Below are 72089 nucleotides of genomic sequence, written 5' to 3' on the forward strand. Positions count from 1 at the left end.
CCTTCAGAAAACGTGGAGCATGGGGTGCTTATATAGGCATCACCATTGTGTTCCTTGCGAAAAATCACCCAAAATAGACCCAAATTTCGTCCAATTTGGAGTTGGGGAGCCCAAGATATCTCAAGTTGAAGTTGGACTGTCCAGAGCCCTCCAAATGGAATCTTTCAGGTACAGGAAATATAACTTCTGGTTATTTCATTAAGGCCCCTAGAATCCGAACTTTTGCTTCACTTTGTCCCCGATCGACTATCAATAATTATAAATAAACCCTTATAGACCATTTTCGCGCTTTGTTACGGAAACGGCCGTAACTTCTTCGTTTCAACTCGGAATCAAGTGCCGTTTGAACCGTTAAGAAGCTGACTCGATGGGCTACGCATCCATGCCATTAACACCTCTAAATAGCTTAAAAACATTTTCTTAGCATCATCTCCTCCATTTTCATAAGAATTCACCTAAAACCTGAAAAGCACAAAAAAGCACAGAGTAACTCTGTCCAATGTGGTAAAATGTATGCTTTATGCCCTAAGATTTCACACATAAATGTGCTCATCAGATTCCCCCACACTTGAACTTTACTTGTCCTCAAGTAAAGCAAAAGATAAACTAACCTAGAATGCAAAAAAAATCTTAACTCACTTTCGTAGGAATCACGGTTGCCCTTAGCATGTGCAACAAGCCTTTCAACCTCTAGGTTACCCCTAGTGGACGAGTTGTGTCTCGTGGGTGTTTGCAGTGAATATACACCCAAAATTCAATAAATCAAAAAGAATGATGTAAATTTTTCTCATGGCATAAGTAAGATAGGGCACACAATCTCAAAGAAATACTCAACTAAAGATTAAGGAGTCAAAGGTTCCCCCACACTTGAATTTTATCACCCCACATTAATTCAAGTAATAAGCATGTATCAAGATTAAGGGATCTCCTCATATTTTTTGAACACTACTCACCTTCAAGTAAACCACTCATAATATCAATGAAACCAAAGACTTAGGCTTTGAGTATTTTTTACCATACTTTCTTTTTCAGGCATTAAGGCAAAAGCTTTTTTTTCTTTTTCAACAACAAACTCTTTTTCTACTCCACTACTGTTCCCTGAATGACATGGTGGAGCATACACCAGACACCCAAATACTTGGTAGCTTCGCTTGTTGCATATATCCATAAGACAATGAGAAATTGATGCAAGAGTTTTTTTTTTTTTTTTGAGTTTCCTTCCAAGGAATTTCGATCAAGTCACCCTGCTTCATGAGGCACAGTGCCCTGTCTAGTCCCAAGGAATTCCACTTTCTTTTTTGTTCCTTGTTTTTTTTTTTCTCATTCACTTCCACTTTCATGCCTTGCCTTGCCACAAACAAATTGGTCTCAACTACTAGCCAAAAGATCAAAGGGTCCATAAAACACATAGAGGAATCTAGCCATCAAATGAAATAACGCTCATATTTTCCAATTCAATCCTTCTCACCGGATACAAACCAATTACTGTCCTTGAAAAGGAATTTTTTATTATTTCGCATGCTAGGACACCTAATTCCCTCTTTCTCTCGCTTTGCAATCAAAGAGACATATGCACAAAACCAAACTATTGTCACAATCAAAATCCACCAATTAAGCCCAACATCCCCCCCACACTTAATTCATACAGTGTCCTCAATGCATGCATAAAAGTAAGAATAAGGACAAGGGAGGAGATGAAGGGGCTTACCGGATATAATCAACAAAGAGGATCATGAAGAGTCATGAGCTCTACAAAAAGTGCTAGGAGCAGCAACAGAAATCTCAATCCATGGCCAATAGATGGAGAAATAGATTCAGAACCAGAAAACACTCGACCATGAATTTTAGTAAAGCGAGAAATAATATGGAAGTTAAGCACAACTGAGAAATTTCCAATAGAAAAATCTGTCCTCATGGGATAGTGAAAAATGAAGGCAATAAAACTCAGGCCATAAATCTTTCCCTTCTCTCCCATTTGCAATGTAGAACACCTATCATTCTTTGAAAAACCAACCAAAAATGGATCACAATAAGCATAAAAAGGATTATGAATAACTTCATCTAAATAATCATCAAAAATTGGAGGTTTACTCAAATCAATCCTAGCAATACAACTATCCGCTCTTTGCATAACTTGGTTTGCCAAATAAGGATCATATAAATATGCTTGAAAGGCATTATGACTAACATTGTCCTCCTCAATAAAATCGTCAAACCTAGGAGGTTTGGACAAATTAACATGTGAGACAATGGAATCCTCAAAATGACAATTATCTAAGTTTTCCAAAGAGAGAGGGGGAGATCGAATTTCCTGGGTTTCTATGTTATCATGAAAATCTGATTCTAAATCAATAAAAACACTAGGCTCACTAAAATCAAAAATTTCAAGAAAAAGTGGGATTTCCCCAGGTAGCTCATCAAATCTCGCTTCACTAATATCCTGAGGAGACTCAATCTCAACAAATAAATCATCATGAAAAGCAGCTTGTTGGGAATGATTCTCATTAACCTCAAACTGGGGTGGTGGACTTTCAATATCGTTAAACTGGGGATGGGGCGGTTCAGGCTGACTAGGTAATGTACCCGTTTCCTCCTCTTGCACCATGGTTATTAGTTGAGAGAGTTGCTTCTCCATAGAATTTTGGCTTGTTGTGAGAAGGTCTATGTATTTCTCAAGCTCATTCAGTCTGGCCTCCTCACCCATGTTTTGAAACTCAAGGGGTTGGTGATATGGTTCAAGGAGATGTGGTCCATTGAGATTCAATGGAGGGTTGGGCATTGGAGGACCAAACTGACCATGATATTGGAAATTGGGTGGTCCAGCTTGGTAATTCCATTGATCCCACGAGAAATAGGGATGATCACTCCACCCGTGATTGTAAGTGCCAAAAGAATTGTATTGAAATTGAGGGCTCACATTCTCATCACCATTGCTACCCCCATAAAGATTAGGGCATCCTTCCATAACATGGATAGTCTGGGGATGTGACAAATCAAAATTTTTCGAAAGCCCATAGTTGGGTTGGGGAGCAAAATTATACTGGGGTAGTGCAAAATTGTTCTCTATCTCACTACTTTTGGCTTCCCTAACCTGTTTAAACATTTCCTCCAAAATCATGGTTGCCTTAGCATAGGTCCATCTTTCCCCCAAAGTCTTATATGGAAGTGTATCTCCCATTATTCTAAATTAACCACCTATCCCAAATTGAGGTCTCCCATAAAAAAAAGTTTAAAGAAAAATAAAAGATTAGAAAAAAAAAATACTAAAAACAAGAGGGACCCCAAGGTAGATAGTGCATCTATCCCTCAGAAATCAAAGCAATGGTTCCAAAGCTGTAAGGTTGCCATATAGGTTGACAGCAAGGGAACCCGTATAGTCTTCACGAACCACCTACGGGCGACTCCAAATGGATTCTGATGTAGGGTGGAGGACTACTATACGTTTATGTTTCCAACGCTCTCACTATGTCGCTTTTCTGTTATCAAGAGTGGTCACCTCCAAAGATAAGTCACATGTCAATCCAAACCACCCAACGAATCAAGGGGCACCAAGATTGGCTGGGTTTGGGCATATGAAGGACTTTAGATTGGGTGCACACTATTTGAAACAGAAGAGAAACAAGAAGTGATTTTCAAAAACTTTTTTTTTTTTAGAAAAAGAAGAGAAGAGAATAAACTAAAACACTTCGAACTACTTAAAAATCAGAAAAATAAAGTAGACAATAATCTCCCCGGCAACGGCACCAAAAACTTGTTTGAGTTAAAATAATACCGCAAGCGTACGGGTCAATCGTAGCTACGGGTCGAACACGAGGAGATATACGTCACTCTATTTAACTAACTTAAAAGTAATGCAAAGTGAACCAAATTAAATTGTTAAATTAAACTAATTAAATTAATGAAAATTAATGCATCCTAACTCATAAGCATCTCACAAAATTAAGGGATTAAATTGGGGTCCTAACACATGAGCATCTAATCTATCAGACTAACGCAAATTGAAAGGACTAAAAATGCAGCTACACATAATAACCACATAAAAAGGAATAAGGGAATAAAAGTGCATCCACAAACCACAACCATATAAAAAAATAAAAGAAATAGAGAGAGAAGAAGAAGAAGATAGAGAGAGATAGAGGAAAGGGAGAATGAGATTAAGGGTTTAGAGAATGAGATACCTTGATGTGCTTGAATACTTGAATAAACTCACCATGGCTTCCTCTTCTAAATCTCCATGTCTTGTCATCAACATAGGAACTTAGACTAGGAAGCTTTAAACTACAACTATTACAACCATTAAACTAGACTTATGAAATCAAAACTAAGAACTTGAAATTAAAACTAAGAACTTAAGCCAAAAATAGTAAAAGAAGAGAAAATTTCACTAAGTGAATGAAGTAAAAATTACACTAAAAAAACTGAATTAAAATTGAACTAGAAACTAACTAATAACTTAACTAAAAAACTCACCTCTACAACCTGAAAGGCAAGGGGTATTTATAGGGGGAAGAGAGGAGAAGAGAGAAGAGGGAAGTGTAGGAGAAATATTCCCTAAGAAAAGAGAATATTCTCTTCTCCTTCCTCTTTTACAATGCCTTGAATCCTAAGAAAAAAAAAATAAAAATAGAAAGAAGAATAAGAGAAGATTGTTTACATAGACCTTCTATTTCTAGAAAAGTAAACTTCTAATTCTAACAAGTGCTTCCTTTTCTTTGTAGATATCTTCTCCAAGCAATGAAATCAAAGCATCTTTGACTTTTCAACTTTCCATAGGTGAGAGAATATCTTTCAAAATAAATCTATCCCAAGTAGAATTCCAGAAGTGCCCTTGAGAAGTTGATGGAGAGAGAGAGTAAGGGTGATGACTAGGATTCCTTCAAGAATAAATAAAATATCCATTCTGTCCTTCAGAAAACGTGGAGTAGGGAGTACTTATATAGGCATCACCATTGTGTTTCTTGCAAAAAATCACCCAAAATAGACCCAAATTTCGTCCAATTTGGAGTTGGGGAGCCCAAGATATCTCAAGTTGAAGTTGGACTGTCCAGAGCCCTCCAAATGGAATCTTTCGGGTACAGGAAATATAACTTCTGGTTATTTCATTAAGGCCCCTAGAATCCGAACTTTTGCTTCACTTTGTCGCCGGCCGACTATCAATAATTACAAATAAACCCTTGTAGACCATTTTCGCGCTTCGTTACGGAAACGGCCGTAACTTATTCGTTTCAACTCGGAATCAAGTGACGTTTGAACCATTAAGAAGCTGACTCGATAGGCTACGCATCCATGCCATTAACACCTCTAAATAGCTTTAAAACATTTTCTTAGCATCATCTCCTCCATTTTCATAAGAATTCACCTAAAACCTGAAAAGCACAAAAAAGCACCGAGTAACTCTGTCCAATGTGGTAAAATGTATGCTTTATGCCCTAAGATTTCACACATAAATGTGCTCATCAAGTCATACCAGTAAGGTAGTTTGTTAGATTCATTATCTTGGTTTCTTAAGTGACGTGTCTTATTGAATGCTTTATGTTTCACTTTCTTATGCATTATATGGGTCAAGATGCTATGCATGGCACTAATGAAAAATTTCAGACTTTTTAATAAAGGCTTTTAATTATTTACCTGATCTAGCAGGCAAGCCTCTCCAGCTTCTTCCCGGTCACAAACTCCATCGCAAGTAGAAATTCTATGTCAGCTCTTACCTCTTCAGCTAATGCCATAAAATACTCTCGTTCTTCAGGTCCACTAATGGCAGCAATGCCTAAATAGAAATCCAACCGGTTCTCGGCTCGGGGCAACACTAACCGTATCCATCTCAGTCTCTCTCGTAGATGTCTAATATAGATCATGATGCTGGGGTCTCCAGCCTGGTTGAGCTAATAGGACCTGCCATAGAAAATGGTTCTAGGCATTAGGGCTTACTTAATTAAAAGAATTAAGTACATATCTACTGAAATTTTAGTCACTACGGATAAAGTTCTAACTTTTGGGTTGGCTCAAGGTACCCTATCGTCTAAGTACTTCGATTGGTTAGACAGCCTATTCTTGGTCGACCTAGTCCACGATTTGGGTAAGATCTACGCTCCCCGTACTTACTAATCCCTTATTACAACATACCTATATATCTAAGTTCTGTTTGCATAGCAACACTCCAATCAGTTTGTACATCACAATATTCAAGCATATAGTAGTTAGGTAGTATTCACCAATCATTATACACATTAATCTATATATATTAAATATTTATCATAAACATGTCAACAAAAGTTTTTCAAACCCTATGTGCTCTATTCAACCTTCAAATAGAAATTTCACCCCTTTGGGTTTAAGAAGGTTGTGTTTGCTTAGTACTCGATTAATTTATTGTTTTTTTTTATATTCATTTTTTTTCTATATTTGTTTTTTTTTTTTTTAAACCATTTGAGAAAGTTCATATTTTTATGTTCATTAGTGGTAATATGGTCAAATCTCAAGTCCTTGTATGTAAATTGCCCAAAACAACAAAATTGCACACACTGGGCGATGTGCTGGGCGTTGCCACATCGCCCGGTGCCATCTCCCAAAGAATCGGGTGCAAGCTTTTTAAGTCCAAGAGGGGCCCATTTTGGTTCTATTCCTCTCAAAACACACCTAACCACCTGGGAGAAGCTCTTAGAGGGTAGTGTGACCTATTCCACACCAATTCCTCACAATCCCCCATGATTTTCGCAAGTCTACACATGCCTAGGTATGCTTTCTTCAATACATTACCTAGATAGATGTTTATTTCTTTAAATCCTTCCTTGGTTTTGGGTTTTCGTCAATTTTCTAGCCCTAACTATGGTATTTTCTTTCCTTTTTGTAGAAAATGTCTATAAGCCATCGCACCGCTAGGAAATCAGTAGCCCAAAAGCGGCTACAGGTTGAGCCAGAGGATTCTTCCTATTCTTCGGTACCTCCTTCATCATCCTTGGACGATTCTTCTTCGGAGGAACCTACTTTCGATCACTCGTCTTCTCTAGGTACGAATATGCCAAGGAGTGGAAAAATTTTGAATCTATAAAGATAGTGAACGGCCGGGTGGTACGGGTAGAGGACTTCCACCAATACAACCTCTTCGCCAGATTCAATGCCCTAGGTTGGGCATCGATGTTGTCTCCTACCGAACCTTGTTATCCCAACTTGGTTCGGTACTTTTACTGTAACCTGGGGCCTTCTAGTGCCCAGGAGTTTGGAGTGGAGAGTAGGGCGAAGGGAGTGGATATCAGGCTGACCACTACCCTATTGGCAGAGATTTTGGGCTTACCTAACATAGGAGAGAGGGTTTACTATCAGCCTCGTATGGACATATCAGATATGTTCTCTTTGGAAACCAGGAGGATGGTCTTCAAAGCATTGACAGGGTCACAGAGCACACCAAAATTCGAGATTTCTTACAAACCCAGTGCCCGTGTCATTAGCAGATGTGTGACTTACAACATCTACCCTAAAGGCGGTAACAAGGGTAGCATATCCATGATGAGGGCATACATTACTTACTGTCTCTTGGGAGCTGGTCAGGGGGGTCCAGTCATCAACCTTCCCTATTTATTACTTTAGGTGATGCTCTACCACGCCCGGAACCCAGCTGATGGGAACCTTCCTTATGGGAAGTTCCTCACTTTGGTCTTTCAGTATTTTAGGGTTCCATTGGAGGGTGAGTATGTTGATAAGACCAGATCCAGGCCCATAGACAAGACTTCCATTTTGAAGATGAAGGTGCCTGGGGAGGATCCACCAGAGGATGAGGGCTAGAAGGAGATACCTGAGGATGAGCAGTAGGGTAGAGAGCAGGGTGGTGATGCACTCGATGAGCGATTACTTGGAGAGGGGCAGGGCACAGGTCAGGGTGGTTTTGAGGGCATTGACACTCAGTTTTCTAACTTGCCCGCTTATGAGGCAACAGGCACTACTAGCTTCCAGGTTCCAGGACCTCCAGAGTGGGCACAGTTGATGACACACTTCTAGAGTCTTGGCACTCAGCTCTCTAGCTTGGCAACCAGGGTGGATCAGGGCTTCACTTCTCTAGAGACAAGAGTGGGGTCTGTGGAGCAGCTTCTAGACTTCTGGGACAGGTTCTATAGAGTTGACTCTCGTCAGACTCAACCTCCTCCTAGTGATCTGCCTTCGACTGAGTAGTTTAAGCAGTTCCAGACATTCTCGGTACGTGGTTCTGATTACTTTTCTTTTTTTTTTTTCTTTATGCTTATGTACTTTTCTTTGTTTGGAATGAATCTGGTTTAGTGCTTGTTTATTGTTTTTTTTTTATCAGCTATGTAGTTATTGCATTTCAATTCATGTAATTAAAGCTTATGTAATGGCTTAGTTGTAATCATCTTTTAGTTAATGGAATTTATGCACTTTTGTTTATTTACATCTACCCCCCTTATGGCTTTTAATTATTACATGTTTTACTGTTTAAAGCTTATTAGTCCTAGTCAGCAATCCATGATCGTAAGAAGAGCCTCACGCTTTGATACCAAGCTCTATCACACCCCAAACCACCCCCTAGGAGGATTGGGTAGGTGACCCAAATTGCATAACGGCAATCCGCCAAATCCCACGGATCTAGAAGCAGTGCTTACGATCGTGGAACCACAACCATCTCTTTACCATAGGTAAGATCAGAGTGTCGTAGATAACTACAATTTGATAATCAAAAGGAAGCATAGCGATACGGGGAAACAGTGGTAATATATACATATAAAAGTTTTACATTTCCCATTAACCCACACAAAGAAAGCAAAGAAACAAAGCTGATAAGTACAGTACTACATACAAAAACATGTACAGGGCGAGCATACTCAACCCCAAAAAGGAAAAGGTAAAAACTACAACAACCAAATCAGAACGGGGATAACTCCAAATAACCCAAAAGGAGTCCCCCAGCCAAAAGCTGTCACGAACACACTTCAATGGTCTTCATCAACAAGCACCAAAAATGTGTACAGAATCGGTATGACCTCCGTTGGGGTCCACACCAACATCGTCGTAACAACTAGGACTCTCCTCCTCGAGATACTCTGCCATGCCACAGTGGCATCCACCTACAAAATCATCTAAGAAAAACATTGTACAACAGAGTGTGAGCCCCACTGAGCTCGTGAGCAAATAACATCAATCATGCATGCACATGCAATCACAATTCACAGTTCATATGATCCTACATGATGTGCAAGTCCAGATTATTTATTAGCCATCTAACAATACAACTAAGTCAGTTTAGTGCTACTACAATCCCCAATACATGTATCCCTGGTGCGGGCTTCTAACCCCTTCCCGCGATACACCCATTGAGTTGTCGGAGAGGACCAGTCAGCTCCCGCATCAGTCACCAAGGTCATCCTGACCAACCCTCTGTGATTAACCCGTGGGACAATCCATTTCTTTTCTCTTTTCTTTTCTTTTCTGGCTTATAGCCCATATGCACCATTCCGGTGTTCTTTCATTCATGCACCATTCCAGTGTTCTATTCATTTCTTTTTTCTCTTTTCTCACTTTCTGATGGTCGCCCCCACAGGCATCCAACACCTTAACCCCTATTGGCAAGGGTGCATAGCATGGGTGATGAAACTCTAGCTCCATGTCTATATGGCATCGTATGAGTCAGGTGGTGTTAATCGTATCCCAAACTACGGGCTACCATGGGCCTCATTTCCAAGCCAACTACGACATCTAATCTAACATTCACAATCATCATAGAAGAATTCATAGTGTTGATCAACAAAAAGTCATTATGCAGTGATTTGAGTAATTGAACAAAAGTAAATAACACATCAATTATATTCAATTCTTATTAGCCGGCATCAGATCATGATTACATTTACACATATGATAGAATTATTCACTCACCTGAGTTGGGTTCTAAGACCTCAGTTGCAAACTCAGTTCCCACACCAGTTTGATAGCGGTCCTCGAGCACGGGATCAATTCCTAGATGTAAATCAAAAGTTGTTATATTAGGGTTTCAGTCTAACACTGGTACTCCTAGGGTTAACCTAATCTTACTGGGTTGACCCAGCTTCAGTGAGTTCTCACTTGGAATCACTGGCCTTACACTGGGCCTTAGGTCATGTCCCAGTGCATCAACCAATGTCAGTGGCTCAAAGCGTAAAATGGTCATTTCAATGCTTGTTCCTGACCCTAGGTCAAATAAGGTCCACAGTGCTGTCCACAACTTGTCTGTGTTGTAGGACCAAGCACAACAGGGTTTCTTCCACCTGCGGGGCCCATTAGGGTTCCAAAGCATCTCTAATTAAGGATAGATGTGAAGAAGGGCTTTTTGGTAACTTTTTAGCCCTCCCACAATGTCCAGGGGTCAAAGGGTGAGATCCCCCAAGTCTGTCCATCAATCCAGCCAATTTCCCTTCACTGGGCGTTGGCCCTGGGCGATGTTTGCATTGCCCAGTGGCTGTAGAATCGATATGGGCTAAGTTTCCAAGGTGGGGCCTTATGGGCTGAGCTTAATCTTGATCCTCTGCATGTCAGGAGGGTTTGGTAACCCCTGAGATGGCCCACCTATTGGTCCAATTGGATCCTCCATCAGATCCATCATCAGGCTGCCAATGGCTGCCCAGACAGTCCCAGTGAATAGTGTCACAGGGTTTTGTCAAGCTTGGGAAACTGATTTCAGCCACATGCAAGGCTGGAAATGGATGCTAAATAAGGTTTCATGGCTGCAACCACCTAGGGTTTGGTCCCTGCAGCCATGGCTTATACTCAGGGTTCCAATCCATAGGGCAACAGGGTCAGCTGGTAGTGTAGGTGGGCACAGCTAGGTTTCGGCCTCAAGAACAGCATAACAGCCTTTTATTTTTCTACAAAAATCTCAGATCTTCCATGCATAAGGTCTGCGTGGTTGATCAGGATCAGATCTGGGGAAACCCTGGCTAGTTTGGGCTGCCCAGGGAGCATAAACACAGAAAATGAGAGAGGAAAATAGAAACAGTAGGCATAGAGGGTATTCTTATACCTGCACAGAGCCAGGGAGGGCTCGGTTTCCAGCCTAGATGGGTGGTGGCAGCAGCCCTTCTTCTTCCTCCCTTCTTCCTTCTTCTTCTTCTTCTTCTTTTTCTCCTTTCTTTCCTCTCTTCTCTCCTCTTAGTTTCAGTAGGAAATAAGAGCTCTAAATGAGCTCAGACCTGCCTATTTATAGACCCAGCCCTAACTAAGGCTTGTTTGGTCATTAAGTCCCTTTTTTAAAAATCAGTTCTTAAACTGATTCTGACTGATTCTGGGCTCTGGTGTTCACAGTGAATAGAGGGCATGAGGTGATCCCTCAGACTCCCCTTTATCAGTGGAGGGTGGCCATGTTCATATTGGGTGGTCCCCATAAATAAAATCCATTAAAATATTCAAAATCAGTCACTGGGCGATGTCTCTGGGCCTTGCTGCATCGCCCAGAGAATTCCAGCAAACTGAAATTCAATGGGGCTTACACAGGGGTTTGACCCTTGGTCAGGGTATTGTCCCCACATACCACATAGGGGATTTTACACACCTTTCACATAGGTGGGTCCCACTGTTTGGGGAGGAGAGAGAGATTACCTGGGATCCAAGTCATACATCAGGCTGTGAGTTGCACAATTCCAGGGGTCTGCTATCCATCTTCTAACAGGTATATAGGGAAACTTGTTCAAAGTATTCTCATTGATCTCATTGAGTGGTGTGATGCTCCACAGTGATCATGGTTGCTTGGACAGGGGTCCTGCCCTTAAATCAAGAATCCAACCAGTCAGGATCAAGGTTTGACACCCTGATTGGCTGGAATTTTGATTGAAGGACAGGAACCCCTGACATGGCATCCAAGCACACTGTGGAGTATCACTCCTATGATTGAATTTAATGGAGAACCCCAAAGGATGTCCTCCTACCTACCTGTCAGAAGATGGATTGTTGATCCCTGCAGTTGCACTGCCCACAGCATAATGTACTGCTTGGACTCCAGGTATTCTCTCTCTTCTCCATGAATGTGGGTTCCGCACCTGAAAATAGGTGTAAAAGGCCTTGAGTGGTATGTGGGTGCAAGGCCCCAACCCTGGGTCAAACCCCTATGCAAACCCAAAGAGAAACAACTTTGCTGTAATCTCTGGGCGATGCAGTGGACGATGCAGACATCACCCAGAGTGGAAAAATGTATTATTTTAATATACAGATATGTGGGAACCACCCATATTGGACATGGGCACCCTCCATAGGTAGAAGGGAGTCTGGGGAATCACCTCATACCCTTGGATCCCTGTGGACCCCACCTGAGTGCCCAGAATGGCTGAGAATCAGTTTAAAAACACATTCTCAAAAGGGGCTTAAGCAGGCAAACAGGCCTCAGTAGGAGGCTGGTCTATAAATAGGGGGGCCTTAGGCTCATTTTAGAGCTCTTAACACTGTTGGAATCATGGAGAGAAGAGGAAGTAAGAAAAGAGGGAAAAGAGAAGGAGAAGAGGAAGAAAAGAGAAGGAGAAGAAGGGGAAGAGCTCACCTTGCATCAAATCTGCTCCAGCATCCATTCTCAGCTCAGTTCAGGTATAAAACTGAACCTATACCTGCTGTTGTGATGCTACTACTGTTCTTCTCCATGAATCTCTGGTATTCTTGAAGCCTTTCTAGCTATTGGCAGCCCAGAACAGCTGGGGGCTGCCATGAACCATCTTAGATCCAACATACAAGCATGATGCATGGAGGATCTAAGCTTTTTTATGATGTTTGATGGCTGTTCTACACCTAAGACCGAAACCCAAGCTTGTGCCAGACTGCACTGCACTTTTACACCAAGAACAGGCAGTCTGGGCTCAGATCTGTGTGCCCTGGCTACATGCAGCCTTGCCATGAGTTGCAATAGCCTTAGATTACAGTATTACATGTGAAATAACCCTTGCATGTATCCATGGTCTGTAGCTGAAGCTATACTGGGTTACTATTTACTGGGCTGTCTGGGCAGCTCCTGGCAGCCAAGTGGTGGGCCTAGGTAAAAATCCATGGGGTCTAGTGCATAGTACACCCCAGGGGGTCCATGATGTAACATGCATGGGGGGATGATCAGGGCACTGCCCATGGTGCAGAACCTAGGAATTGGAGCTTGTTCGTGTGTTAAGCAGGCTCGGGGCGATGCAGACATCACCCAGAGAATAAAAAGTGACAATTTTGCTGATCATCTTTGGGGACGTCCACGTATGGACTATATGCGGTGTAAGGAGGTGGTAAATTACCAAAATACCCCTCCTCACATCTGTCCATAAATATGGATACCTTGGGTACCCAAGCGGGCCCCGCAGGGCTTAGAAACCCTGTCTATGTTGGTCCTGCAGCACTGCTGAATTGGGATCAGTGTTGTAAGGCTATTATGACTTTGAACCATGTACTGCAGGTGTAAATGACCATTCTGCCCCTAGACTACATTCTCTGGATGATGTACCGGGACGTAGGCCTAAAGCCCAGTGCAAGGCCCAGAGAATTCCAAGTGATGTCCAATTGTGCACTGAGTCAAACCAGTGAGCCTAGATCAACCCTAGGACATCCAAAAATAGTTTGGAATATTCAATAACATATTTTTGATTTATACTTAGGGTTTGATCCCGCGCTCGAGGCCTACTGCTAGACTGCGGTCGGAACTAAAACTACAACTGATTTCATAGAACCAGACCCAGGTGAGTGAAATGTTATCGTGTATGTACATGTAACAACAATATTATGCCGGCAATAAATTCTTTAATTATAATGCTGTGTTATCTAATCAAATTCAATTTCATAATCATTACACATCATATGACTGTTGATCAACTCTGTTGAATATATCATGATGATTGTGAATGTTAAACTAGATGCCGTAGTCAGCTTGGCAATGAGGTCTGTGGTAGCCCGTAGTATGGGATACGATTGACACCGCCTGACTCATACGATGTCATATAGACATGGGGCTAGAGATTCATCACCCGTGCTGCGCACCCTTGGCAACAGGGGTTAAGGTGTTGGATGCCTGTGAGGACTACAGTAAAACCTCAGGCGTTTACGTTGGGAACCCTTGGCAATATGCTGGGATGCCTCGAGCTATAAGCTGGGAAGCCTCGAGCTATATGCTTGGGAAGCACCGATAGGTGAATCATGGCTATATGCCAAACAAAGTTTATCCTCGATCTACATGTCGGGAAGCACCGAAATGGTGAATTTGATATTAAGTCGGTTACCTCATAGGTTAATCACAGAGGGCTGATAGGGCTGACCAAGGATTAGAGCGTTGGAGCTGACTGGTCCTCTCCGACAACTCAATGGGTGTATCGCGGGAAAGGGTAACCAAGCCCACACCAGGCATACATGTATTGGGGATTGTAGTAGCACTAACCTGCCTTAGCTATATTGATAGGTGGCTAATAAATAATATGGACTTGCATATCATGTAGGATCATGTGGATTGTGGTTGCATATGCATGCATGATGATATGTTTTACTCACGGGCTCAGTGGGGCTCACACTCTGTTATATATGTTTTTTCTATTAGATGATTCTGTAGGTAGATGCCGCTGTGGCATGGAGGCTCATTACAAGGAGGAGAGCCCTTGCGGATATGATGATATTGGTATGGACCCCGACGGAGGTCGGGCCGATGATGCGAGCGTTCTCAGTGGTTATTGATGATGACCCGTGAGAGGTGCTCGTGATGCTTTTTATCTTGGGGACTCCTTTTTGATTTTGTCAGGAGTTTATCCCCGTTCTTGTTCTTGATAGTTTTCTTCTTTTCTTTTTGGGGTTGAGTTATCTTGCCCTGTATATATTTACCTTGTTACCGCTTATGTATATGTCAGCTTTTACTGTTCAGTTTGTGGGTTGTAATGGGGAATGGAACAACTCTACTTATGTATATATATCACAATCATTTCCCGTATCACTACGCTTTCTCTTTTCCTTTATAATTGTAGATTAACTGCAGCACTCTGATCTTATTTGTGGTAATGATATGGATGTGTGTATCCGTGAATGTATTAACTGCTTCTAGATCTGTGGGATTTGGCAGATTGCCGTTATGCAATTCAGGTCACCTACCTAATCCTCCCAGGGGGTGGTTTGGGGTGTGACATGAAGAGAGAGAGAGAAAGAGATAGATATGAGAGGCCCACGTAACAAACTAAAAGCTTGGGGGACAAGTTCTATAGACATCCCTTATCCAGTTGTTGTTGAGCGGAGGGAAAGGATTTGTACATGTATCAAATGAATGTAATACCTTACAATTATTCTACCCTCTAATTCTATAGGTAGGGTTGCAATAGGTCAGGTTGGGCCGGGTTTTTTAAAACATCAGTCCAACCTAGGTCCTCATAGCTGGGCCCAGGCCTGACTCAGGACCTGAAGAATCCAGGCCTGGATGACCCTATTTGGCCCTGATTATGGGGAGGGAAAGGGCTAGATGCATGGGTTGTACAGTAAAAAGTTGGAGTACCAAGTGTGCATGGTAATCACCTGATTCAAGATTCGACATCTTTACGTTATCCAGGCTCCACCGGAATAGTGAGGACTGGATTGGACATACTCGATGGATCATCAGCTTGACGCTATACCGATGGATCCTAGATTACGTGAAAATGCACCCAATCATCGGCGGCGTATCCACTTCAAAGTTGTCTTTTTCACTGCTTTAACTCTTTACTAACCCTCTCATTATATAGATGTAGAGGATTAGTAGTTTTGGATCTACAAAGATAAGTACAAGGTGCTAGTGTTGATCTAGAACACTTCTCAGTATGATCCTTGAGCCTTGGAGAGTTAGACGATGACTCAAACACTGTTGTAGATTGAAGTGTTAAGTTGGAGATAAGATCCGAAGTGCTCGATCTATTATCAAATGTGAAGGCATAGTTGGACTCTGATATCTTGGCTATTGGAGATAAGGATGGATCCGATGGATTCTTATCATTTACAGTTTGGAAGGATGTTCTTACATTCTTACCCAACACTTGGGAAAGGTATTGCTAGGGTATAGTAATTACAGGGATTAGTACTAGATTCATTATTTTCTATTTTTGGATTTGAAAATCTTAAATACTAAGTAATAGGTGGATAAAAGCTGGGGTCTTAACCACTTAAACTTAAGGGATTTGGGTTAGTTGGTTATTAGGTCACGTAGTTACACAAGAGTAGTTGAAATTGTGTGTTTGTATTATGAACATTTTTTTTTTTGGTAAACCAATACATAATTAGATACTAAACAAACATTGTAAAGCATAACCTAACATCGGGCTGGGCTTAGCCCGAGGCCTTAACCTTGGCCTAGCCCGACCTTGACCCAGGGCTTGAAAATTTAAACCTTAACCCACCCTCAGGGTTGAAAAATCCAGCGTAGGTCTTGCTTGGTCTCAGGGTGGGCCAAGGCGGGCTCAGGCCGACACAGCCAAACTTACACCCGTAGTGCCTACCAAAGGTTATAAATTTGGAATTTGGACTCGGAATCGAATCGATCTCTTATGATTCAGAATCACCTAGAATTTACCAGGTTCAATACTAAAAACCTTAGAATTGGCTCCTCAATTCTAAAAAAACTCAACAATCCAATTCAAAAAATCCTAGAATCAATCGCTTCAAAATGTCTAGAATCACAACCAATTCGGATTAGGATTGTTTAAACACTATTGCAGGCTTAAACTCAATTATTGAACATTTTTTTATATTTAGGAAAAAAAAACTCTATCCGGGAGTGCTGGCGTAATGTCCAACTCTCTCCTTTCCATATGAAAAGACACCTCTACCCCTTGTTTTGAGGAGAAGAGATATACCCACTCCCGGGCCGAAAACTCCTTCCCAAAAACCCAAGAGATATGAACAAATGGGAGTGCTGGCTTAGGCCACACTCTCGGGTAGAAAACTGCTTCCCAAAAACCCTTTGATATTTATTTTTTGCATGTGATTTGATCATTGCAGCCCGATCATAAATTGACACACACTCACACACAATATAATGTCAACCACAACAAACGAATTATAAAAATGGAAGGGAAAGAACAGCACAGCGTACCTTATGAAGTATTCAGACACGGAACCCGAAATGATACGTCCAAAGAAGTCCCAAATGCTAGTAAGCGACACGAAGATCGATACGTCACTATAGCCAAGTGATAGCCCAACCTGCCCCATGTTGTTCATCACCGCCACAGAAACGACACGAACAGTATTCAGAATTCCGTAGTCTGTACAGTTTTCGTAATCGTGTGATCTTCTCCAATCACCGGCTTCTTCGCGGTTTGTGCTTCAACTACTTCTGGCGTTGTTGTTGTCACTATCTCTTGTTTCTTCTCTAACTCTCCACCGACTTTCTGAACAAGCAAAGGCTCTTGAGCCTGATGCTCCACGTCTCCCTCTGGAATCCATCTTTCCCAGAACGTGTAAATCGGCCCATCCAATGGTGCAGCCAAGAGGACGAGAAGCCCTATAGCGAACACGTGCGAAAGAACCCGGCCGTGTTCTCCTGTCAAGTCGAAGATCAAGAGGTAGACCGCTATGATCATAGCGAGAACATTGATGACACTGAAGTAATGGGTTTCTTCTTTCTCTACGTCTGTCTCTGGGGTTGTTGGGATCTCACGAAAGAAGAGCACGGCGGTGAAACAGACGCCGGTAGGTATGATGGCGAGCATGAGGAGGAAGCTTGAGGGGCTGTCGGAGAAAAGGGCAGTGTAGAGGACTGTGAAAATGGTAGTGCTGAGACCCACGTAACCTTTTAGAATACCGGACACTGGGCCGCTGTTCTTCTGGAAGTTTCGCATGCAGGTTACCAGTATTGTCGTGTTCATCCATGTCGTGCTGTTTCCTCCCATTCACAGAAATATGCACACACAACATGTATGTTATAATGTCTCAATCGGACCTTTCTAAACGAAATCCATGCTAAGAATTATATACCTGCCAGTAAGGAAGGGTGCGAATTTGCTGGCTAACGACAAGCCACTGAACTCCATATCCAATGAGGCCTTCGATTGAACCGATGAGAAGTATTATAGGTGCAGAGAGACAATCCGATGCCAAAACAGCGAGGAGCCCAAAGCCTTTCCAACATCTTTGGCAACAGAGAGGTTAGTAAGTTCAAGTTGAGTCAGAGACATGAGAGATTTCAGAGCAGAGGAGTAATTCGTGAACGTGTAATTGTTGCCCGAGATGGACTGAACCCAAATGGCTGTCACGAATCCCGACCATTTTTTTTTTGATAAAGACTATTTATTAATGAGGGAACGAAATTCCAATCGAGTCAGCAAACAGCAACAAGGAAACAGGGAGGGGGGAGGAGAAGACCAAAATAAAGAGTGCTGAGAGTCCGCAGCCATCGTGGCGGGAGAGTCAGCAATAGAATTGGCTTCCCTATAAACATGGGAAAACATCACAGCGGCAAAGAAGGGGATTCAGTTAAAACAGTTAGACAAGATAGACCTAATGCGCCAAGGAATCGAAACCGATCCAGCATCCACAGATCCACCATTCAATAGAGTAATCAACAGAAGGTTATTACTTTCAATAATCACATTGTGGATGTTGAGATTCAATGCGATTAGAAGGGCTTTTCTTACCGCAAGGGCTTCAGCTACAAGAGCAGAATTCCAACCAACTCCCTCCGAAAAGCCACATACGAATGATGATTTGCTGTCACGACAAACCCCTCCAATGCCAGCAATTCTAGGATTCCCGCGGCTCGCTCCATCCACATTGAATTTCAAGAATGGACTGTGAGGACCAGTCCAATAAACCATTCTAGTACTTCTCCTTCTTGCAAAGTGAAAATGCGTGATGACTTCCCTAGCTCCCAAAGCCGCCCTATGAAAAATTTCAGGAGGATTAAATGGAGTTTGCCTGAATAGATAATCCCAATATGTGACCCAGATGTTCCAGATGATACTACAACATAATGCGATCAACATAATATTGTCCCTAGAAGCATTGTTCTGGTTCATGAATACACCATAAAGGGCTGCAGTGAGAGATTGAGTTGTAAAGATATGAGATAAACCCACATGCTGCCATACCTTTGCCGAGTAGGAGCATCCTAGAAAGAGGTGTTCCATGTTCTGAAAGTGTATCTGACATAGGGGCAAATGGGATTAATGTTTAATCGTCTATTGATGAGAAGATCCGGCAAAGGAAGTTTGTTATGGAAGATTTTCCACATGAGATGTTGGACTTTGGGGGTAGAAGGGAGATGCCAAATCTTAAGCCACGGTAAAGCAGGGTGTTACCGCACCCGGATTTGCTAATTAAGTATAGTTTCTCTCTCTTGTGACATCTAGATATTGCTGCCGTGTATGTTGGAGAACTGATTTCACTTGTGGTCAAACCCAGCCATAAGATCATTGACCAATACACAGGTCTACCTATCGAAGAGAGATTCCTCAACCGGCAGTGGGGAGATTTGTCGATGGTGATTTCGTCGACCATCCTCCTAGCACGAGTCCCCGGAGTGAAGAGTACCGGAAGGCGTTTCCTGTGTCCCCACATTTAGACACCTCACTCAGCAATGAGCTTAGCATCGCGGTCGAAAAACTCTTCGGGATCACGAAGGACACATCGTGACGGTCGAGGGGTAAGATACTACCTTGATGTGTGTTAGTGTACCCTCCCCTCTGTGGCCTTGAAGTGTGAGCCAAAGCCTAACAACTCCTCTTAAGGTTCTGCCCTCACAGCAGTGACGGAGTCACGAACGGACTCACAAGATTGCCTCTGTCCGTGAATCCATCCGTGCTGTTTTAGGCTTGTGGGTGTTTTCCTCGCGTAGGACCCACATCCCGTGCCCCAGGCATCCTACCTAGCACCCATACAAGGTGGACCCCACCCTTGGCCTCCTTGAATTGTGCATGTGCCATATAGGTGGACCCACTTGCCTATGGTGGCATTTAATGCAGTTTTAACTCTTAAAGCCCCAAGCCAAACAGGCCCTAAGTGGGGGCATTGCTGTTAAGGCGCAGCCCAACCATTTATGGCTCTTTCACTTCTCCTACCTACCCAAAACTGTTGAGGGCTGAGAGGGCTTTGAAGGAGGTGGTTGGAGGGAGCTATTGGAGGTGGAAGCCATTCATTGGTTCATCATTTAGGTGAGTACTCCTTCCCTCTCTTTTCATTTCAAAATTTGGGAACCCCTTATGGATCGATTCCAGCTTAGGGTTTCCTTTTGGAAACCCAATACCCTTCTTTGGTTCCCTAAATAGAGACCTACTTCTCTCTCCCTTGATGCCTTTCATGGTTGAATGGCTTGAATTGCTATACCAAGCCTCAAGACCTAAATCTAGGGTTTGGGAAACCCTGGAGATGGTTCCAAACCCCTTGAAATCCTCTAAGGCCCATGTTGGGCTAGGTGTTTTGGACCCTAACGAAGCTTGGGACTCACCTCCCTAAGTCGAGGAACCCTGTAGCCTCAAGAATAGAAGGCCGGAGGTGGAAGTCCTTCTAAGTCTTGAAAAGAGATTCGACAAATCCACGAACGGATCAATCATCATGGTTCCGTCCGTTGATCCATTCGGTATAACCTGGTTGACTGGTTGGGATGGAGCCAGGAACGGATTCACCTAAGTGGTTTCGTCCGTAGCTCCGTTCGCTCTCGAAAATGTCTCAGGGTCTGGACGGATGCACGAATGGATTCACTCGAAAGTTTCGTCCGTGAATCCATCCCATCTATTTTCACAGCATGCCTAGGCGGAACCAGGAACAGACTCACCTGGTTGCCTCCGTCCCTACATGTTACAGTTTGGCTTATTTTGACCCGAATCCTAACTTGAGTCCAATTGTAGGCCCGAAACCCAAAGTTGTAGCCCCGTGTACCCTATAGAACGTGGATTGGGTGTTTGAGCGAGTAGACACAGAAGATGGAATTCTTGCATCAATACGTCACCTGTCGATAAAACGACGCATACCTCCCCCGTGCAATTGTGAAGTTCACAACCAAATGTACAATTTTGGGTAAGCGACTCTGACCATAATTTTTAGGTGTAGAGCATGAAAACATTATTAGAAATGTATTTGTACGCAAAACCACCAACCTCGGGGCGTTTTGATTCTTGGACAGCACATAAAAACACTCAGGTGGATCTTTTAGTCAACCACCCATATCAACCAGAGTGCTGTTACTGCAAATTCCTGTCTCGGGAGTGCAAGACCTGGTACCTCGAGTCGGGGATCTTGCCGCCACAACCCATTTAGCTTATTGGAATGTCTCTCCAACAACGTTGGTAAGTGGGACCCGTTTAACTAACCCTCATACACAAATACGGTAAATAAACATTTTTAATTAAATAGAGATAAGGTTAAGAGACCGACTAACCCAAATTATATAAAATGAAACTTCTCCACTGTTCACCTCTCTTCGCACCTGAACGAAAGAAACCCAGCAAAGTTGAAAGAAGAAAAAGAGGAGAAGAAAGCCAGGGACCGAAATTCAGTTTTTGGTAAGGAGTTCACCCTCACATCTCATCTCTCGCATGATTTTTCTTTAAATTCTTTCCATACCCTGATTCCTGAGCCAAGTTCATCTCTGATTTGGAGAAACCTAAGCTCCAGTCTCAGAGATAGGGGTTTACTTAGATGGCTGGTTGATTCAGCCAAGTTATTCCTATTTGTGCTAGACTTTACTAGTAAGTTTTCATTTAGATCATTGATTGATGGTGCTACCATCAAACAACACCTTGCTGAGTCTAATCATGCTGTATAAGTTAGTTCCAATTGGTGTAGTTCATGCAAAAACAATAACTCTGATTTAATTCCTGCATATCTGAACCATAGCCATTATCCTAACCCCAATTCCCCAAATTGCCCACCTCCCTAGCCTATTTTGAGCCACAAGAATTCAATCTTATAGGTGGGAATCATCCCTGATGTGAATTGGGGAAGACCAACCCAAAACCTCCATTAAAACTCTGTTTTTCTTTTTATTTTTTGTTTCTGGTTATCTCTGGTGGAAGTTACTGGTTAACCAGAGACATAGACTAGAGTTACTGAAAAGTGTTTCTTAACTTCAGATCTATTCCGAATCGACCCTAACTTATCTTGGGATCTTAGTGTCATTAGAATATCATCTAGTATGCATGCTTAGTTGATAATTTTTAGAAACGTAACTCTCGAGTCGATTTTTCCCTTGCTGTTTGTCTCTGGTGGAAGTTACTAGTCAACCAGAGACATAGACCAGAGTACAGAAAGGAGTTTCTTAAGTCCAAATCTATTCTGAATCGACCCTAACTTATCTTGGGATTTCAGTATCATTAGAATATCATGTAGTATGCATGTTTAGTTGATAACTTTTAGAAACCTAACTCTCGAGTCAATTTTTCGTTTGCTGTTTGTCTCTGGTGGAAGTCACTGGTCAACTAGAGACACAGACCAGTGTTGCTGTCAGACGTTCTCTTAGGCTGCGTTTGGTAACGGTCTGAACAAAGAACGCCCATTCTTAACTAGAAACATTCTTTTACATTCTTGGTCTAGAACGACATTCTGAGACCAAAAATGACCGTTTGGTAACGGTCCCAAGAACATGTTCAGAACGAAAATGGTGTTTGGTAAAACCTGTTCTGTCAAATTTGATATTAATTATAATAATGCCATTTCCTTCTAAATTATACCAAAAAATACTTGTAAAATCATTTTCTCTTACCAACCTTAGCATAAAATTAAAATATCTCATTAACATAATCAAAATAATTATAAAAATATGTCAAATTTCAAAAATACCATTAATATTGGGTTCTTGTGTGGATTAGTGCCATAACTGACTATACTATGAATAGTTGAATAAAAAGGATCTTGGTGGATTCGAACCACCATCCCCTTGGAACATGCTCATGTTCCAAGTGCTCTACGACTTTGAGCTAAAGACCCATTAAGTAGAGATCCAAAACAAAAAATACAACAAAAAAAAGTCACAGTAGCATGAATCTTCACATGAGGAATGAAATGAGCAAAGGTCTAAAACAGAAATACAGCAAGAGAGTCACAATGAAATGAATCTTTGCATGAGAAAGTTAACAAGCAAGATTTCCAAATAGGAATTCAGCAGGTGAGTTATGATCTCATCAAAATGGGAAATAAATAGAGTCAACATGAATGCATCTAACTTAAAAAAAAAAAAAAAAAAGGAAAAAGGGAACCTCATGCTATTCTTTCATCACATAACAGGTATGTAATTCATGACTGAACTTTGTACTGCCTCAATCTCAATGAAGACCAATGGAAATGGGGAAGAAAAATAGGAGGAAGGGAACCTCATGCTATTCTTTCATCACATAACAGGTATGTATTTCAAGGTTAGTGATGTATGGAATAGTTTAAAAATCCAATGTTCATCCATATCTCTGATCAGTAAAAAAAAAAATGAGAGAGAAGGGATGATCATGTTAAATTAAAGTTTTAGCACCAATAACCATATTTACTTCAACAAAACATCTTCAAATCAAGTTCTGGTTTTAATGCCAATGACACATGAAAATTAACAAAATCTTAATTAAAGTAAGCCACGAATTAATCAACTTATAAATATCAAAATGTAGCATTTACCATGACCAGAACAATATTAGCTTGCAATCCTTGCATTGGTAAGGACTAAATTAACATTCTCCAACTCACTCAATTTAGCTATCTTCTTTACTCAGAATTAAAATGGTTTAAATTGGAACAGGCATGGAATTCGACAACTTATGTGTATAATGGGCAGATGGACCAGCATATGTAACCCACTACCCTATTCAAACTGGCCAGTCTTATGTGTATAACTTCACTATTACTGGACAGAGAGGGACCCTTTTGTGGCATGCCCATATCTCATGGTTGAGGTCTACCCATTATGGACCTATTATCATCCTCCCCAAGCTTGGTGTCCCTTACCCAGCTAAAGTCCCATTGGGCAGTTAGATAGGGGAGATAAAAGAATAATTCAAAATAGCCACATCATTTGTCCATATGGCACAATGAGAATGGGCCGTTTTGATATCATACCAAGAGCATGAGAATGAATTCTTACCTTAAAAATTGCAAACAGAAAATGTCAACTTGAGTTAATAGATGGATTTATTTTTCAAAATTAAAAGCCACAAACATTGCCAACTATGAACATATATATTAAATGGAATGCAATAGGTAACCACTGCATTTTCTAGATTGAGTATGCATATTGGACATTTATATAAGCATATCAGATCTAACAAACACATGATTTTCCCTACTATTACAAAATTATTAATGAGACAGTGGGTGATTAAGAAATGTTTCTTCATTATTGCCACATGAAGTTTATGTTATAAATCCTACTAAGTAAGAGGGCCTAATTGCAAACCTTTACCCTACTATTACAAAATTATTTATGAGACAGTGGGTGATTATGAAATGTTTCTCCATTATTTCCACATGAAGTTTATGTTACATTACCTGATGCTTCTTATGGCCAAATATATATATCTTGGTCTAATCAGTAGCAAGGTTGAGCCATGATTTTCAGCCCATGGCTCTGCTCATAGTTTTTTGGTAATGCAAGGAAACACCCCACTCACACCCCACTCCATGACCCCCTCCCCCAAAACCCAATAACCCCATGTGAGGTAGGACTTGATCTTAAGTCTCCTCAATCTCTACTACATGAAGTACCAACAACAGAGACTTTACCACCAGGCTAACAATTTTCACCCCATGATTCACCCCCTCCCAAAAAAACACAAAAGAAGAAGAAAAGAGTTCTGCCTCCTGTGGCTGTATGGCTGCATGCAAATGTGGCACTAACAGGGCCTAATTGATTAGCATTGAACACCTTGATACAACTTAGAAATCAATCTCAACTCTCTTAATAACAGTTCCCCAACCCTCAGAAAAAGGAAGCAGCAGCAACTAATAAACCTCACAATATCTTCGTCTTTAAAGCCTAATAATCACTACTACTACATCTACAAAAAAACGAAGCAGCAGCAGGTTCAGTCAGTAAGTAAGAAAGATAGAGCATGGCTTTCCTTCTCGACTATCTCAGTGCTATTAATAAGGGGCCCTGCAGCAGCTTCTGCTCAACTACTACATCTACATACGGTGGTGGTACCAATAACAAGGAGCCCAAACAAATCGGTTTACTCAAATTGAAAAAAGGGAATAGAGAGATCTGATTACCAAATCAAATCAAACTTTCACAACACACATATGTATGATGAGTAAGGAGGTGCAACATCAAATTTACAAAACAAAAAATTAATACCTAGAGCAGAGAATACAACAACAACAACAACCATAACCTTATCCCAACTAAATGGGGTCAGCTACATGGATCCGAAGAGGCTATGATAGTAAAAGAAATAAGAGAAGTAAAAAGAAGTATAAGAAGTAAAAGAGAGAATAATAGAAAATAAGTAAAGGAAAAAAAAAAAGGTCAAAACAGCATCCCAGGAACATTCCCCTACGAGGGGTCGGCTACACGGGTCCTAGTCCTCCAAACAACTCTATCTGCGGTCATACTAGGATTGAGCCCTACAGCATGCATATCCTTTCTTACCACTTCTCCAATAGTCATCTTGGGCCTGCCCTTACCTCTTTTAGCTCCATCAAACTGAATCTGGTCACTCTTCTTTACCGGTGCATCCTTAGGTCTTTATTGGACATGACCATAGCACCTTAAGCGGCTCTCACGAAGCTTGTCCAGGATTGGTGCAACTCCTAATTTGTTTATAAGACAATCATTCCTTACTCTATCTCTCCTGGTCTTGCCACACATCCTCCTCAACATCCTCATCTCTGCTACACTCATCTTATCTATATTACTCTTCCTAACTGCCCAACATTCCGCTCCATAAGTCATGGCTGGTCTTATAACTGTCCTATAGAATTTTCCTTTAAGCTTAATAGGCATGTGTTTGTCACATAACACTCCCGATGCACCTCTCCACTTCATCTATCCTACTTCAATTCTGTGGGAAACATCATCCTCTATATCACCCTCTTTGTTAATGGTTGACCCCAAGTATCTAAAGTATTTACTTTGTGGCAGCGCTCGCTCCTCAAGTTTCACCACTTCATCACCTCTCCTGGTTTGACTGAAGTTACACATCAAATACTCTGTGATGTTCTGCTTAACTTAAAGCCTCGTGATTTTAAGTTTGATCTCCATAACTCTAGCTTTGCATTAATCCCTTCCACTGTCTCATCCATCAAAACAATATCATCAGCAAAAAGCATACACCAAGGGAACTCATGTTGAATGTGCCTAGTTAAATCATCCATTATGAGTGCAAACAAATAGGGGCTTAGAGCTGATCCTTGATGTAACCCAATTGTTATAGGGAATTCACTACTTTGGCCCTCTGCAGTTTTGACACTCGTCACCACGCCCTCATACATGTCCTTGATTATGTCCACATAGTTACTTGAGCTCCTTCTCTTCTCTAGGACATGCCAAATGATCTCTTTAGAGACTCTATCATAGGCCTTTTTTAAGTCAATAAAGATCATATGGAGGTTCCTTTTGTAAGCTCTAAATATTTCATAAGTCGCCTTAAAAGGTAAATAGCTTCTGTCATGGATCTCCCTGGCATAAAACCAAATTTGTTCTCCGATATAACAGTTTCTCTTCTTAAGTGAACTTCAATGATTTTTTCCTAAAGTTTCATGGTATGACTCATTAGTTTTATGCCCCTATTATTGGAGTTCTGGATATCACATTTATTCTTATAAATTGGGACTACAATGCTTCTTCTCCACTCATCTGGCATTTTCTTTGTATTCAAAATCTTGTTAAACAACTTGGTTAGCCAAGATGTCCCCCGTGCTCCTAAGCTCTTCCACACTTTAATTGGGATCTCATCCGGTCCTGGTGATTTCCTAACCTTCATCTTCCGCAGGGCCTCTTTAACTTCGGCCTCACCAACTCGTTGTAGATGTTCATGACGTGTGTTGGCTTCAAGACTATTCCTCTCCACTTCTAAATCCATCCTATCGGTCAAGATAGCTCCATTAAGTAGGTTGTAAAAATATTCACCCCATCTCTCCATAATGTCCTCATCTTGTATTAATACTCGACCTTCCTCACTCTTAATGCATCTAACATGACCCAAATCTCTGCTCTTCCTTTCTCTTACTTTGGCTATTTGATAGATTGTATTTTTCCCTTCCTTTGTATTAAGTTTTTTATAGAGGTCATCATATTGTTTTTGCTCTTGCTTTCCCCACAGTTTTCTGAGCTTTTTTTTTGGCTGCATAATATCTCATCTTATCATCTGCCTCGTTAGTCCTTTGTCAAGTCTTAAAATGAGCTTTCTTAGTCTTAATGGCTGCTTGAACTTCGTCATCCCACCACCAAGTCTCTTTAGGGGCTACACACATACCTTTTGAAATCCCTAAGACTTCTTTAGCAACCTTCTTAATACAAGTCATCATCTCAGTCCACATCTCATTGGTATCTCCCTCAGAATCCCACTTTCCTTGTAGAGCTACTTTATCGAAAAATGACTCTAAGAGAACTCCTTGGAGTCGCCCCCATCTTATCTTAGGGCAAACTTGTTTTGTCTTCTTACGTTGTCCCATATTGAGGTATATATCTAAGACCATCAGTCTATATTAGGCGGTTAAGCTCTCTCCTGGTATAATCTTACAGTCCTTACATAAAGGTCTGTCAGACCTTCTTGTTAGGAAAAAATCTATTTGGCTTGCATGGTGCCCACTCTTGTAGGTAATTAAATGTTCATCTCTCTTTTTAAAAAAGGTATTTGCAATGCACAGGTCAAATGCTATCGCAAAGTCTACCACTGATATCCCCTCTTCATTCCTCTCTCCAACTCCGTATCCTCCGTGAACCTCTTCAAAGCCTCTACAATCCCTGCCCACATGTCCGTTAAGATCCCCTCCAATAATAATTTTCTCTCCTGAACCAAAACCCTGTACTAATCCATCCATGTGCTCCCAGAATTGTATTTTAACACTCTCATCCAAACCTGCTTCGGGTGTGTATGCGCTAGCAATGTTGATAACCTCGTTGTCTAGCACCAGCTTGATAGATATGATCCTATCCCCAAATCTTTTAACATCCACTACTTCGTTCTTAAGGTCTTTGTCCACAACTATGCCCACTCCACCTCTCCCACTTTCATCTCCCAAGTACCATAGTTTGAAATCATCTAATGCCTTCGCTTTGTGACCCTTCCATCTAGTTTCTTGAATGCATGCCACATTAATTCTTCTTCTTCGCATAGCATCAATCAACTCCATACTCTTACCCGTCAAAGATCCGATGTTCCAGGATGCAAATCTAATCCTACGCTTATTAACATGATTAGTACTTAAAGACATGATATAAAAACAAGATAAGGGATAATCAAAAGATAATAGGATCCATGCAAAAGGGATTGGCTGTATAGAATATAGTGCCGGCTGCCTACCTGACGCACTAGTATAACATAACTACTATATAATATAAAGGTGTAATTTAAAAAGAAATATGATTTATAGGGTAAAGTTTTAAATTAGAGCAAAGTGAAGATAAGCACGACATAAGCCCAAGAAAATAAAAAAAAAAAACAAATATGAGGGGTAAGCAATAATCAACAATCAGGGTGGGGATTTATAAGCAACAATGGAAAGAATATTATATGGCAGCAATATAAAAACAATGTATAATAAAATAGGTAATAGAACAGGGTAATAGAACCAATAAATAGTAAACAACAACCAGGATGTTAGAATAATATAAAGCACACTGATGGAATTAGAGGCAACAATAGAAATAATATTGTATAGCAACAATGTAAAAATAATGTACAACAGAATATGTAATAGAACAGGGTAATAGTATAAGCCACAATGTAATAAGACAATATATATCAGAGCAAGGTAATATACAGCAAAACAGGGTAAAGTAACAAAGACCCTTCACAGCTGTAACAGGGCCAACATGTATCAGAGTTCGCTACCCAGTATAGAGTAGAAAATGGTTTACCAGGTTTGTCAGAAAGGCAAGCCACAATTTAAATTTTGGACTAAACACTACAGCGTAGTAGTGTACTATAGCAAATTCAGAGGCAATCGTGGGTCAAGAAAAATGCTGTCGATATAGCTAGTGGCTGAGAGAAGAAATCAGGGCTTGGGAGGAACACTGTGGAAATTAAGAAATCAAGAAATCACGTTTAAGTGAGTGGTGGAGGAGAAAGAGGGATCCTCAGGAGCTATGGATGGCTGTGGAATAATCCGGGAGGTGCGCTTGGGTGTGAGGTAGCAGAAATCAAAGAGATAATCTGATCGAAGGAATCAGAGTTGAGGAAACTAGAAGGAAAATACCGAGCTCAAGGACAAGCCTTATGAGAGATAAAAACTAGAATGGAGAGGTGGTGCTTAGGTTTGGTGGCGGTAATGGAGCATTGGGTTGAGATAGATCAAGGTTAAGAGATAATCGAGCATTGAGTTGAGACAGACGTATGGGAGACTCTAGATTGGAGAGGTAAGTCGAAGGGTATAGAGGTGATGTAGTCTACGGCGAGGTTATGGGGTAGAATCGGTTTGGGCTAGGCTGTGGAGAGGGATTGTGGATTTGGAGAGGAATCGTGGGTAGGAAAGAGGTAGCAGGTGTAATCGAAGGTTTGGAGCAGGTGTAATCGCAGGTTAGAGAGAGAATTGTGGGAGGAGGTAGAGATAACCAGGGGTAAGGGTGCTGTGATACTTACCTGGTCTAGGGGTATCGTCCTTAAGTTTCACCAGATAACCAGACCTTGTAAGCCTGGGAAATGGCTCATTGATGGATCGATGAGGCCGTCGGAGGGAGCGAGGAGCTCACCGGTACCCTGGACTCGCTAGGGAATTTTTGAGCAAAATGACCGTTAGCACGAGAGAATAAAATCTATAAATTGTATACCTAGAACAGAGAATACCTAAAATCAATTTTTCTCAAAAAAATCCCTGAAGCCCAAACCTTTTTGGTTGAGGAATGCTGATTAAAGGGGTGCTGATCCTATTCCTAAGACAATAATGGGGAAAAATTACATAAATCGTCAGAGAGAGCGACACAGAGACAGTGAGAGGGAGAGTATGAGAGGGAGAGAGAGAGACAGAGAGAGGGAAAGAGTGAGAGAACGACACAAAGACAGTGAGGGAGAGTATAAGGGGGAGAGAGAGAGACAGAGAGAGACAGAGAGAGGGAAAGAGCGAGAGAGAGATGTAGAGAATGAGAGAGAGAGAGGGAGAGAGAGAGAGAGACAGAGAGAGGGAAACAGCGCAAGAGAGATGCAGACTATGAGAGATAGAGAGGGAGAGAGAGAGATCTCAGCTGAAGGGTTGCAAATCGAGCTCTGGTTCTTCTTCTCTAAACTTCCACGGCTAAAGAGACCCTTCCTTCCACACTTCTCCTCACGAGTTTTGTCTCTCAAAATTAGGGGTTTCCAAATTTTGTCCCCTTCCATTCGTTCTTGTTCTTTACAGACCGTCTCTGAGATAGTCTGCAAAGAACGTTCTTTTGGTGCTCAAGACCTCCGATTCGTTCTAAAAGAACAAAAAAATGAACCGCACAGCCAAACACTTTTTCATGTTTTTTTTGTTCTTTTTGAACAAAAGAACTGTTTAGAACACTGTTCTGAATGTTACCAAACGCACTCTTAGCTCCAGACCTGTTTTAAATTAACCTAACCTATATTGGAACTCCAGAAACATTAAGGATACCGCCAAACATATATGTTTGGTTTATAAATAATAGGGCCTAACTCTTGGATCATTGAACCTACCGGCAACCTACTCATGAGCTAATCCGACCGCGTAAATTCAACTGTAGCAAGGTGAGTGGGGATAGGCCTTGATTTTATTTTGGAGTGTTTATCATTTTAAATTAATTATTAGGAATGTGCATATAAGTGAAATTACTCTTGTTAGAACTTGTCTTATTAATTATTTCATTCATAGCTTGTGATTATGGAATTGTGGAATTTTGATGAAATGTGAAATATGTTTAAAGGTGTAAATTGTATGTTAGAATAGATGCTGTAGACGGCTTGGAAATGAGAGGTATAGTGTGCCGTAGTATGAGATGTGGGAGCACTGCACACCTCATATTGTGCCATTTAGACTGCACATGGTTAGGGACGACATTCCTTGGTACTACAACCCTTACCTGTAGGGGTCCAGGTGCTGGGTGATCATAGCCCCCTGTCGCTGAGGAGTGTGTGGAACACCAGGGTGGGGTCCAGGCTATGATTATCGGAGTCTACCCATGGGGGGATCTAGGGATTACGACTGGTGTGGGCTCCATGCAACAATTGAGGTCACGGCTCAGGTTGAGTTGATGGACCCAAGTCTGTTTTCCTGAGTTGTTGGCGTAGTACCTACTTAGAGACTTAGGCATTGATTGTTAGGTGGCAATTAAGTTTAAAATCAATCCATGCATTTAGGATCTTTGTTTTGTATGTGCAAATGCTTATGTGTGGTCTTTCCTTTACTTACTGGGCTCAATGGAGCTCACCCCTGTGGAATGTTTTCTTTTTAGATGATCCTACAGGTGGATGTGATGGCAGCGGGGAGGATTATTTCAAGGTGGAGGCTGATGGTTATGGTGACCATGCTGGTTTGGACTCAGAGGGGTGTGATCCCTCTAACATGGATGATCACGGTGTCCCTGGAGAGTAGGGACTGATGACGAGGAGCTCGTTTATCTTTTGATGTATATAGTCTTTTTGGTGGACGAGGTCCACTGTAAATATTGTATAGTTTGGTAGTTTTCTGGCCGACAGTTGGGCATCGAACCTTCTGGTAGTTTGGGTGTTTTGTGACAATGTAAATAACTTGTAAATTATGTAGTAAGCGCTTACTTTCCATGCACTCTGATTTGGAACATGTTCTTTGCTTTATCATTGTGTTTAGCTTGTGATGTGTAAATACAACTTTGTAATCCTAGAGGTCCTCGAATACATCGGATATTCGGGTTAACCCACGAATCCTCCTAGGGGGTGGTGTCAGGGTGTGACGAAGCTTGGTATCAGAGCATGAAGCTCTATTTACAGTCACAAGTGGCGGAAGTAATCTGAATGATGTCTAGAACCAAGAAATAAAATGAAAATTATTTCAAAGAACATAAACATAAACTGAGGGTAAAAGAACACCATAGGAGACTAGTCAAGTGCAAAAGCCGATAATATATGTATTAAATAAGAGCATAAGCTTTTACAACAATTCTGTAAAAAAAAAAAAAAATAAAAGACATACATCTGGTAGGAACAAAAGGCTGAAATAAAAAAAAAAAACACACATAGACATAACTAGTAATTTCAAAGGATCCTATGGTCTAAGTCTACTCCTGTGGCTGATCTCGAGCGGCTGGTGGTGGATGCAAATCAAGTCCGAAGTGGGCATCCCAGAAATCAAACCTCTGCTCGAGTGTGCCCACCCTATTGTTCAAAGAAGCCATATCCGCCCGCACACTTGTGAAACCCTGATCTAATCAGCTAGATATGCTGTCAAGGCAAGCTATCATGCTCTCCCAACCAAAAGCTCCGACCGATGGTAATGATGCTTGTGAAGATGAAGCCCCAACCTGGCCTCTAGTAGTACCAACCTGATGCGGTCCTCCCTCCTCATCACTTCCGGCCTTATCAAACAAATGCATCCTTCTAAGGGTAGCCTCATTTATCAACTCTTTTCCCTCTCCACCAGGAACCCCACCAGTAAAATCAACTTGGAAGTGTTGAAAGACTTGAGAGAGAAGTCTCCCATAAGGCAGGTTACCGTCCCCTGGATTCTTTGCATGGTACATCATGGTCTTTATTAGAAAATATGGTAGACAAATCTGGGGTCCTCCCCTACTCGCCATGTATAGGCAATATGTGATATATGCCCTCAAAATGGCAACCCCACTTCGGTTTCTGCCCTTGGGACAAATGTTGTATTGGACAACCCGGCTCAAAACCCTCGGGGATGGCTTATACTCCACCTTAGATGTGGGAATTTTGTTGGTACCTGTGAGATCCTTGTACACTTGCTTACAAGTTTCCAATGAATGATGGATGAAGTGTCGGTCCTTGGCTTAAAATAAAACTGCTCTCCATCCATAGAAATACCCAATATAGTGGCCAACTGTCAAGGAGTAAGCTCAATATCAACTCCCTTGACCCTACTCTTCAACAGATATTCTTGGTGATCCTCACTACGAGAAACAGACAAGTTGCAATAAAATATTGAACCAAGAGTGGATAACAAGGTAACTCAGGTACTAACATGGGAACCAACCCAGCGTGTTAAAACGCTCATAAACCTTGAACCTCCTGAGGTGCTTTGTATTAACCACTTTACCATTTTCCACTTTTTTCACACGGAAGGCATTCCATTTCTGAGAACTTGAGTAACTCAAGAACAGGTGATCATCAAACTCACCCACTTCCTCTTCCTCCTCTGTAGGAGCAACATAGGACTCATCCTCGGATGACGGGGATGATGGTGATGGCAGCGATGGTGGTTCTTGTCGTGGGCTCTTGCTAGCCAAGGTTTTCCTTGGAGCACCACCGGACCTGCTTGATGACATGGCTGCAAGAAATAATAAGAAATGGGGAAAGTTAGATGTATTATAAAATACATGAACTGGAAGAATTGTTTAAAATATAGATATGCATATGTAATTATGAACTTCATAAACATGAATTAGAGGCATGGGTTATAACTAAAACAAAGATGTAGATTATATGAGAGCAAAAAGGACTAACAAGCTGTTAAAAAAAAAAAAAAAAAAACAAGAAACAGCAGCCACAGAGAAGAAATTTTTTTTTTTTGTTTCACACAACTAAGTAGGAAAGGCTGTAGGATGTAATAAGAGGGGAAATGGAAACATAAAGATTGTACAATGACTAAGGTAGACAATATATATGAAGGGAAAACAAAGAAAGAAGGCAGGATTTCACAAGAAACAAGAAAAAAAAAAAACAAACAGCAGCCACAGAGAAAAAAAAAATTCACCCAAATACGAAGAAAAAGGTATAGAAGGTAATAGGAGGGGAAATGGGAACATAGGAATTGTACAATGTGCAAGATAGACAACATCTATGAAGGTAAAACCAAGAAACAAGGAAGAATTTCACAAGAAACCAGAAAAAAAAATTAGATTTCCAATAGAGAAAGGAAAACCAAAATTTGAGAATGGGAAGATGGAGAAAGAAATCAATACCTAATCTTGATGATTGGATGCAAAGATTTGGTGGTAGAACCTTGGATTAGTAAGAGCAATGCTTGAAAAGGAACTTCTGGTCGACCTCTGAATAATCCCCTCTCCAAAGACCTAAAAGAGAAATAGAAGGAAATGACCTACAATTGGGTTTTAAGAACTGTCCACGACTCTCTGGTCGAAGTCTCTTGCCGACCATTCAGATCGACCAGAGACAGACAGAACCAAATTTTGTTTCCCTCTTTTGAATGATATGAGTTGGACACTTATGGAAAAATAAATAAATTTTGGGGTTATTTACACCTTGCCTTAACCATCATAACCACGGAAAATAAAATAAAAAAAATAAAAATAAAAATAAAAATAATAAAAAAAAATATGCCATTTATCGATACACATTTGTTTATGTACCAAAAATTATTCTATTTCATTCATTTATTGATTTAGTTTTTTTTTAATACTTATTCATTTTATTGAAAAAAAATAATGATAAATAAATAAATGAATAAATAATAAAATAAAATTTGATAGTTAAAAGAGTTAAAATTCTTGACTTGGACTTTTGTCTAACCAACTAACACCTAACTCTCATGAAACAGGGAATGGACGTGCCAACTACGCTTACCAACCTACTAACGATATGATTTGGTTCGCTAAACAGAGGAAGAGGATAGCAAGTCTTGAAAATATTAAAGTTAGGGCTAAGAAAGAATTGGAAAGGATAGTCGAACAAGCAACTGATTGTTGGATTGTAGACCAGGAGTATTACCTTGCTCTAGCTGAAGAAGTAAAGGGTGATTTGCTGTACATTGACCTAGAAATTTACTTCAGCAAGAAGAGACTCGAGCGACTAGCTTTCTAATCCTATGAGGTATTTGAGCCAGCTTAGGAAGAGAATTTTTAAACTAAACATAATCATCGCGAAGGCAAAAAGAATATTGAGAGAGCAAGAAGGATTGTATATGACCAGTGGAACCACAGAACGAGGCAGTTACTCACAAGCAATGAATGTGCAATGGCAAATAATAATTCCGTGTGGTTGGGAGAAGTACAACCTTGAGCTTGAACTCCAACAGTTTGCATTTTAAGAACCTACAGGTATCTTACCCATACATATTAAAAATCCTCTCAATTACTGATGCAGTTTTCCCTTATTTGGTAAGTTAGATTATAAAGATTCTGATTTTAGGAATGATTGTCTCCATTAACAACTACTTGAGTTCATCTGCTGAGAACTGTGATTGATTATAAAACATCCATGACATATTAGTGTGTGTTGTCTCTGTTCTCTCTAAAGGTACTCATGGCTAGTACAAGAGATAATGAAAATGTTCCTCATGGATTCATGGGTCAAAATGTTGGAGCTGCTGCCACTTCTGCCAGCGCACCAAATGTCCAACCTACACTAGCAGTGGGGGATCCTCCAACTACTCCTTCAATTAATCCTCAGGCTGATCCTTCAGCTGCTGTTCCTACTTTTGTACCTCCTCCTATCGCAACAGATGGTGACATGATAGCCATCATGGTTCATATGTTACGAATCCAGCAACAAAAACATGAGCTTATGATTAACATGAATAACCAATTCATGGCAGTCATGCAGCAAAGGGGTGCACCGCGACTCAACTGTGTTCCAAACTTCCCTCCACCTATGCCTTCGAATGTTCTAGACAATTCTACATCAAAGGTGATGGAGAAATTCAAAAAGCTACAACCATCATCTTTCTCAAAGATTGGCACGGATCCACTACAGCCCGAGCGATGGATTAGCGCCATGGAAAGAACATTCGAAGTATTAGAATGCATAGACGCTCAAAAGATAATTTGTGCCGGATTCCAGTTGCAAGATGAGGCCGCGGCTTGGTGGAAATCAACAAAGGTAAATTTGGAAGTGATACACCCCAATCCCACTTGGGAACAGTTTAAGGAAGTTTTTTTTGGATACTTCTTTCCAGAAAGCTTCAGGGATGAGAAAGAAGCAGAGTTTGCGGCACTCATCCAATGATCGGGTTCAGTCTTGGAATATCAACAACAGTTTGAGGATTTATTTCATTTTGCTCTGGTACACATGAGAAGTGATGCATGCAAAGCGAAGAAGTTTGAGAAGGGGCTCAAACTCGATATCAGTGCCATGCTGGCCATTTTGACTATACAGTCTTTCGCTCAGATGGTTCAAAAGGCGAAGATTGTGGAGGATAGGTTGAAGAAGAAAGCAACAACTTCATAGGTATTAGGAAAAAGAATAAATACTGTTCAGAACTATGGTTGGCCCAACAAATCATTTAGAGGACCCGTGTACAATCCTACTCCAATACAATACCATAGATCTGAGACGAGACAAGCTCTGCAAACTACTCGGCCTACTTTCAGTCAATCCACACAATACAGTCGCCCTATTCCAAGTCAAGTTACACCAGCTACCCAGTCTCTTTGTCCGGCTATTAGTCAAGAAAGTCAAGCATTCCCTCAACCTGGGAATCCATCAACTGCAATATGACCCTATGGCCTGTTCTGATGTTTCGAATGCAATCAATCTGGACATTTGGCCAAAGACTGTCCTCATCAAAAAGTAGGTGCACCATCACAGTCTCAACCTACCAACCGACCCTTCGTACCCCAAGGTAATAGGACACAAAGGAAGGTATATGCTCTGATCAATGAGGAAGTTGAAGAAAATCCTGACGTAATGACAGGTACACAATCAAAATCTGACAAATAGAATACCGTGAATACATTATGAATTTCCACCCTTGATTTCATCAATGTTTTATATTTGAATCTCTAGGTACTTTATCTATAGCATCCACAACTGCATATGTGTTATTTGACTCTGGTGCGTCGCATTCCTTCGTATCGAAGGGTTTTGCTAATAAGATGAACATAGCCCCAAAGAATTTAGGACATAAATTTGTAGTTAGCACCCCAACTGGGAGTATTGTAAATTTGAAGGAAGTTTACGAGCCCTGTCTAGTGGAAATCTGTGGGCGAAGCTTGACCGCTCATCTGATCAAGCTCGATATGAGGGATTTTGATGTGATATTAGGAATGAATTGGCTGTCCACTTATGGGGCCAATGTCATGTGTGCGGAGAAGAAAATTTTATTCAAACTTCAAAGCGGTGATGAATTTATATATGTGAGTGAATCCCCAAAGAAAGCCATAAAAGTAACTGTTTCAGCTTTCCAAGAAAAGAAATTGTTGAACGATGGATGTCAAGGGTATTTGGCCATGGTTATAGACACCGAGGTGAAGACCACATCTCTGACGGAAATAATTGTAGTCAGAGAATTTCCAGACAGGTTTCTTGATGACTTAACTCAATTATCTCCAGATCGGGAAATAGAGTTCGTGATAGATCTGACCTCGAGGGCAGGACCGGTGTCTAAAGCACCATATAGAATGGCACCAACAGAGTTGAAAGAATTGCAAATCCAATTACAAGATTTATTGAAGAAGGAATTTATCAGGCCCAGTGTATCACCTTGGGGAGCACCTGTGTTATTTGTTAAAAAGAAGGATGGAAGCATGCGTATGTGCATTGATTATCGGGAATTAAATAAACTCACAATCAAGAACCGACATCCATTGTCATGTATCGATGATCTTTTCGATCAGTTACAAGGTGCAAGTGTTTTCTCTAAAATTGATCTTAGATCGGGTTATCACCAATTGAAGATCAAGAGCGATGACATTCATAAAACGGCATTCAGAATGAGTTACGGGCATTATGAATTATTGGTATTGTCTTTTGGTTTAACAAATGCGCCGGCCGCATTCATGGATACGATGAATAGAGTATTCCATGACGTGTTGGATAAGTATGTCATTGTATTTATTGATGACATCCTAATCTACTCCAAGAACGAGGCAGATCATGCCCAACATCTGAGATTTGTATTAGGATGTCTGAGGGAACACTAGTTATTTGCAAAGATTAGCAAATGCAAGTTTTGGCTCCGTCAGATAGGAATCTTGGGCCACGCAGTTTCAGAGAAGGGCATTGAAGTCGACCCAGGGAAAGTTAAAGCAGTACTTGAATGGGAAACTCCAAAAAGTACCATGTAGATCCGTAGCTTTCTGGGTTTAGCTGGATATTACCGACGATTCATAAAAAATTTCTCACGTATATTTGCACCAATGACTCAACTAACAAGAAAAGGGGCGAAGTTTGAGTGGTTGGATTCCTGTGAGAAGAGCTTCCAAGAATTAAGAAAGCGGTTGGTGACGGCTCCAGTTCTAACCATTGCAGATAATACGGGTGGCATGGTAGTTTATTCTGATGCATCTAGAACTGGTCTGGGATGTGTTTTGATGCAAAAGAACAAAGTGATTGCTTATGCATCGAGACAACTGAAAGAACATGAAAAGAATTACCCCACTCATGATTTGGAACTTGTAGCTATGGTATTTGCCCTGAAGATTTGGCGACATTACCTATATGGAGAGAAGAGTGAAATTTTCAGTGATCATAAAAGCTTGAAGTATTTCTTCACTCAAAAGGAGTTAAACATGAGGCAAAGAAGATGGTTGGAATTGGTGAAGGATTATGATTGTACCATTCAATACCATCCTGGTAAAGCCAATGTTGTGGCTGATGCTTTAAACCAAAAATCTTAGACTGTGTCGCTTGCTTCCTTAGCTATCAACAAACAACTAGTAGAGGAAGCCAGATGGATGGATCTAGAACACCTGGTGGATGGGGCATGTCTGTCATTAGCAGCCTTAGATATTCAACCATCAATCAGAGAGGAGAGCAAAGAGAAATAACCCAGGGATCCAGAATTGCAAAGGATTATGGAGAACATCAAGCAAGGGACTCAGAAGGATCCGGACTTTACACTGACCGAAGACGGGGCACTCAAATTTTGAAATAGGCTATGTGTGCCGGATAATTTTGATGTACAAGATCGAATCCTTAAAGAAGCACACAGCTCACCGTATTCAATACATCCGGGCAGTACCAAGATGTACAGAGACTTAAAAGTTTATTATTGGTGGATTGGAATGAAAGAAACTATAGCTTTATATGTGGCAGAATGTCTTACGTGCCAACAAATAAAGGCGGATAGACACAGACCCTATGGTTTATTACAACCTTTACCCGTACCAGAATGGAAATGGGAACAAGTTACGATGGATTTTGTAACTGGTCTGCCTCATACAACTAAGAGCATGGATGCAATCTGGGTGATAGTTGATAGGATGACAAAGACAGCTCATTTTGTTCCTATAAAGGTCACTTATTCTCTAGATAAACTGGCACATTTATACATTGAGAATGTGGTTCGTCTTCATGGCGTACTGGTTAGCATCCTATCCAACAGGGATCCCAGATTCACATCAAGGTTTTGGAAGGGTTTACAGCAAGCTATGGGCACTCAACTAAATCTTAGCACCACTTTTCACCCCCCAGACAGATGGACAATCTGAAAGAACTATACAGACCCTTGAGGATATGCTTAGAGCTTATATGCTAGAAATGTAGGACAGTTGGGATTCACATATTCCATTGATAGAGTTTGCATACAATAACAGCTATCACTCTACTATTGAGATGGCACCTTATAAAGCATTGTATGGTAGAAAGTGCCGTACACCTTTATATTGGGATGAAGTTGGAGAGCGGCGTATGATGGGTCCTGAGCTAGTGCAGGCTACCTGTGAGAAAGTGGAGATAATAAGAGAGAAGATTAAAGCAGCACAGTCGAGACAGAAAAGCTACATGGATGTAAGAAGAAAGGATCTTAACTTCCAAGTTGGAGAGAAGGTATTTCTACGGGTTTTTCCGATGAAAGGGATTATGCGGTTTAGCAAGAAAGGAAAGCTAAGCCCTAGGTACATTGGACCCTATGAGATTCTCAAGAGAATCAGAGCGGTAGCGTACCAACTGGCATTACCACCCTCATTGGAAGGCATTCACAACGTGTTCCACATATCCATGTTGAAAAAGTATATACCAAACCCAGTACACATCTTAACTGCTGAGCTGGTGCAACTTGAAGCTGATATGTCATACGAGGAACAACCCAAAGAAATTTTATGGCGAAAGGAGCACAAGCTTTGCAACCGTACCATCACTTATGTGAAAGTGCGATGGAGAAATCACACCATTGAAGAAGCATCATGGGAAAATGAAGAGGAGATGCGAGAAAGGTATCCATACCTTTTCAATTTATAAGGTATGTCAATTTCGAGGACAAAATTCTTATTAGGTGGGGAGAATGTTACAGTTTGGCTTATTTTGACCCGAATCCTAACCTGAGTCCAATTGTAGGCCAGGAACCCGAAGTTGTAGCCCCGTGTACCCTGTGGAACGTGGATTGGGTGTTTGAACGAGTAGACATGGAAGATGGAATTCTTGCATCAATACGTCATCTATCGATAAAAAGACGCATACCTCCCCTGTGCAATTGTAAAGTTCACAACCAAATGTACAATTCTGGGTAAGCGACTCTGACCATAATTTTTAGGTGTAGAGCATGAAAACATTATTAGAAATGTATTTGTACACGAAACCACCAACCTCGGAGCGTTTCGATTCTTGGACAGCACATAAAAACACTCTGGTGGATCTTCTGGTCAACCACACATATCAACCAGAGTGCTGTTACTGCAAATTCCTGTCTCAGGAGTGCAGGACCCAGTACCTCAAGTCGGGGATCTTGCCGCCGCATCCCATTTAGCTTATTGGAATGTCTCCCCAACATGTTTGATCCATTAGTGATGTAGTGATTAAATATGGTTACAACACCGAAGTCGTCAATCTCAGTCTCATCCTGCTGTTGATTACTCTTGTATAATCGTGCAGGAAGATAAGGAGGTAAAGGTTGCTTTCCTTTTGGAAAAGAAGAGGAGGAAGGATCCAGAGAAGAGGTGGATGGTCCAGAAACAGAATTCCTATGTTTAATGTAGAGATTGTTTCCCAAGGATTGTAATTCAAAAGTTGGAGTTTGTTCCAACCTAAGATTCTTTGGAGTGTCAAGGATATCATTGATTAGCCATTCTTTACCTTCGTACACAAATACGGTAAATAAACATTTTTAATTAAATAGAGATAAGGTTAAGAGACCGACTAACCCAAATTATATAAAATGAAACTTCTCCACTGTTCACCTCTCTTCGCACCTGAACGAAAGAAACCCAGCAAAGTTGAAAGAAGAGAAAGAGGAGAACAAAGCCAGGGATTGAAATTTGGTTTTCGGTAAGGAGTTCACCCTCACATCTCATCTCTCCCATGATTTCTTCTTTAAATTCTTTCCTTACCCTGATTCCTGAGCCAGGTTCATCTCTGATTTGGAGAAACCTAAGCTCCAATCTTAGAGATAGGGGTTTACTTAGATGGCTGGTTGATTTAGCCAAGTTATTCCTATTTGTGCTAGACTTTACTAGTAAGTTTTCATTTAGATCATTGATTGATGGTGCTACCATCAAACAGCACCCTGCTGAGTCTAATCATGCTGTATAAGTTAGTTCCAATTGGTGTAGTTCATATAAAAACAATAACTCTAATATAATTCCTGCATATCTGAACCATAGCCATTATCCTAACCCTAATTCCCCAAATTGCCGACCTTCCTAGCCTATTTTGAGCCATAAGAACTCAATCTTATAGGTGGGAGTCATCCCTGATGTGAATTGGGGAAGACCAACCCAAAACCTCCATTAAAACTCTATTTTTCTTTATATTTTTTGTTTCTGGTTGTCTCTGGTGGAAGTTACTGGTCAACCAGAGACATAGACCAGAGTTACTGGAAAGTGTTTCTTAATTTCAGATCTATTCCGAATCGACCCTAACTTATCTTGGGATCTCAGTATTATTAGAATATCATCTAGTATGCATGCTTAGTTGATAATTTTTAGAAATGTAACTCTCATGTCAATTTTTCCCTTGTTGTTTGTCTCTGGTGGAAGTTACTGGTCAACTAGAAACATAGACCAGAGTACAGAAAGGTGTTTCTTAACTCCAAATCTATTCTGAATCGACCCTAACTTATCTTGGGATTTCAGTATCATTAGAATATCATATAGTATGCACGTTTAGTTGATAACTTTTAGAATCCTAACTCTCGAGTCAATTTTCTATTTGCTATTTGTCTCTGGTGGAAGTCACTGGTCAACCAGAGACACAAACCAGTATTGCTGTCAGACGTTCTCTTAGCTTCAGACCTGTTTTAAATTAACCTAACCTATGTTAGAACTCCATAAACATTAAGGATACCGCCTAACATATATGTTTGGTTTATAAATAATAGGACCTAACTCTTGGATCATTGAACCTACCGACAACCTACTCGTGAACTAATCCGACTGCACAAATTCAACTATAGTAAGGTGAGTGGGGATAGGCCTGGATTTTATTTTGGAGCGTTTATCATTTTAAATTAATTATCAGGAATGTGCATATATGTGAAATGACTCTTGTTAGAACTTGTCTTATTAATTATTTCATTCATAGCTTGTGATTATGAAATTGTGGAATTTTGATGAAATGTGAAATATGTTTAAAGGTGTGAATTGTATATTAGAATAGATGCTGTAGACGGCTCGAAAATGAGAGGTATGGTGCGCCATAGTATGAGATGCGAGAACATTGTACACCTCGTACTGTGCCATTTAGACTGCACATGGTTAGGGACGACATTCCTTGGTACTACAACCCTTACCAGTAGGGGTCCAAGTGCTGGGTGATCATAGCCCCCTGTCGTTGAGGAGTGTTTGGAACACCAAGGTGGGGTCCAGGCTATGATTATCGGAGTCTACCCATGGGGGGATCTGGGGATTACGACCGGTGTGGGCTCCATGCAACAATTGAGGTCACGGCTTGGGTTGAGTTGATGGACCCAAGTCTGTTTTTCCGAGTTGTTGGCGTAGTACCTACTTAGAGACTTAGGCATTGATTGTTAGGTGGCAATTAGGTTTAAAATCAATCCATGCATTTAGGATCTTTATTTTGTATGTGCAAATGCTTGTGTGTGGTGTTTCCTTTACTTGCTGGGCTCAGTGGAGCTTACCCCTGTGGAATGTTTTCTTTTTAGATGATCCTACAGGTGGATGTGATGGCAGCGGGGAGGATTATTTCAAGGCGAAGGCTAATGGTTATGGTGACCATGCTGGTTTGGACTCAGAGGGGTGTGATCCATTTATCATGGACGATCACGGTGTCCCTGGAGAGTAGGGACTGATAATGAGGAGCTCGTTTATATTTTGATGTATATAGTCTTTTTGGTGGACAAGGTCCACTATAAATATTGTATAGTTTGGTAGTTTTCTGGCCGATAGTTGGGCATCGAACCTTCTGATAGTTTGGGTGTTTTGTGACAATGTGAATAACTTGTAAATTATATAGTAAATGCTTACTTTCCATGCACTCTGATTTGGAACATGTTCTTTGCTTTATCATTGTGTTTAGCTTGTGATGTTTAAATACAGCTTTGTAATCCTGGAGGTCCTCAAATACATCGGATATTCGGGTCAACCCACGAATCCTCCTAGGGGGTGGTGTCGAGGTGTGACACTGCGTCCGTTCGTGCTGTCTTCACTTAAACTTCAAACTAACTGTCGAGACCCTTCGTGGGACCCACCTATACTCTTCTAACGTTATTCTCACGTATCCCCAGACTTTGTAACCTGTACAGGAGTATGTGCACCGAGGCAAATTGTTACACCTGCACCCCAGATATACCCCTATACCCCAGGGCAGTTTAGACCTTTTACCCAAGGGGCAATGCCACGGTGGCACTGGCCAACACCTGTAACCATAGACTTAAACTATTACTAAAAGTATCCCCTCGAAGACCTAGAAGTGTGGGCTAAAACCCCACAACGTTCCTTGAAGTTTGGGCCCTAATAGTAGCACCGAACTCATGAACGAACTCTCTTGCATTGAATCCGCTCGAGGATCTGCCCATGCTGTCATCTACCATTTTGGATTATTTCCTGTGGGACCCACATGCCCATGTCCCGAATACCCTAATTAGACCTTTGGACCATATGGACCCCTGCCCTTACCATTGAGTGGTTAAGTGGGCCCACAAGACTTAACTTAAAGAGTTAATGGGTTTTATATACCCTAACCTAAAAACCAAACAGACCTTAGAGGACAATTAAGTCCTATGGACTTAAGGTGCACCCCAAATATGACCTAATGGACCTAATGGTTATAAATAAGGCCAAACAAGCCCTAGGACCTAACTAGAACTCAATTAAAGACCTAAGGGCCACTAAGTGTTTGGGGGTGCCTAAACCAAACGTGGCCGAAGGCCCATTTGACCCTTAAAAGGATAAGAGAATCCTTATTCTCTTGTCTCTCCCCCTCCCAAGTAAACCGTGGAGGAGAAGAGACAAGAGAAGAAGGAGAAGAAGGAAAGAAGAAGGAGAATTAGAAGTTGGAGAGGAATAGGAGGGGAAGGGAAGAAGATGGAAGCCATGCCAAGATGGTTGGCTGCCCCACATCTCCTCCCAAGCTGGCCAGACCCAAGGGAGAACAAAAAGAGGAGGAGAAGAGATGGAGAGAGTGGCTGGAAGAAGGAAGCTCACCAAGGTAAGCTCCCCAAACCTAGCTCTCCCCCCATTTCTCTTTGATTTTGATGAATTTCCTTAAGCTAGGGCTGTCCTAGGGTTCAATTGGGATTCAAGGTGAAGCTCGGCCCTAGTTGGGAGCTCTAACGATGCTGACCTAGGCCTCTAAGTGCTGCATTTACAGCCATGGCTGTGGAATCCCTGGTTTAAGCTTTCAAACCCAACCCTTGGACCAATGTGAGACCCAAACCATATAGGATCTTGGATCCTTAAGGTGAGCTTAGGACCTAGTGACCCTAGGAAGGCTTAGACACCTCTCCCTTGTCCCTGAGAGCTTAGGGCACTCCAAGCTTCAAGCTGGAGCAAAAGCCCTTTGAAATCTTGGAAGAGACTGCCGACGGACGAACGACCAGATCCACCAATCGTGATACCGCCGGTCAGTCCACCCAGTATAACCCCTGTGTGTTGAACTACCCAGATGAAGGAACAGACTCAAGTCTGTTGCATCCGCCCGAGGCCTATTGCTCTCGAGTATGTCTCAAGGATTGAACGGATGCAGGGGCAGACCTAAGAAGCACATCTGATCCCTTTTAGTTCTGCCTCAGGTGTCGAACGGATGCACCACCGGATCCAAGTAAGAGATTCTGCTCATGGGTCCGCTCGCTCTGTTTTACTTTTTAGCCTGAACGGAGTCAGGGGTGGATTCACCTCTACTGAAACCGTCCGTGAGTCCTCTCGTGCTGTCTTGGTTGAAATCTGGTTTTAACCTCGAGGGCCTAGCATGGGACCCTTTTATACATGCTTTAATGATTGTTTTTGTTTTCCTAGGCTACCTAATTTGATGGATAGCGGGGAGCCCAGGTGAGATTCATGTCAACCACACATGGCAACGCCCGTGTTAGGTGAGTGGGTTCTGGGTGATTTGTTGGGCTTGAATATATATTTACTAAGAAATCCTAAGCATGCTATTATATATTTATAAGCATTATGCGCATTGCATTATTATCCAAATGTGATCCGTTATGAATGTGATAGCATGCTCACCATTGTATTGGGCTACGGTGTAGGGTGTGTCGGTACTGAAACCCCAATTTATTTAAATTATGAAAACTATTGTATGTCATCCTAATTTGTATGTGCCGTACCGTGCTGGTACCCAAGTACTAGATGGGATGGGAGGTTGATGCACCCGAAATACCTCTCAGGACGATAGGACTTGCATATAATTTATCTGTGGCTAGGATGCTTGTTCCCTTATGCTACGACCCTTGCCAACAGGGATTTATGTGTTGGATAGTCTGAGCACCTGTGGTCTATGGAAGTGGGAGAGGCCAGGACAGGGGTAGTGATGGCTATCGGGGTCTGCTACTGGGTGGTCATAATGGCTTCTACCGGCATAGGTCCCCTTGTCATAATTGAGGGTTCACTGGGGCGATAGGATAAGTGACCCTCAGTGTCTCCCGAGTTATCACAGTAGCATACACTTGACTGATAGAATTGTGTGCTAGGTGGAAAATGAATCTAACATTGGCATGCATCATTCTACTTGATATTGATTATGTGCTAGTGTAGCTAACCCCGTTGCGTAATCCCTTTTTATTTGTTATGCAGGAGATACTACTTAGATGAGCACCGTTGGATGCGAATCAAGTGGAGCCGATGACTGTGACTTTGATGTAGGCGTACACCCAAGAGTGCTGCCCTTGTGGCAATTACTTATCATTTAACTTTCTGTTTTCATTCCACAATCATGTATAAACTGTGGGTTTATTTAATAAGAGAGTAATGAATGGTTAGTTATATTAGAATTGTACTATGTGTTATCATTAGAGAACTGATGCTCTATAATTTCACATGATTTAACTTAATTTCGCTTCTGTTAACTCTGTATTTGGAACGACTTATTCCATATTGGTATGTCCCTTTCTGTGGTCATAATGAGATGACAGAGTGGACTGTGGCTCGGGACACTATATCTGTGATTCTGGCAGGTAGTGGGATGATGTCTGATTGTCCCAGTGACCCCCCATGTGGCAATATATATATTACATCGGGATTGGGGCGTGACAGTGTGGTATTAGAGCGATGATGCTCTGCACCGACCACGGTCCAGTGTAACCTCTTGATTTACTCTCCACAAATAGGTTTTAAATTAAAAATCTCAAGAACATAAATGATTGTGTGCAGACATAGGGAGAAGACTAATTGGAGTGAAAATAAGAATCTAGATGATAATAGACAACATGGAACTTAGAACTCGAAACATAGGCTCTATAATTTCACATGATTTAACTTAATTTTGCTTCTGTTAACTCTATACTTGGAACGACTTATTCCATATTGGTACGTTCCTTTCTGTGGTCATAATGAGATTACAGAGTGGACTGTGGCTCAGGACACTGTATCTGTGATCCTGGCAGGTAGTGGGATGATGTGTGATTGTCCCAGTGACTCCCTATGTGGCAATATATATATTACATCGGGATTGGGGAGTGACAGAGTGGTATCAGAGCGATGATGCTCTGCACCGACCACGGTCCAGTGTAACCTCTTGATTTACTCTCCACAAATAGGTTCTAAACTAAAAAATCTCAAGAACATAAATGATTGTATACAGACATAGGGAGAAGACTAATTGGAGTGAAAATAAGAATCTAAATGATAATAGACAACATGGAACTTAGAACTCGGAACACAGGCTCTATAATTTCACATGATTTAACTTAATTTTGCTTCTGTTAACTCTGTATTTGGAACGACTTATTCCATATTGGTACGTTCCTTTCTGTGGTCATAATGAGATTACAGAGTGGACTGTGGCTCGGGACACTGTATCTGTGATCCTGGCAGGTAGTAGGATGATGTGTGATTGTCCTAGTGACCCCCTATGTGGCAATATATATATTACATCGGGATTGGGGCGTGACAGAGTGGTATCAGAGCGATGATGCTTTACACCAACCACGGTCCAGTGTAACCTCTTGATTTACTCTCCACAAATAGGTTCTAAACTAAAAATCACAAGAACATAAATGATTGTGTGCAGACATAGGGAAAAGACTAATTGGAGTGAAAATAAGAATCTAAATGATAATAGACAACATGGAACTTAGAACTCGGAACACAGGCTCTATAATTTCACTTGATTTAACTTAATTTCGCTTCCATTAACTCTATATTTGGAATGACTTATTCCATATTAGTACGTTCTTTTCTGTGGTCATAATGAGATGACAGAGTGGACTGTACTCGGGATACTGTATCTGTGATCCTGGCAGGTAGTGGGATAATGTGTGATTGTCCCAGTGACCCCCTATGTGGCAATATATATATTACATCGGGATTGGGGCGTGACAGAGTGGTATCAGAGCGATAATGCTCTACGCCGACCATGGTCCAGTGTAACCTCTTGATTTGCTCTCCACAAATGGGTTCTAAACTAAAAATCTCAAGAACATAAATGATTGTGTGCAGACATAGGGAGAAGACTAATTGGAGTGAAAATAAGAATCTAGATGATAATAGACAACATGGAACTTAGAACAACTAACACAGGCTATTGAACAACAATTATGCAATTGCTTGGTTGAGTCCTACGTAGATAATAGCTGGGTAAATATATATGCTATAATTTATGAACGATAATGAATTAAATATAACCAACCATAATGATCCACAATGATCTAAACAAGGGGGAATTTAGCAAATATAAAAGTACATATATATATATATATATATATATATATATATATATATATATATATATAAGACTAATAATAATTCCACATTGTCCCAACCCTTCCTTGTAGCTAGTCAAGCCTTTCCCCAACTTCAAACCTGTGACTTCATTCATTCCAACCTGAACGTGTAATTTTACCCTGCTAAATCAAGCTTATAAATTCAACCATCAATTTGTTCCAAATTCTCTGTTTGAACACAACAGTGCCCATTCCAACCGTAAGCACAAGGGTTCAAGGATCCAACCCAAAATGTCTGATTGTTCCATTCAAACCAAGAGTACATTCATCCACCATAATTAAAATGTTCTAAAGGTTCACTAATCCAATTGACAAAGGAAAAAAGAAAGGAAATGCAAGAAAAAGCCAAAAGGAAATAGTTCCAACATCCTAATCCATCAAAAGACAGGAAACTAAGAGGATTGATTCAAAATAACTTTAGAGAACGGCTGGAGAAGGACTGAGCTAGGCATGTGCACCACCACCACCACCACGACCCAGGAAGGCGTTGAGATCAACCATTCCTCGCTCTATGCTCTCTAGATGCCGAGCCTGATCGAAGAATTGCTTCTTGACATCGTCAAAGCCATCCGCCATCCTCAGATTTAGTCACCGAATAGCCATCATGATGTCGTTACCTCCCCCAAGTACGCTCGAAGTACCTGCAACAGATGGTCTAGAACCTATAAACTCTAGGTCATCATCACTGTCATCCTCACCCTCCTCCCTGGCCTCTTTGCCATCTCCGTACTGCACCTGCTCCCCTGCACTGTTGTAATCATAGTATAGATTCATCTTCTGTAGTGCGTTGAACCCAATAGGCCCCTCAGTGCATGTTCCCTAGGGTTCATGGTCAAGATCAATCCCAAGGATTAAGAAAATTTTGGTGAGCAGTCGACCATAGGGTAGAGTGTTGTTTTGAGTAGGATTCATCACCGCACGGGCCATATGCTGTATGACCACATGAGGCAGGCAAATGGACTGGCCAGTGTAAAGGGAATGAGCCAAAACTGCAGACATCAGAGGAGGAAGAGTGTTGTGTCCCTTGGAAGGAGCCAGATTGGTCTTGGCTATAAAAATCAGAACACATTGTGAAGGAGGGAACTTGGAAAGATCTTCGTTCTCCTCGAACCTGTCATTGGAGAGAACCTTAAACAATTTTCGTTTCTCATCTGAAGGGAGACACTTGTCCGGATGACTGCCTGGAAGATAGTATACCCTCTCACCTTTTGAGGATACATTGAGAAGAACCCCCAGCTCCACGGCATTGAAGCTATTGACCACTCCCTTTACATAGGAAGTCAACCTAGAGCCGTCGTCATCCTCCTAGACCATTACCAAATTTGCATAGAATTCCCTGACCAGAGTGGGGTAGTAGAAGTCTGGCTGAGTAAGCATGTCGGTCCACTACAGTCTATCAAACCTGGCCCCCACCTTATAGGCCAAAAGCTCCTCCACTGTTACATTTCTCTCTACAAGAATCTTCCTATTGAAGAGATGCTCCCTGTAAATTCCTTCGGTCTTTTCTAAGGTAAACCGATTCACATTGTAAGCCGTAGGGGCAGAAGATACAATGGATAGATCTCTCTTTCTTTTTGGACCCATGATCAGATTTCCTACACATAAGGCACAAACCAAAGAAGGACGATAAATGTAAGCCAATTGGAATAATGGCATATAATTGGCAAATAAATTATAGAAGTAAAATGCTTAAATGATATGGAGATGATGAGAAGAGAAGGTTATGCATGAGGAGGAACTCATAAAGGAAACATAGTATAAATAAGGTAGGATAGGGATACCATTGGAGATGTGCTTGAAAGTAAGATGTAAATATATATAATATTCATGAGAGATCCCTAGTGTGTGGATATGGAGAAGTGAGGTTGATGTAAGCAATATGTGTCTTGATTATCTTATATTCCAATCAACACCAAATAAGTAAACAATAGAGTAGACTACCCCAATAAGAGAAGGAAATTATTTATTAAGAAAAAGGGGACAAGCCCCAAGAATTGTGCAAGTAATCCCACCAATAAGAGATGAATTGATGATACATCAAAGTAATGAATTACTTGGAGAATAGAGGATAGATTTCAAGGTTTTTGTCAACAATCTTACAAATAAGAGAAGAAGCTTGAAGATAAAACAATGAGATAAATTCTTATGAGATTCTAGGGCACATAAAGAATTAAGCACAAACTTGAAGGGTTGTTCTAAAGCATTGAAGGATTGAGGTTTTTACCCCAATTTAAACCTAGAATTGTCCAAGTAAATCCAACTACACGTGACAACCATAGCAATCAACCTCTAAAATGCTTGCAAGGGCTTTAAAATTTATATGGAATACAATAAACAAACAAGGAATCCAACCATGTAGTGCCATTGATCGATTAGGGCTTGATTCTAACCCAAGAAACCTAGCCTAAATAGATTTTGGCTTGGATTTGGTGTGCATAACCATGAAAATGCAAACAAAAATCAAATCCTATCATAACCTAGGATTATCCATCTCAAATCCAAGGGAAAAGGAAGAGAATATGAAGAGACACAAGCAAAGTCCTACAATGGAAGAGAGAAGAGAATGGAAAAGAGAAAGGAGAAAGAGAAATCTTACCTTGAGAGTGTAGGGATTTGTTTTAGGGCTTGAGATTGCAGGAAAACTCCCAAGAATGTGCTAGGAAGCCAAACGAAAACCTTGTAGAGCCCTCTCCCCTTACGGTTGTGTTTCCCTTCTTTGGAGCCAAATGAGTTTTTAAAACTCGCGGCTCTGTTTTGTTAAATTTCGCGAACAAACGAACGAACGAACGGAACTACTTATCGTGACTCCACCCGTCGATCCGTCTTGCATGAAACTTGAGATTTTGGAATGTTAGCCTGAGTGGATCCACATTTACGAGTCCGCCCGAAGATCCGTTCGATTCATTTCCTCTCGGCCATTGACCCTTCTGAGAATGGACGAACGAACGGATTCACGTTCCGCATCCGCCCGGTTAGTCCGCTCTCTCTATTTTTCGATGGAGCCACGAACGGACCCAGAGTACTGATTCCATCCATGAATCCTCTCGATTTCTTTAAGGATTTTGAGCCCAGATTTTGGAGACCCTTTGACCACACCTATGTGTGTTGATTGTGTACCTTCATCCTAGATTGAACACCCTAGTTGTGTAACCCATTTGTGGGGACTACCTAAGCCTCGTCTAATGCCTCAAATTTAAAGGACTTATACCCGACTGGATAAGCCAACGAGATGCCAGAAATCAATATATGATTGTGACTGCCCTCCTATGCAAGAGAAGGAGAGTGACCTTGAAGGATGCAACTCCTTAGACCCATTAGTGAGTGAACCTAAACCCACGTGGTGTAGAAACCTTTATGGGGTTACATAGAATCCAACTCTTAGCGAGGTCTGAAAGAAGGAATCATTAGACTGGTTGGACAGGTTTAGTTGAACGAGCCATAAGGACCACGTGCACTGGGAAATCATTCATGGCACCTCAAGTTAATGACGACTCTATTTGTACTTTACTTGGTTCATCCAAACCTTGTATAGGCTCATAGAGGGAGTCCTACACCGTGACTTGGTTTCCAAAGAGACTTAGTATACCGTACTTGAAGACCCCCTGTTCCTATAGATTGACCTAGGTTATAGATATGTCCATAGGAATATGAATGTAATTATTAAACTTATACCTATGATTGGTGTGGATATAAGTATATCAATGTATTTCTTAAACCTTTATGTGTGACTAGATCTACTCTTGTGGACCACAAGTGTGACCTTGATTTGACCTTACCATGGTGGTGGCTAGTTAAGCCCTAACCCTGGTCCACCAGACCTTAAGTTAATAGGGAGTTAATTTAATAATGATCGGGTAGATTAGTATTGGAACCTGTCTAAAGGAATTGACTCAGACTCGAACCCTGAGAAGATTGTGTGGTTCTCAAGAGAGGACTGGTATGGATTTTTCCCTTGTGGGATACCTGTGTGATAGGGTTAAAAATCGTGAAGCCAGAAAAACCAAAGGATGTAACAAGACCTCCTCCAACGACAAATATGAAGGGAGTAATGGGTCACGAAATGTGTTCTCTCCGTGTTAGGAGTAACACATATGGAGGTCCCATCAATATTTCAAATCATTCTGAAATTGGGATAGGTAATGAGATAACCCGAAGTGGAAGCATTCAGAATGTAAACCCTGTGCTGGGAACTAGGTAGGTTAAGCCCTACAACCCAAGAGTAGCTAGAATAGTAAAGGCCTGAGTGGTATCACTTGATCTGGAAGATCTAGGGAACTTTCTGTTCCTTATGACTCAGTTTAGTGTAGAAGACAGTGTGGTTACCTCTGGAATGTGGTAACTACCGACTCTTAATCCAATGGAGCTTAGGGTTACAATAAACCACACCTTTGTGGTAATGAGACCCTAGGAAGAAGGAGAATTGTAGAACCTGATATGTTGTGTCAAATAAGCACTGCCTTACTATGACCTGACCTTTGACTTAATCCAAAGTAGTGGGCAATTAGACATGTTGTTATGCAACAAGCCCTTACCCTAGAGACCTTAACCACCTCAAATTTTGAGGGCAAAATTTTTAATAAGGTTGGGGGGATGTTACACCCACACCCCAGATATACCCCTATACCCTGGGGCAGTTTAAACCTTTTACCTAAGGGGCGATGCCACGGTGGCACTGGCCAACACTTGTAACCTTAGACTTAAACTATTACTAAAAGTATCCCCTCGAAGACCTAAAAATGTGGGCCAAAGCCCCATAACTTTCCTTGAAGTTTGGGCTCTGACAGTAGCACTAGAGTCACGAAAGGACTCACTCGCACTGAATCCGCTCAAGGATCCGCCCATGCTATCAACTGCCTTTTTGGATTATTTCCTGTGGGACCCACATGCCCCTGTCCTAGATACCCTAATTAGACCTTTAGACCATATGGCCCCTGCCCTTACCATTGAGTGGTTAAGTGGGCCCACAAGACTTAACTTGAAGAGTTAATGGGTTTTATATACCCTAACCTAAAAACCAAACAGACCTTAGTGGAGAATTAAGTCCTATGGACTTAGGGTGCACCCCAAACATGACCTAATGGACCTAATGGTTATAACTAAGGCTAAACAAGCCCTAAGACCAAACTAGAACTCATTTAAAGACCTAAGGGCCACTAAGTGTTTGGGGGTGCCTAAACCAAACATGGCCTAAGGCCCATTTGACCCTTAAAAGGATAAGAGAATCCTTATTCTCTTATCTCTCCCCCTCCCAAGTAAACCGTGGAGGAGAAGAGACAAGAGAACAAGGAGAAGAAGGAAAGAAGAAGGAAAGAAGAAGGAGAAGTAGAAGTAGGAGAGGAATAGGAGGGGAAGGGAAGAAGATGGAAGCCATGCCAAGATGGTTGGCTGCCTCACATCTCCTCCCAAGCTGGCCGGACCCAAGGGAGAACAAAAAGAGGAGGAGAAGAGATGGAGAGAGTGGTTGGAAGAAGGAAGCTCACCAAGGTAACCTCCCTAAACCTAGCTCTCCCCCATTTCTCTTTGATTTTGATGAATTTCCATGAGCCAGGGCTGACCTGGGGTTCAATTGGGACTCAAGGTGAAGCTCGGCCCTAGTTGAAAGCTCGAATAATGCTGACCTAGGCCTTTAAGTGCTGCAATTGCAGCCATGGCTGTGGAATCCCTGGTTTAAGCTTTCAAACCCAACCTTTGGACTAATATGAGACCCAAACCATGTACGATCTTGGATCCTTAAGGTGAGCTTAGGACCTAGTGACCCTAGGAAGGCTTCGACACCTCTCCCTTGTCCCTGAGAGCTTGGGGCACTCCACGCTTCAAGCTAAAGCAAAAGCCCTCTAAAATCTCAGAACAGACTGCGGCGGATGAACGACAGGATCCACCAATCGTGGTACCACCAATCAGTCTGTCTAGTATAACCCTTGTGTGTTGAACTACCCAGATAAAGGAACGGACTCAATTCTGTTGCATTCGCCCGAGGCCTGTTGCTCTCGGGTATGTCTCAGGGATTGAACGGATGTAGGGGCGGACCCAAGAACCACATCCGCCCGTTGATCCGCTCCCTTTTAGTTGTGCCTCAGGTGTTGAACGGATGCACCACTGGATCCAAGTAAGAGGTTCCGCTCGTGGGTCCACTCGCTCTGTTTTACTTTTTAGCCAGAACGGAGTCAGGGGCGGATTCACCTCTACTGAAACCGTCCGTGAGTCCGCTCGTGCTGTCTTGGTTGAAATCTGGTTTTAACCTCAAAGGCCTAGTATGGGACCCTTCTATACATGCTTTAATGATTGTTTTTGTATTCCTAGGCTACCCAACTTGATAGATAGCGGGGAGCCCAGGTGAGATTCATGTCAACCACACACGAGGATGCCCGTGTTAGGTGAGTGTGTTCTGGGTGATTTGTTGGGCTTGAATATATATTTACTACGAAATCCTAAGTATGCTATTATATATTTATAAGCATTATGCGCATTACATTATTATCCAAATGTGATCTATTATGAATGTGATAGCATGCTCACCATTTTATCGGACTATGGTGCCAGGTGTGTCGGTACCGGAACCCCAATTTATTTAAATTATGAAAACTATTGTATGTCATCCTGATCTGTATGTGCCATGCCGTATTAGAACATTGATGCACCCGAAATACCTCTCGGGATGATAGGACCTACATATAGTATATCTGTGGCTAGGATGCTTGTTCCCTTATGCTACGACCCTTGCCAATAGGGGTTTATGTGTTGGATAGTCTAAGCACCTGTGGTCTGTGGAGGTGGGAGAGGCCAGGATAGGGGTAGTGATGGCTATCGGGGTTTGCCACTAGGTGGTCATGATGGCTTCTACTGGCGTAGGTCCCCTTGTGATAATTGAGGTTTCACTGGGGCGATAGGATAAGTGACTCTTAGTGTCTCCCGAGTTATCACAGTAGCATATACTTGACCGATAGAATTGTGTGCTAGATGGAAAATGAATCTAACATTGGCATGCATCATTCTTCTTGATATTGATTGTGTGATGTATGTGCATTCCCCTTTGCTCCCTCATTAGCTAGTGTAGCTAACCCCATTGCGTAACCCCTTTTTAGTTGTTATGCAGGAGGTACTACTTAGATGAGCACCGTTGGATGCGAATCAAGTAGAGCTGATGACTGTGACTTGGATGTAGGCGTACACCCAAGAGTGTTGCCTTTGTGGCAAGTATTTATCATTTAACTTTCTGTTTTCATTCCACAATCATGTATAAACTGTGCGTTTATTTAATAAGAGAGTAATGGATGGTTACTTATATTAGAATTGTACTGTGTGTTATCATTAGAGAACCAATGCTCTATAATTTCATATGATATAAATGAATTTCGCTTCCGCTAACTCTGTATTTGGAACGACTTATTCCATATTGGTACGTTCCTTTCTGTCGTCATAATGAGATGATAGAATGGACTGTGGCTTAGAACACTGTATTTGTGATCCTGGCAGGTAGTGGGATGATGTGTGATTGTCCCAGTCACCCCCTATGTGGCAATATATATATTACATTGGGATGGGGGCGTGACACAAATCTTATCAAACACCCCGAACAATAATCAAGCAAACTGTGAGTGGGTTTGGGTGATGTTTGGGCTTGTTATATATGTATAAATCACATAATTTCTCATATGCTAGCATCCATTATGAACATATTGCATTCTTACATATGAACTATATTGGCTACGCATGAATGTGTTGTGGATATGTTTACTTTACATTATTGTATCGGGTTACGGTGTCGGGTATGCCGGTGTCGGAACCCCATAATTGAAATGCTTATGAGAATTATTGATTGTTATCCTGCCTTGTATGCATCGTGCCGTGCTAGTACCTGGGTACTAGATGGAATGGGACGTTGATGCACCTGGAATATCTCTCGGGACGATAGGACTTGCATGTAGTATATCTGCGGCTAGGATTCACTTCCCCATGCTATGAACCTTACCAATAGGGGTTTAGGTGTTGGGTGATCAGGGCTCCTTGTTGCCTGTGGGGGAGAGAGTCCAAGTCAGGGATGACCAATGGTCCGCCGCTAGGTGGCCTTGGAGGCTTCGATCGGTGTAGGCTCCCTGGTGATAATAAGGGTTTCATTGTGGCAATAAGTTAAGTGATCCACAGTGTCTCCCGAGTTATCATAGTAGCATATACCCCGACTTAGACTATTTGTTAGGTGAAAAATCTATTTAACATTACATTCATTATGGACTATGTGTGATTGTGTGTTTGTGCATTCCCCTTCCCCTCACTGGCTCAGTGGAGCTAACCCCCTGTGTACATACTCTTTTAGATTTTGATGCAGATGGTGGATATTTGGCTGGTCTCGAGGCCCAGCCAGTGGACTACAATGGTATTGACATAGAGGAACCCGAGGCTGTGTTGGAAGAACACGACGACGGATGCCCCTGTGACGACTGTGCCTAAGGGCCGTGATGTTCTTGGGGATAATACCCTCTTTTATTTCTTTTGGGGCTTTGTGTGTTAGGGAAAATGACCCTACACCCTATACCATCCGAGTCATCCTTATGATGATGTTCTGATGATAATAAATAAGACTTGGACTAATGCTTGTGTTCTAAGTGTTTTTAGAGTCAAAGCATAGCATCAAGTGAGGGGGAGCATATACAAGTGTACAAAGACCATGCTCAAAGAAGATTGAAGCTTGAAAAACAAAGTCAAACTTGTGGAAGCTCAAAGTCTCGAAGAATTGAAGACTCTCGATTAGAAGCTTTGTAAAAATTATAAGTATGTATTTCTTGTTGTTTTTAAGTCACATTCGATGTAATGCACACACACACGCATGCATTCATCTAGAATGACCTTAGGTGGCATTTTTTTTACCCCCTAACCATGTGACCAAGTGGGTTTGAAATACCCAAAATAACCCCCAAGGAATTAGACTTAAAATACTCTGTAGTTGCCCAATCTGGCATACCGGATCAGGGGTAAAATATCAGGAAATCACTCACAGTGTTTAAGCTAAGCATTCTGGATGAGATCCAGCATACCAGATTCCTGAAGTACTGCAGTGAACATTGATCCGGTATACCGGATCCCTATCCAGCATACCGGATCACCTATGTCTGTTTAAATATAACCGTTATTCCTTATTTTTGAAAAGGAGTTAGGTAATCCGGCATACCGGATTCCCATCCAGCATGCCGGATTATTTATGGACTGTTGAATATAATTCTTAATTGGATTCCTAATTGGTTCTAGACCTCTAGCCTATAAATATCCTCTTAATTAGTGTTCTAAACACAACAATTATCCACAATCAAGAACTCTAAAAGATCAATTACTCCGTAGTGAGATTATACACTCAAGATCAAAGAGGATCAAAGAAGTTCAATCTCACTCTTGCTCTCTTCATACATATTTGCATTCAATCTGCATAGATTGAAAGGTAGCACCTATTCTATTAAGGTTTGAGATAATCTTAAACTTCTTAGTATTTTACTTTACTTTGTTTAAAGTTATTGTTGAGTCCTCTTACTTGGAATCAAGAGAAGGAGTCCTCTTGCTCATTAACTCAAGAGTAGCTTTTGAGTTCTCTTACTCATATTCTTAAGAGTAGTTGTACGAGTCCTCTTGCTCTCTCAAGATTCTAAATAGTGAAATTCTCTCTAAGGTGAGAGGAGTGGACGTAGGCATATATTGGCCGAACCACTATAAAGTGCTTGTGTCTCTTTGCATTGCTTGTTTTTACTCTTCTCTATCTTTATTGTTTGGTTTTAATTCCGCATAGTTCTTTTAATTTTTGAACCTACACCTATTCACCCCCCCTCTAGGTGAATTTATATTTGGTATCAGAGCGGGAGCTCAAGACCGTGATTTTCTCAATCCTACTAACAGTTAAATAATATGAGAACTTTTGCTAACCGTAAGTTCGAAGGTTACAACATTACCCGACCTCCCTTCTTTGAAGGTGAAGGATTCTCCTATTAGATGAATCGCTTTAAGAACTTCGTGTATGCTAATAACATTGACGCATGGAAAGTCATAGAGAATGGACCTAATACCATAGACAAGCCCAAAGAAGAATGGATCCCAGCTGAGAAAGCTAAGATGCAGCTCAACTATGTTGCTATAAGTTATCTCCAATGTGCATTAGGAGAAAAGGAGTATAATAGGACATGCATGTGTGACTCCGCTAAGGAGATGTTTGATAAATTTATAGTAACATATGAAGATACCTCTGAAGTTAAGCAATCTAAGATTGACATGTTAGTGAATGAATATGAATTGTTTAAAATGAAAAATGATGAAGATTTATATGCCATGTTTACTCGATTTACTAACATCGTGAACAAGTTAAAAGGATTAGGTAAGGTTTACTCCAATGGTGAGAACATTCGAAAGATTCTAAGATCCCTCTCAAAGGAATGGAAACCCAAGACTACAGCCATAAGAGAATCAAAAGATGTTGATAAGCTAAGCCTAGATGAGCTATTGGGATCACTCTAAACACATGAGATGGAGCTAAAGCAAGACACTGAGGAGGATGAGCCTAAGTAACCTAAGAAGAAGGTTATCGCATTCAAAACCTACGACATTAGCGACGATGATGAAAAACTTTTGGATGATGAAATTGTCTATTTATCAAAGAAATTCTCAAGATTTTTGAAGAACAAAGGGAAGCCTTCATTCAACAGAAGAAGATTCTCAAAAGACTAAAAAGGTAAGAATGTTTCTAAGGATAATTCTGACTCTTCTTCAAAAGAAATTATATGCTATGAATGTAGAAAACCTGGACATTTTAGAGGAGATTACCCTAAAATGAAGAAATATAAGAAGGCCTACAAAGCTGAATACACCTTCGATTCAAGTGATGAAGAAGAAGATAATGAAGAATCACAAGAAGAAGAGGAACAAACAAATCTTGCTCTAATGGCTACTGAAGAAGAAGAAACTCAAAATGAGGTAATTCCTACATCTCCTTCTAAAGATAAAGACTATTTAGAATTAGAAGAAGCTTTTGAAGATTTATATCAAAGTAGCATAGAATTAGCTACTACTAAGAAAAATCTCCTAAAGGAGACAAACACTCTCAAAGACCAAAACACATCTCTAACTTCTCAAGTAAATATCTTGGAAGAAGAAAAGAAGAAATTGTGTAAAGCCTTAGAGTCCTTCATAAATGGTAAAAAGACCCTTGATATTTTACTTAGAAATGTCTCCAAGCACCCTTCAACAAAGAAGGATTAGGCTACGATGTGAACAAGAGTTCAAATCAAACCAATGAGGCAAGTTCAAGTAAAGTAACAAGTAAGAAAATGAAGAAGAAGTTTTACAATTATTATAAAAAGAAAGGACATTTGATTGAGGAATGCTATGTTAGAAAGAAAACTCCTCAAGTAAGCAAATCAAATCCCAAAAGGAAGACTAAAAATCCAAGTATCCCTCACATTATTGTATGCAATAATTGTAACAAAAAGGGACACACTGTTTGGGAATGCTATCCTATGAAGCAACCTTTTTGTCCTCTTAGAAGATCCGTCACTGGTTAAACTCCTAAAAGACCCTTCAATGGTCAAAATAGGAGAAATCCACCAAAAGTGCAAAGACCGCCCAATAACCAAGGCTCATTTAGAATGTCTCAAAACCAAAGACCTTAGAACCCTCAACCATACAGAAATTGGTATGGAAATCAAAAGGGAAATGGTCACCAAATGGTGTGGAGACTAAGAGGAGTGTATAGTACTAACAATGATGGACCCAACATTCAATGGGGACTAAAATTTTATTAAGCACTCTGGTTTTGTAGGTACATCTAATCAGGAATGAATGGTATATTGATAGCGGTTGCTCAAAACATATGACATCCAACCCAAGGCTATTTTCAGAACTCAAGAAACAAAAAGGTGGATGGGTATCTTTTGGAGACAACAGCAAAGGAAGAATCATTGGAAATGGATCAATAAAGTTTAGAGGTACAGTAATCTCTAAGGTTAGCCTAGTTAAAAATTTAAAGTATAACTTGCTTAGTGTAAGTCAACTTTGTAACAATGGCTATTTTGTTAATTTAAATGCCTCCAAATGTGAAATTAAAGATTCCAATGATAATATGATTCTTGAGGGTTCTAGGAAAAATAATGTTTATGTTTGTACTTTTAATATGAACTCTCATGATGCTTGTCTCATATCTAAGTTTGATGATGCAACCTTGTGGCATAGAAAATTGGGACATATTAATCCTAAGATTTTTAAATCCCTATCTTCTAAAAATCTAGTGAGAAACTTACCTAAGTTGAATTTTGATAAGCATCACACTTGTGGAGCTTGTCAAAGAAGTAAACTTACCAAAGCTTCTCATAAGGCTATTAATTCTGTTGCCACTACTAGACCTCTACAATTACTTCATTTAGACTTATTTGGACCTATACAACCACTAGCTTGGGAGGAAAGAAATATACTTTTATTATCGTAGATGACTACTCCCTGTTTTACATGGACCCTTTTCCTCAAGCATAAGAATGATGCATATGAGGAGTTTGTAGCTCTTTGCAAGAGAATATAAAATCAAAAGGGTTACATGATTACTTCCATAAAAAGTGACCATGGTGGTGAATTTAATAATATAGAAGAATTTGGTGAGTTTTGTCGAAAACAAGGTATAACACATAATTTCTTAGCCCCTAGAACACCACAATCAAATGGTGTGGTTGAAAGAAAGAATAGAACAATACAAGAAACGGCTAGGACAATGCTCAATGAGTACTCCTTGCCCAAGTGGAACCTGTCACTTCTTGGGATCGTGTTTAGTGTCATGGTTTAGTAAGAAGTAAAATTCAGTTGCTCTTTCTACCACTGAAGTTGAATACATTGCAGTCGGACGGTGTTGTGCACAAGTACTTTGGATGAGGCAAACTCTCCAAGACTACGGAGTAAAGTTTGACGTCTCCTCAATCTAATGTGATAATACAAGTGCCATTAATCTTAGTAAGAATCCGATTTTACACTCTCGAGCTAAACATATCGATATTCGTCATCACTTTCTACATGATATAGCTCAAAGAGGTGAAATCCGACTCGACTATATTGAGACCGAGAAGCAAATTACGGACATCTTCACAAAACCCTTGAGTGAAGAAAGATTCTGCTCCCTTAGAAGAGACCTAGGGTTTTGTGACCCCTTTGAATAATCTTGCTAATTTTTTTCTTTTCAAATTATTTTTTTTTTTACTGTTTCTGCTTGAACCGGTATACCGGATCCTCAAACGGTATACCGGATAGGCTGTTTCTAGTAGTTTCTAGCCGTTACTGCTTGAAACGGTATACCGTTTTGAAAATGGTATACTAGATGTTTATATTTTTTGCCCATTTTATAGTTGTTACAATGCATAAAGAGCCTATATAACGTCTCATTTTTTGTCTCTTTCTGATTCACTGTTCACTCTACTCTTCCTATTCTCTCTAAATATCTTAAAATTTCCATCTCTTCAACATCTCTCTTCAAAATGACTCGAAGAAGCAAGAATGCCATGCCCGAGGAGTAACAACCATCCAAGAGAGGAAGAACCAGAAGCTCTTCAAAACCTCAATATGCTCCAGGAGACGATCGTCTCTTTCATTCTTCCGAATGCCGTGCAAATTGGCCTCTTTATCTTGCCCAAAAAATCAAAGAAGGCCGCGAAGTTGACACATTCTCCTTCAATAGCATTCAACTTGAGAGGATGTTCAAAGACATCGATTGGAAAGCTCTTCTCAACATGGATGACCCTTGCTACCCTCAACTCATCAAGTATTTTTACACCAATCTCTATTTCAACAGGGCGGATGAATCCTTGAAGCTTCATACCTATGTGAAGAGTGTTCACATAGAACTTACTATTGTTGCTTTTGCTAGTCTTCTTGGAATCTCGTGTGATGGACCTTGCATCTTTTGGACACCAAAGAGCACCATTTTTAGAGATTTCATTGCCACAACGAAGTCTATTCATCCATTTTAAAGCAATATGATCCCCAAGCAGGCACCGTTGTAACCGGTAGACTTCGCCTCATTCCCCATGTGATTTCTTATATAATTCAGCACAATTTCATTCCTAGGGGAGGTGATCGCAGCAAATGCCTCACTCCTCAAGCCTATCTCACATATTGTGTGTATACCTCTACACCCCTTTATCTTCCATACTTTATAATGCGTTATATGGAATCTTGTGCCCACCCCCAAAAGAGCACAAATCTTCCATATGGACGTCTTCTTGCTTGCCTTTTCAAGGCTTTTGACATTGATCTCACTCGTGAAGAAGAGTCCACTGTGACATTTCAACACATCACCCGAAACAGTTTCCACACTATTGCCATTCCTCCTCCTTCGGATGTGTTTGTTGAAGAAGACGAAGACTTAGATAGAACTGCTCCTCCTCCTGCTCAAGTTCAAGAAGGTATTCCGGCATCCTTCCACGATTGGGTGTCAAGCATTGATGAATACATAGACGAAGCCAACACTCGTATCGTGGAACTTGAACTTAGACAACAACGGATTCAAGATGATGTGGCATCCCTACAGGCTGATGTGAGAAAAGGTTTTGACAACATGTACCTGTGCCAAGACAAAATTCATAACTCCATTCAAACTCTTGCTCTAAATCTTGGACGTCTTTCTCTTGATACCCCGGGAGCAACTCCACAAGGAGTTCCACCGTCGTTCGCCGGTGCATCAAGTTCTATTCCCGCTCTTCCACTCCTTGGTCCTTCTACTTGATAGGTTTTTATCCCTCTTTTTGATAATGCCAAAGGGGGAGACGTACTTAAAGCTTGAAAGTTGTAATAATGAATGTTCATGAATGTTTATGTTTTATGGTCTTATTATAAAGAATTGTTATATTATAAAGAATTGTTATCCCTTGTATACATTATTGCTCTCTAGTATTTATCTTTTGTGTCCTATTTGTCATCATCAAAAAGGGGGAGATTGTTAGGAAAAATGACCCTACACCCTATACCCTCCGAGTCATCCTTACGATGATGCTTTGATGATAACAAATAAGACTTGGACTATTGCTTGTGTTCTAAGTGTTTTTAGAGTCAAAGCATAGCATCAAGTGAGGGGGAGCATATACAAGTGTACAAAGACCATGCTCAAAGAAGATTGAAGCTTGAAAAACAAAGTCAAACTTGTGGAAGCTCAAAGTCTCGAAGAATTGAAGACTCTCGATTAAAAGCTTTGTAAAAATTACAAATATGTATTTCTTGTTGTTTTTAAGTCACATTCGATGTAATGCACACACACACGCATGCATCCATCTAGAATGACCTTAGGAGGCTTTTTTTTTACCCCCTAACCATGTGACCAAGTGGGTTTGAAATACCCAATATAACCCCCAAGGAAATTAGACTTAAAATACTCTGTAGTTGCCCAATCTGGAATACCGGTTCCCAATCCGGCATACCGGATCAAGGGTAAAATATCAGGAAATCACTCACAGTGTTTAAGTTAAGCATGCTGGATGAGATCCAGCATACCAGATTCCTGAAGTACTGCAGTGAACACTGATCCGGTATACCGGATCCTATCCAGCATACCGGATCACCTATGTTTGTTTAAATATAACCGTTATTCCTTATTTTTGAAAAGAAGTTAGGTAATCCGGCATACCGGATTCCCATCCAGCATACCGAATTATTTATGGACTGTTGAATATAATTCTTAATTGGATTCCTAATTGGTTCTAGACCTCTAGCCTATAAATATCCTCTTTATTAGTGTTCTAAACACAACAATTATCCACAATTAAGAACTCTAAAAGATCAATTACTCCCTAGTGAGATTATACACTTAAGATCAAAGAGGATCAAAGAAGTTCAATCTCACTCTTACTCCCTTCATACATATTTGCATTCAAGCTGCATAGATTGAAAGGTAGCACCTATTCTACTAAGGTTTAAGGTAATCTTAAACTTCTTAGTATTTTACTTTACTTTGTTTAAAGTTGTTGTTGAGTCCTCTTGCTCGGAATCAAGAGAAGGAGTCCTCTTGCTCATTAACTCAAGAGCAGCTTTTGAGTTCTCTTGCTCATATTCTCAAGAGTAGTTGTATGAGTCCTCTTGCTCACTCAAGATTCTAAATAGTAAAATTCTCTCTAAGGTGAGAGGAGTGGACGTAGACACATATTGGCCGAACCACTATAAAGTGCCTGTGTCTCTTTGCATTGCTTGTTTTTACTCTTCTCTATCTTTATTGTTTGGTTTTAATTCCGCATAGTTCTTTTAATTTTCGAACCTACACCTATTCACCCCCCTCTAGGTGAAATTACATTGTGCCCATTATGAACATTTGTCTGTATTACTTATTATTATTTTGAGTAGTTACGTCATGGTCAGTCGGCAAACAGTGTTAAACTATTATTATTTCACCTAGCCAACTGAACATATAGTAACTGCTATTTATGTCGCTTCTGTTTGTATTTACTCTATTTGAATGGATTATTCTTTCCTTTTTTATAAATTGTAATCATTGTGCTTGTCTTTGACTGTTGACTATGGACTGGGACACTGTGTAATTGATCCTGGTAGGAAAGAGGATGATGTGTGTCATCCTAGTCACCCCTTGATTGTGCTTTATTCCTATTGAGTGGAGCAGGGGCGTGACAGCGTGGTATCAAAGCGCGATGTTCTGCACCAAATATAGTCTATGAAGGACTCTTGATTTATTCTACACAATAGGGTCTAAATTTAAAAGCTTTCAACAGAAATAATTGGAATGTGTGTAACACATAGGGAGAAGACTAGCTAGGGTGAAATCCAAGAACAATAGCAACATAATAGAGACAATAGTAGAAATTAAAGAGTAGATATGTATATATATATGTCCAACCCATATCCAGCTGTTCTTGCTTACTGAACCTCCCTTGGAGGTGAGTACACTACTTACAACCCCAAAAAGGAACTCCAAAATCACGACTGGGCACCATAACTTTTTACAAAAAAAAAAAGGGACAGAAAGTAAAGTTACAAAAAAAAAACTAAAAACATTATTTTGAAACAACCATCTTAAAATAACACCAAAAGAAAGTGTGTCACAACTCCAGCAGTTCTGGGGCCTAGTCCCCCATCTCCTCATCACTCCTCTTCATCATTGCCTTTATAGTACAGGTAGGCATTGATCTCATGGATGTCCTTCTCTACTCTCTCAAAACGGCGGTCATATGAAGCAAACTGTCCCTGTATGCCTTCGAACCCCTGCACCATGTCTGAGTTGAGCTTGGTCATGTTGGTGTTCAGCTGACCAAGGGCATCTAGTACAACACTCATGTTAGAGGTCCCCGAACTAGAGGCTCTAGCAGAAAACTGCACTGGTGCTTCCTTGCCCATATCCACGACAGGCAGGTTCGTGGCCAACGGTGACTTCTAAGGCACCCCAAGCAAAGGCAGCTGTTCGCCCACTTCTTCCTTCTCCAGCAAGTAGAACTCAGGGGCGAGTGTATTCTATCACTCATGAAGAAGCCCAGGCTGACCCTGGTGTCATCACAAGTATTGTACTCAACCACTTTAATGGTTGCCCTGAACCTAGACAGGGCCTGGGCCTGGTTTTTCAGCTAGTAGGGCAGGCTTGGGCTTAATGCATCTCAGCCTCATTGGAAACTTCACATGTCATTGGGTTGAGAAGAATCATGAAGGACATTGGAGTGAAGCAAGAAAGAAGCACCATAATTCATTGTGATAACAAATTAGCAATTGCCATGGCAAAGAATCCAGTTTATCATAGTTGTACAAGGCACATTGCAATCAAGCATCACTTTATCCAAGAAGCAATTGAAGAAGGAGAAGTGGAGCTGAAATTCTATCAGTTAGAAGAACAAGTGATTGACATATTTACAAAGGCATTGCTGAGGGTGAAGTTCCAACAATGCAGACAATCTGTGGGAGTTATGGAACAACACATTAAGGGGGAAAATGTAGAGAGTTAATGTGCAATACAAAACCTTGTATTTCTTTGTATTGTGTGTAAATACTTGAGTTGAGTTAGTTAAATTTAAGGTAGGTTAAATGGTTAGATATTAGGACACATGTATGGCTGAGATGATATGTCACTGCATGCTAAATATCTAAACTTGCTGGACAAGTCAATGAAAGAAAGAAGTGAGAAAACGTTGCAGCACAACCCCTGTTTTCTTCTCTTTTTTGCACTTACAATGGCTATAATTTTCAGCCAACACTCAATATGTGATGGACATTGTATCCTTATTTCTTACTTTACTTTAAGTCTATTTTGTTTTTATTTTTATAAAAAAAATGTAGTCGACGTTGGTTACATCAAGACCACTAACGGATAATATGGAACCAAAACACAACACACACTATAGCTCGTAAGTCATTGCCACCTTCAACAAACGCTTGCGAGGAATAGCAAAGACTTCATCTTGTTTCCTTAAGAACCTATGCAACCCATTATAAGCATAGTCTATAATCATTTTCTTCCCCCAACTAGATGTCTTGGAAGCCACCACCTCACTCTCACCAAACATATAGATTATGCCGCCCTTCTTGCATTCATTATCCACCAATTGAATCTCCATTGCAGCCTCATCTACATCGATTCTCGATACCTCCCCTTCAACACTTTCAGCAATAGTCTCTATAATTCTCCCATTCTCGGTTGATCTTACCTTTAGAAAATCCTCCCTAATAAAGTCCTTCAACCTATTCACTAATGTATCCTCGAATGGTTCACATTCCTTTTCCACATCCTTGTATCCATACCTCACTCTACATCGGAAGATACCTAATTCATCATGCTCAACTCGTCGGAACAAGAAGCGCTCCTTAGCCGGGACCTTGCTTATTGGTAATGACTTGATTGAAACAAACACAAACACTTTATGCAAAGCTGGGACATTGGCAATGTAATGGGTGAAGATTGGGGAAATTCCTTGGATAAGCTCTGAGTAGAATAGAGCTAAACCTGGGACTCGTTGAATGTTTGGGTTTTTGGCTATCTCTTGGAGTTTCTCCACTGAAACTTTGTTTTTTAAATCGAACATATAAATTTTACCCCTTGTCATCACGTCATACCTTCACCAGATTTCAGGTCGCGGTACCTACAACTTCATGAGGCAAAGGTCTAAATTTTTCTCTATTTTTAAGAAGTGGAAGTGTCTTGCTGAGAAGCAAAGTGGTCGCTTTGTGAAAATGTTGAGAAGTGATAGAGACAAGGAGTACATATCAAAAGAATTTGATCAATTTGGTGAAGATGAAGGGATGGAAAGATAGTTCACATTTGGTTATACTCCACAACAAAAAGGGGTTTCCGAGAGGAAGAATCAAACCGTAATGGAGATGGCTAAGTCTATGTTGTTTGAGAAAAAATTACCAAGAAGTTTTTAGGAAAAAGCTGTGAATACAACAATGTACTTGATTAAACGGTGTCCAACAAAGACAGTATCGAACAAGACTCCAATTGAAGCATGGAGTGGAAGAAAACCATCCGTGAGGCATCTCAAAGTATCTAGGCATGTTTGCTATGCTCAAATTCTGAAAGATAAATGGAGCAAGCTTGATGAAACAAGTAAAACATGTATCTTTGTTGGTTATAGGTTAATATCAAAGGACTATAAGTTATATAGTTTAAAGACAAACAGAGTTAAAATTAGGATGTTTTGTTTGATGAGAAAGCTACTTGGAATTGGGAGCATGGTAAAGTTGAAGACAAAATGGTGTTGTAAATGATATTAATGAAAGAAATCCAGTTCAAGAAGATGAAGATGATGAAGATTCATCTCCCTCCTCAACAAGGTCAGATTCATCATTAGGTTGATCATCAAGCTCAACTCCAAAAAAAATGACTTGAGTGATGTTTATGAAAGATGTAATATTTCTGTGTGGAACTTGAGAACTTTGAAGAAGCCATGAAAATGATGTTTATGAAAGATGTAATATTTGTATGTCGAACCTGAGAACTTTGAAGAAACAATGAAAAATAAAGCTTGGAGGAAAGCAAAGAAGAAAATGAAGTTATTGAGAAGAACATGGGAGCTAGTAGATAGATTACAAGATAAAGAAGTGATTGGCGTGAAGTAGATCTACAAGGTAAAATATAATTTTGATGGTTCTGTGCAAAGGAACAAAGTAACACAAGTAGCAAAAGGCTATTCACAACATTCTGGTGTTGTTTTAATGAGAAATTTGATCTGGTAGCTCGACTTGACACTGTGAGAGCACTTATTGCTTTAGCAGCTCACAATGGTTAGTTACTTTACCAACTTGATTTCAAGTCAGCATTTTTGAATAGAGAGTTGAAAGAAGAAGTGTATGTTGAACAACCACAAGGGTTTGTGATCAAAGACAATGAAGACAAAGTGTAAAAGCTAAAGAAAGTATTGTATGGGCTAAAACAAGTGCCAATGGCATGGTATAGCCAAATTGATAGTTACTTTGAAGAGAAAGGCTTTAGGAAGAGAAAGAGTGAGCCTACTTTGTATGTCAAATTAAAGGCAAATTAAGGCTGATATTATCATTGTTGCTCTCTATGTTGATGATTTAGTGTTTATCAGAAATAATGAGAAGATGATTGGAGAACTTAAGCAAGAGATGATGAAGAAATATGAGATGAGTGATATGGGGCTGCTACATCATTTTCTTGGCATTGAAATTCATCAAGAAAAAGATGGTGCGTTCATTTTTCCGACGAAACATGCTGCAAATATCCTCATGAAGTTTGGGATGGCTAGTTGTAAGCCAATTGAAACTCTCCTAGTAGTTAATGAAAAACTAATTGAAGAAGATGGTGGAATGAAGGTGGATGCAACTTGTTATAGAAGTTTGGTTGGGAACTTACTTTATCTCACTGCCACAAGGCCTGAAATTATGTTTGTTGTATGTTTGCTTTCAAGATTCATGCATAATCTCAGCCATAGGGGTGTAAAAAAAGCCCGGCTAGCCCGAGCCCACCCTGAGCCTGGACAGGGCCTGACCCTGGTTTTTCAGTCAATAGGGCAGGCTTGGACTTAATCCTTTCATGTCCCTGGCCGGGCCTGATTACAATTCATGGTCAATCAGGGCTGAGCCGAGCTAAGGTGAACCCTCGCAGGGTCGGGCCTAGGTTGAGTGTATTTTAGGCCCTGGCAGGGCTGGGCAGGGCTGGGCTTGGAAAGTCTTTAAGACCCCTAAGGTTGGCCTGGAGTTCTAAGATGCCCGATACTCAGCCTGTTAACACCCCTACTCAGCCACATACACCTGGGTGCTGCAAAAAGGGTGTTGAGGTACATTCGAGGCACTCTTACCTATGGAATCAAATTTGGCAAAGATTCAAAGTTGGAGTTAGTTGGCTATTGTGATAGTGATTGGGGTTGTTGTATTGACGACATGAAAAGTACCTCTGGCTATGCATTTTCATTGGGTTCAGGTGTGTTCTCATGGGCTTCCAAGAAGCAACAATCGGTTGCTCAACTATTAGGTGAAGCTAAATGCATCTCAGCCTCATTGGAAACTTCACATGCCATTGAGTTGAGAAGAATCATGAAGGACATTGGAGTGAAGCAAGAGAGAAACACCATAATTCATTGGGACAACAAATCAGCAATTGCCATGGCAAAGAATCTAGTTTATCATAGTCACACAAGGCACATTGCAATCAAGCATCACTTCATCCGAGAAGCAATTGAAGAAGGAGAAGTGGAGCTGATATTCTGTAGGTCAGAAGAACAAGTGACTGACATATTTACAAAGGCATTGCTGAGGGTGAAGTTCCAACAATTCAGAGAATCTGTGGGAGTTATGGAACAACACATTAAAGGGGAGAATGTGGAGAGTTAATGTGCAATACAACACTTGTATTTCTTTGTATTGTGTGTAAATAACTTGAGTTGAGTTAGTTAAATTTAAGGTAGGTTAAATGGTTAGAGATTAGGAAACATGTATGGCTGAGATGATATGTCACTGCATGTTAAATATCTAAACTTGCTGGACAAGTCAATGAAAGAAAAAAGAAAGAAAGAAAGAATTGAGAAAACGTTGCAGCACAACCCCTGTCTTCTTCTCTGTTTTGCACTCACAAAGGCTATAATTTTCAGTCAACACTCAATATGTGATGGACATTGTATCTTTATTTTTTACTTAAGTCTGGTTTGTCTTTTTTTTTTTTATAAAAAAAATGTAGTCGACGTTGGTTACTGTAAGACCACTAACAGACAATATGGAACTAAAACACAACACACACTATAGCTCGTAAGTCATTGCCACCTTCAACAAACGCTTGCGAGGAATAGCAAAGACTTCATCTTGTTTCCTTAAGAACCTATGCAACCCATTATAAGCATAGTCTATAATAATTTTCTTCCCCCAACTAGATGTCTTGGAAGCCACCACCTCACTCTCACCAAACATATAGATTATGCCGCCCTTCTTGCATTCATTATCCACCAATTGAATCTCCATTGCAGCCTCATCTACATCGATTCTCGATACCTCCCCTTCAACACTTTCAGCAATAGTCTCTATAATTCTCCCATTCTCGGTTGATCTTACCTTTAGAAAATCCTCCCTAATAAAGTCCTTCAACCTATTCTCTAATGTGTCCTCGAATGGTTCACATTCCTTTTCCACATCCTTGTAGCCATACCTCACTATACATCGGAAGATACCTAATTCATCATGCTCAACTCGTTGGAACAAGAAGCGCTCCTCAGCCGGTACCTTGCTTATAGGTAATGACTTGATTGAGACAAACACGAGCACTTTATGCAAAGCTGGGACATTGGCAATGTAATGGGTGAAGATTGGGGAAATTCCTTGCACAAGCTCTGAGTAGAATAGAGCTAAACCTGGGACTCGTTGAATGTTTGGGTTGCTGGCTATCTCCTTGAGTTTCTCCACTGAAACTTTATTTTCTAAATCGAACATATACTTCTTGTGGTATACATAATTCCAAACAAACATGACGGACATGAAGAATGCAGCAAAGGCTAATGGAAGGTACCCCCCTTGAACAAATTTGTAAAGGACCGAGCTCAAGTAGATATACTCCACAAGAGCGATGGTTGCAATATAGAGGATAATCAATGCAAAATGTGTCTTCCATATCATGATCATCACAAGGATAAGAAATGTAGATGTGAGTATCATGACAAATACCACCGCAAGCCCTGGCATTCAAAGAAAAGCACATAAGATTAACAGACAAACATCCTAACGAAATTTCACACATAATTTTGTTAAAGGATCTCTGAATAAGTACCATAAGCATTCCCAATCTTCAATGTAGTCTTAAATCCAAGTGTGACAACAACACAAGCTAACATGAGTAAGTTGTTAATCTCTGGCACATATATTTGGCCTTCATATTTAGAAGAAGTATGGACAACTTTCACTCGTGGGAAACACCCAAGTGCGAGAGACTGTTGGACTATGGAGAAGGAAGCTGAGATCAAAGACTGGCTAGCAATAACAGCTGCCAATACTGCCACCACTAACATTGGCCAGTAAACAGGTTCTGCAACATAACCACAATAGAAGTTAGATTAACTCAACTCATAAAGTGTAGTCATTGATGATTTAAAACTTAGCAAGGGACAAGATGAATTACTTGGAACTGATTTGTAAAAAGCATCATATGCATCAAGAGGGTGTTTCCTGAGATATGCAGCTTGGCCTACATAGGCCAAGATAATAGAGGGATGAACAATAGTACATGTGCTGATTTGGATTGAGCGAAGATTGAAGTGGCCAAGATCCGCGAACAA

The 72089-nt window shown here is 40.8% G+C and overlaps 2 protein-coding genes and 2 pseudogenes across 2 annotated transcripts in view; all 4 read right to left on the bottom strand.

Moving 5' to 3' along the window:
• Nucleotides 1-16917: 16917 nt before the first annotated feature.
• LOC122644805 lies at nt 16918-18743 on the bottom strand (annotated as a pseudogene).
• A 5130-nt stretch (nt 18744-23873) lies between these two features.
• Nucleotides 23874-28278, bottom strand: LOC122644806 (annotated as a pseudogene).
• A 38371-nt stretch (nt 28279-66649) lies between these two features.
• LOC122644807 (potassium transporter 5-like) lies at nt 66650-67415 on the bottom strand. Its single transcript, XM_043838190.1, has one exon. It carries the CDS (start codon nt 67413-67415, stop codon nt 66711-66713), a length of 705 nt encoding a protein of 234 aa, XP_043694125.1. The 3' UTR covers nt 66650-66710.
• Nucleotides 67416-70533: 3118 nt separating this feature from the next.
• LOC122644809 (potassium transporter 5-like) overlaps nt 70534-72089 on the bottom strand; it is a 2494-nt gene continuing 938 nt past the window's right edge. Inside the window, exons 4-6 of the mRNA XM_043838191.1 lie at nt 71933-72089; nt 71585-71839; nt 70534-71492 (exon numbers count right to left, since the gene is read on the bottom strand). The exon at nt 71933-72089 is cut by the window's right edge and continues 11 nt beyond it. Coding sequence (XP_043694126.1) covers nt 70567-71492; nt 71585-71839; nt 71933-72089 — 1338 coding nt within the window. The 3' untranslated portion in view covers nt 70534-70566. The remainder of the gene's footprint in view (nt 71493-71584; nt 71840-71932) is intronic.

Source organism: Telopea speciosissima, chromosome 11, assembly GCF_018873765.1.
Source record: "Telopea speciosissima isolate NSW1024214 ecotype Mountain lineage chromosome 11, Tspe_v1, whole genome shotgun sequence".
Lineage (NCBI taxonomy): Eukaryota > Viridiplantae > Streptophyta > Magnoliopsida > Proteales > Proteaceae > Telopea > Telopea speciosissima.

Coding starts and splice junctions, on each gene's coding strand:
- LOC122644807 (XM_043838190.1), bottom strand. CDS start 67,415: ATGACAAGGGGTAAAATTTATATGTTCGATTTAAAAAACAAAGTTTCA.